At 40.3% G+C, this 72,089-nt stretch overlaps 3 protein-coding genes across 3 annotated transcripts; all 3 read left to right on the top strand.

Moving 5' to 3' along the window:
- The first annotated feature begins 11,756 nt into the window (after positions 1-11,756).
- LOC131236031 (disease resistance protein RPM1-like) lies at positions 11,757-51,321 on the top strand. The gene is made up of 2 exons (XM_058233117.1): positions 11,757-11,816; positions 49,778-51,321. Exon 2 carries the CDS (start codon positions 49,786-49,788, stop codon positions 51,319-51,321), a length of 1,536 nt encoding a protein of 511 aa, XP_058089100.1. The 5' UTR covers positions 11,757-11,816; positions 49,778-49,785.
- A 145-nt stretch (positions 51,322-51,466) lies between these two features.
- On the top strand, positions 51,467-52,543 carry LOC131236039 (disease resistance protein RPM1-like). Its single transcript, XM_058233130.1, has one exon. It carries the CDS (start codon positions 51,467-51,469, stop codon positions 52,541-52,543), a length of 1,077 nt encoding a protein of 358 aa, XP_058089113.1.
- An 11,838-nt stretch (positions 52,544-64,381) lies between these two features.
- On the top strand, positions 64,382-69,073 carry LOC131236034 (disease resistance protein RPM1-like). Its single transcript, XM_058233122.1, has 2 exons — positions 64,382-67,391; positions 68,736-69,073. The coding sequence occupies exon 1, from the start codon at positions 64,600-64,602 to the stop codon at positions 65,797-65,799; it is 1,200 nt and encodes a 399-aa protein (XP_058089105.1). The 5' UTR covers positions 64,382-64,599; the 3' UTR covers positions 65,800-67,391; positions 68,736-69,073.
- The last annotated feature ends 3,016 nt before the right edge of the window (positions 69,074-72,089 follow it).

Here is a 72,089-nt window from a genome sequence, read left to right as displayed (position 1 = left end):
AAATAAAAATTAGAAAATCTTATAATGGGACTTTGAAATTTTTAATGGTGAGGCACTCAACCAACACTTTTTCTTGTTGTGTGGTTCACTTGAGATTTGGATCTGCTTAATTTTTAGTACCATGTCCTAAAATGATCTGGAGAAACCAATGGACAGTGTGGATATATAAAAATCATCAAGGTAGGCCCCATGGTAAGGGTTACACCTAATCTGCACCCATGAGCAGATCTGTCTAATTCTTGGGCCAACCTAATTAATGGCCCAGATTTGAATCTCTCACGTGTGCAATGTTAGCAGCCAGCAAGTGTGATAAGAAACAGTCTTCCATGGAAGTTTCATAAGAGTGCTACACTGCTAATTCATGGTAGTGAATGGATAACCCTGGGTGCGATGCCCAACTCACGGGTACCATGGCCTGACGCTTGGGCTAGCATTCAATCAAGTCTCCATTGGAATGTTTGGGATCAGGGATGCGTGTGCCATTTCTGCACGTGTAAACGCTTGAATTTGGCTAATGGAGATTAGGTGGCTGCAAATATTAAATAACATTTCTCCCATTCAAAACAAGGGAGTCTCTTTATTAAATTTGTTAAATGGTCAGCATCTTCATTACAGCTGTATGCTTTTGTCGGCTTTCTACTAACCAAGGTAGGATTCTTCCAATCCGTGGGTTTTGTTTTGACAGAAATGATTTGTTTTGAGAGAAACGATCCAAGTATCGTAATGCTCCATAAGGTATACAGCTCCTTGTTGCATTGGGACATTTAGACAACCCAAACACTTGATCTAACCTGTAAGTTAAGTCAAACATAGATTTTATGGTCTACCATCCCAACATCGTAATAATCTAACAATTGTACCAATCTGATCTTTAGCCTTTATTTTGGATAGTCCAGATCATTTATACAAAAATAGGTCCAATTGACATTTTGACCAATTCCATTATAGATGAGGGAAGGAAAAAAAAAAAAAAACACTACCTCTTTTTGACCCTACCATGATGCTTATGCAGAATCCATTCCGACTACTATACACATCACCCCATTTTATAATCAGGGCCTTAAAATCAAGCTCATTGGTGATTCAGGTGGTGGTGTTTTAGAGATGGGTGGTGTAGGAATAGGGCCTAAGTAGTGTGTGTAGTGTGTGTTGGAAATAGTGTAGTGTGTGTTGAAAATAGTTCCAAGAGATGAGACTTACCTAGAAATCTGTGCACACCATCCCTAGGTGGGCCACATGATCATGATCAAGGGCTTAGAAAATGAAATGCACCCAACTTACGATCTACACATCGGATGGACGCACAAGACGCGTCGTTGGAACCGCGGCGATGATGCGGTCACAATGACATAGGTCTCAACTCGATCCGAGTCGGGTTTTCATGACTGGGCTCACGGATGACCGCAAACACTATCCAAGGGTCACGGGTCGTCGAGATTCGACCGGTAGGACCGCGGGATTAAGATGGACGGAATGCATACTCACACACACACACATGCACACATGCGAACTCGGGTCGGGTTTCACAGGTGGACAGGTTGGATGACACCTACATGCCACAGCTCCATCACATTATTGTAATAAAGAAAATAGATAAATGAACAATGTGGATAAAACAAATAGGTGGACAACGTGGTCCACTTGAGTTTTGGATATGTCTTATTTTTTAGCTAATGGCTTGAAATGATATGGATAAAAAAAAATACATAAATTTGGGGACCACAAAGCATTGCCCGGTAGCCACCTCACTACTGGCAGGGTCAGTAGGCAATCCTGTACCGATATTGCCTGCCAAAGCCTTCCTAGGAAGTTCCTGCACTAGGATGATATGTGGGGCCCATCATAATGTTGGTGAGGAATCCACCCTATCCATCTGTTCCACGAGCTCATTATAGGACATGCGACCAAAATCGAGAAAGTTTTAAAACTCAATTAGCCATACCAGAGGAAAAAGTCGGGATTCGGTGACCAAATGTTGAAACATTTCTATATCTGCAAAAGTTCCGTATTAGGATAAGGTTTTTGTGTTTTCACTTCACTCCAATGGTGATGACCTTATAAACGGTTTGGATGGCATGCAAACACCAAGTTAGAGGTTTCAACGGTAAGCATTTCTTTTCCCAATTTCCTCCCTCGTGTGGCCCACTTGAGTTTTGGATCTGCTTCATTTTTTGTTTTATTTCCTAAAATGATATCTCCAAACAGATGAACGGGGTGGATTTCTCATCAATATCATGGTGGGCCCCACCAACCACCTAAGCACAAGAAGGAAATTGGCGTCCAGCAATCTGCATAAAGTTGCATGGGCAAAGGCCGGATCTACTTCAAACGTTGTTGGAGCCTACTTTGATGTTTGTGACAAATTTATAGTGTCCATCCATTTTTCCAAATCAGTTTATGACATGGGACAAATAATTAGACAGATTTAAAACTCAAGTGAGCTGCATGACTGGAAGAAGTGGGTACAAAAATGCCTACTGTTGAAAACTCCCTTGGCTCCACCGTAATGTTTATATGAAATCCATACTGTTCACATGCTCATTACTACTGAGATGAGCTGAAAACACAAATATATTTGCCTGATCCAATTTTTTTCTCGCCTACAAATATTTCAATAATGAATGTTAAATCTCACTGTATCTGGTTGTGTGGTCAGTTCCGTTTTGGATATGTCTCAATTTATTTTTTTTTCGTTCCATGTCTTATAGTGATATAGGAAACGAGATGGATTTCAGGCTAACATTAAGGCTGGAAATAAGTTCCCACGAAAAATATTCTGGGCGGAACTACAATGGGCTTGTAGGTGTTGACAAAACTGATTTTCCAGAGTAGCTTGCTTTTTAACAAAACAGCAGAAATGCCCATTCAACTAGGAAAGAAGGACCGGGTGTTGTCACCTGTGGGGTGGGCCAACGGAGAGTTGGATTGGAATGAATTTTGGCTATTGAGGAAAGCGTTGTTAGACGTACCTGATGAATGGATTGGATTATATACACGCACCAATATAAGACTTGTAGATTGCAGTTACCTTAACCTATAAGCACTAGGAGTAGATCCGTCCTCTTTAAAATAAGGAGAATTTGACCGGACGTCCGCCCTTGATTCTTAATAGGCGGCTAGCGACGTGGATATGAAACCTAATCCAATTATTAGACTAGACAGCTGAGAGAGACTTCACGCTTAATTGTTACAGGGCTCATGATGATGCTTATAGAATATCATGTCCAACCATTAGATTTCACACTAAAGATTAGGCTTAAGGCCCAAAAATCTAGCCTATCCGCTTTCCAGGTGGTGCACACAAAGCAAACAATTTGAAGGGTGAGTGTTGCCTGTATGCTGTTTCCAATCATACAAACTACCTGAATCACCAATGAGCTTGATTTTGAGGCCCTGATTCTAAAATGGGGGGATGTGTATAATGGTCGGAGTGGATTTCACATAAGCATCCTGGCAGGGTCCAAAAGAGCCACAACCTGTGCTGAAACTCATTGCTACCATGCCGGCCGTTAAAAAAAATAATAATTCTAACAGGTAGTTTTATTTTATTTTTTTTCTCCCTCCAATCTATAATGGAATTGGTCAAAATGTCAATAGGACCTATTTTTGTATAAATGATCTGGACTATCCAAATTAAAGGCTAAAGATCAGATTCGTACAATTGTTACATTATTACGATGTTTGGGATGGTAGACCATAAAATCTGTGTTCAATCGACTTAATTCACAGGTTAGATCAAGCGTTTGGGCTGTCTAAAAGTCCCAATGCAGAAAGGAGCTGTATACCTTATGGTGCATTATGATACTAGGAATATCATTTTTGTCAAAACAAAACCCACGGATTGACAGAATTCAACCTTGGTTAGTAGAAAGCTGACAAAAGCATATAGCCGTAATGAAAATGCTGACCATTTAACAAATTTAATAAAGAGATTCACTAGTTTTCAATGTGAGAATTGTTATTTAACATTTGCAGCCGCCTAATCTCCATTATCCAAACTCGAGCATTTACACCTGTAGAAATTAATGGCACACATCCGCCTGATCCCAAACATTCCAATGGAGAATTGATTGAATGGTAGCCCAAGCATCAGGCCATGGTACCCGTGAGTTGGGCATCACACCCAGGGCTATCCATTCACTGCCATGAATTAGTAGTGTAGCTCTCTCATGAATGCTCCATGGAACTCTCTATCTCTTGTCACACTTTTTTTTTTTTTTAACACACCACCACACACTTCTGCCATGGTGGGATTTCACCACCTATGGGTACTCAAACCTCAACCAGGTGTTGAAACTCCTAAGTGTCTACCACCGGAGTAAGAGTAAGGACCCTATCTCTTGTCACACTTGCTGACTGCTAATTTTGCGCACATGAGCGATTCAAATCTGGGCCATTAATTAGTTAAGCCCAAGAAGACTGAGATGAATGGAAAATACTAATATCAGCATTTTTATTTCTCATCCAACCTGTTCATAATGTCAAGAAGACCTGGATGAAGGGAAAAATGCTAATATCAGCCGGAACCGAGACTTTCGTGGCCCATAAAAAGTTTTAATGGTCATCCATCACTTTTTCTAGTGGTATGGTCCACCTGAGATTTGGATCTGCTAAAGTTTTGGGATCGCACCATAAGCTGAGATGCAAAAACAGATGGATGGTATCAATAATACAAAATATATATATATATATATATATATATATATATATATATATATATATATATATAAGGTGGCCATAGACGGCTGGGGTAACACCCTTTAATCTGTTTCCAGGGTAACAGCCAATCCGCTCCCCTGCTCATCAGCAAGGACAAAAGTATAAAATACATGGTGAAAATGGTGAAAAAGAGGAGGAAACTTGCACATTTGGTAAGGGTTACATGGGGGCCGTGGTTGTTTTATCAAATTCATTGATCAGATGGCCTCATCATGGACCCCCCCCCCACCCCCCCTCCCGAAAAAAAAAATAAAAATTCTCTTTATTTGATCAACTGTAACATTTCCATTGTTGTAGATGGTTAAGAGAAATTCATCAGCAGTCCAATTTCAATGGATAAAAGGAAAAATATTCAATGGCTGGGATCTTTCAATTTGAGAGAGTTTTTGAGCATGGTTTATCTATGACCGGCCATCAGATGTATGGCTTGGATAAATCGACCATTGGCCCCACATGAACCGATTAAGTACAAAACAAATGAAACCTTGTTTTCCTGCCTAAATTAAAAGCATGCCTATAATGTGTTGACCTCACCGGCCTAAGGAATCATGCCATAGCTGATGAATGGATCTGATCTTGTACACGTTTACCAAAAAGCCACGGTCCATCCAATTTGATCGTGTACACCTGCCATCACTCTTATAAAGTATAGACCATCTGCCTCTATTAAGAAAAGTCTTGTCCATACGCTTGCACTAAATTTCTTCGGCAGCTGCTATTTTGCGGTGTAACATCATCATCTTCTTCTTCTTCCTTATCTTCTTCTTCTTTATCTTATTCTTCTTGGCCATACAGAAATAAAGAAAAATCAAAGGTACACACTCTTCATAATTATCAATTTATTGTATGGTTTTTCATATGTACCGTGCTAGCCTTACTTGCCTAGGCATACTGTAAGTGTTACCTGTGCTAAGATCTATCCCATCAATCAGCTGAAAAATCACATGATCTTCACAGTATATCCTATTAATCAGTCAAATCAAAGACTTGGGTAGGCCCACCAAAGAGAATGGTGTAAAATCATTCCTAAAACCTCTAAATTTACTTGGCTTGGCCCACATAAATCTTGGAAAGCTCTGATTTCTGGGAGGATCCATATATCTTGATATTGTTCATCGCATTATTGAATTGGATGGCACATACACAACACAACTGATTTCCATGGTATAGCCCACCTGAGTGTTGAATTTGTCTAGCTTTTTAGACTGAGTACTAACACATGATAGCAGACCTAATGGACAGGTTTGATCTCGTTGACATGAACTCCTATCCATGTCAGGAGAAGCAACACCTTCCATGTCTGCACAAATTAAAGTCATGCAACCAAAGTTATTTATTTATTTATTTGTTCGATTAGTAGTGTTGTGAGTAGGGACTGTTCATCGTTAGTGATTTGGGGCCGTTCATAGTTTCTTCTTCCTTCCTCTTTAAATGTCTTTGATGATTTCCCTTTCCTCTTCTTCCCTCTTTCATTTGTGAACCATTTAGGTCAGTGTTTTGTTGATTCAGGCGATGGTTTCCCAGCAGTCTTATATGTATTTGCTGATGTAGTCTTGCGTTGCTTAATCACCATGATATCATTCCCTTCATTGAATCATGCCAACTTGAAAGGCCTGGGGTAGCTCCCAAAGGAATGATCCAGTCCACTCGAAGTACCATAAGCTATAATGCTTCTGGTTGCATTTGGATACTTGGATGGGCAAATTTATTAATCCAGGCTGATCATTAGGTCAATCGTACATTTCACGGGCTACCATGCCAACATCACACCAATCTGACAAATGGTAACCATTTGATCAATGCCTTTAATATTGAGGTGAAACTATTTGCCCGAAACAGTTCCGTTCAACAATCTGACCCATTCATTTGTTAGCACCCATCATGGCTTACTTATAATTATAAAGAATTACTGATAATTATAATTGCCATCTTATCTATGGCTTGGAAAAAGGATGGTTAAAGAAAATGAGCCCAAATTAAGGATAGATTGGATTGTCATTGTTTGAACTGGTGTTTAGCACGACTACGTGGATCAATGAGACAGCACCATACGTTGGCATTGTGAACTTAATAATGAGCAAAATCTTACTTACACATCGAGACTAATGTTTTCACTTGGCCCAACGCAACTAGATCAAACTGTTTATATCGTGCCATGTAGCAGCCATTCCATATATGGTGCAATGAACTTCAAAGGAAGAAGTTTTTTTTTCTTTCTTTTTCAAAAGAAGGCCATATGGTGGCCCTGTATCTATTTAAACAAAAGAGAATTTACAATTCGGGGAGGCCCAGAGAAAAATGAGCGGGCCCGCCTATCACGAAGGGCTGAACAGAAAGAAACAAGCGAGCCAACAAATTGAAGAAGAAACAAAAAGCTACGAGAAACGAATCGCCCCCAAGCCAACTCTGTCCAGAACCAACTCCCCACGAGTTATGCGGGGGAGATCCGCGGACGATTGGAACAATCTATGGTGCTGATTTAAGCTACCCCATCGGGCCAGGCTATCCGCTGCTGCATTCGATTGCCTTGGGATATGCTTCATAGAAATTGATAAAGCTCCCCGATAATAATCGAACTAGTTTTTCCAGTAGAATACGGTCCAAGGGACAACCCCTCTATTAGAGAATAGATCCACGACGGCTAAGGAATCGCTCTCCACTTCAATGTTAGAATAGCCATAATCCTTGCAATGCTTCAAACCATCAACTACTGCCTTAACTTCCGCCAAGAAAATAGACCCCACCCCGTAGAAATTTGCCCTTCTCATTTCTACCGACTCCCCCACTTCCCGACAGACCCGGGTTACCTCTGGAAGAGTCATCAACATTCAACTTAACCTACCCCCTAGGAGGGCAAGTCCATTTCACCACTAACCAACCTAGGAATGCCGAGGTCCACTAGCACGTCGCAATCACTCTAGGATTTACACGTCGGGAGGGGAAAAGTATTGTTTAGGCGAGAGAGCCAAGACTGTACTTGGTTGATGGAGTGGTGAATCCTGATCTGACGGTTGTCAAAACGCTGCTTGTTCCTCACTATCCAGATCTCCTAAAGGATGATGGCTGGAGTGATCCCTCTAAGCATACCCAGAGGGGACGATTCCTTCGCTATAGTCCACCACTGCAAGACTCTGCCTCCCACTGTTTGGTTGGGGAGAAAATCAACAGAGAGAGTGGCCGAGAAATAAGACCACAGAGCAGAAGCGATCTCGCTGTCAATAAAGAGATGGTCGAGGGATTCCTCCTTACGGCTATTGTCCGTGTAGCAAACACAGGAGGAAGCCAGATGAATGCCCTTCTTCTTCACACTAATCTCAACTGGGACAGCCTTGTAAAGGATTTTTCAAGAGAAGATAGCAATTTTGGGAGGGAGATGGGGATGCCACGTCCATCTAGCCCACGCTCGCTGCTGACGATGGGATCTGATGACGTCCCAGGTTGATTTGGTAGAAAAACGGCCCGACATTTCCTTAGTCCAGATGAGGTGATCGCCCCCCTGACTAAGCGACAGACCTTCCGAAATGATGTGGATGCAAACTGAATCTGGCAGGGAAGCAGGGAAAGGGACATGATGGAGCAGTCTCGTTGAGCCAATGACCTGATTTATCTTCAGATTCTGGGGATAAGGAGAAAGGTTGTCTTGCAGGAAGCCTTTTAGAGGGCCCAGCCCCATCCAGTCCATTTCCCAGAAATTGCTATTTCCATTACCCAGCAACAGACAACAATTGGCAGTAAAAAGGTTGGTGAGTTCCCGCACCTGAGACCAGGCCGGGGAGCCAGAATGGTGCTGCGTTGCCAGACCCCATGGCAGCATTACCTCATATTTAGTTCTCATGAATTTGGCCCATAAACTGCTCTGGTGGTCAACGAAGATAGTCCAGGCCCTCTTTAACTTCAGGGCTGAAGAGACGTCTCTAACTCCTTTGATGCCCAGCCCTCCTTCTTTAGAGGGCCCACTATAGTCTTCCAACTCACCCAATGTAGGTTCTTCTTCCCTTCGAACCATCCCCAAAAGAAGTCAGCAAACCCTTTCTCGAGGGAAGATAATGTCTGCTTCGGGATGTCGACCGCCGCAAGGGAGTGAATCGGAATGCTCAAGAGGACATGTTTGATTAGCACAATCCTGGCAGCTTGATTGAGGAATCGCGCTTTCCACCCGGCGATACGGGCTAAAATTTTCTCAACTAACGGCTGGAAGGTGGAAGCTTGGATACGTCCTTTGGATAGAGGGACTCCGAGGTAGAGAAACAGCGGGGAAGATCTCAAAAAACTAGACTCCCTTTCAAGACGATGAATCCTGTTAGTAGCCATCTTTGAGGAAACTATGAAGGAACTTTTGGCAGGATTGATTTTGAGCACCGAAGCTTCCATGAAGGAGTGAAGGAATCCCTTGAGAATCCTAACGGAGGAAGTAGACTTGTTAGAGAAAATCATTGTGTCATCAGCATATAGCAGGTGAGAAATCTTCAAACAACAGCGGTTCGTCTTATAGGGCAGCCCAGGGCTGGAAAGGAATAGAAGGAAGAAGTTAATGATGCATGAGAGCATTAAATGCTATAGTTATGTTAAAAATATTTCTTTGCAAAAGTATTATAGGTAAAAACTGGACTAACCTGACAACTGGAATAAGAAGGAAACAACGAGGCGAACAACTCAGATTACACTTCCCTAACCGCACATGAAAACCAAATAGATTTATTTGCTAACACCTGCACATGCGTTCTCATGTTTAATCGAATTGTGCAGACAATCGTATCAGTGTGAACTTTGTATGGTGGTTTAGGACATGTTTTCTGGACTACATGGTTGAGATCAATCGATTGAACTTCTCCAAATTTAACACATGCAACTAGGAGAGCAGTGCAGCATTTCTCACAGAAAACATTGGGTTCAAAGAGTAGCTTGCATGGAATCAAATAGACTTTAAAGCTCATGCATGTGGATATTCTCAACATTAAAGCATCTGTCTTCCCTTGGAAGAAACAAAAAAGAAAGAACCCATGCAGCTGTGCCATGTTACTTTGCACTTGTTTTTTATTTTATTTTTAGTTTTTTATATTTTTTAATGAAATCTTCCTCCCAATAATTGGAATTTCGTTCTCTTCATTCACCCGTGTTAGAATATCAAGATATTCGCATGTTGGCCTATAAAATCTACGTTGGACCTAATTTACAGCCTAGGTCATGCATTTGGGCGTTTCAAGTGTCTGAGCGTCACTGGGGGCCTATAACATACACCTGATCCCTAACTTCGAAGACGGCATTGAATGAACGCCACGACTTGCACAGGACCCCCAACCTCGGTTATCCATTCCCTGCCATGAATCAGTGTAATCTGTCATGAATTGCAATATAGCTGTGTTTTTCCTGTCTACATGTAGTCTGCTAATATTGCATACGTGGGAGATTCAAATCTGGGCCATTAACCACATAAACCCAAGAATCAGACTTGCCTGCACATCAACAGGATAATAGTACGTGAGAAATGCACAGTAGAAAAGAGACAGATTTCAGGGAGCTTCCTGTTTAGTACCTAAGGCGTACATGTGGGGCCGTGGTTGGTTTATCCAATCCATTAATTTATCTAATGGTCCCATCGTGAATGAACCATGTCCAAAAAGTTCTTCATTTGGTCAATTATAAATTTACCGTTGTTGGCATATAAATACATGATTAAGAAGACATGCACCGGCAGTCCAAATTCAATAGAGAAAAGGAAAATGATTCGATGGTTACAATCTTCCAATCTGAGAGAGGTTTTGAGCATGGTTCATCCATGATTGGGCCATCAAATATATGGCTTGGATAAATCAACCAGTGGCCCCACATGAGCTGTTTAGGTACCAAACAAGGAGGGTCCGACTCCATGGCTCAGTGGTAGACGGACCCTGTTTCAACACTGAGAGTGCCCATGTGGTGACGATGTATGTGGTGTGAGATTGTGTAATTTTTTTTTTAATTTTTTCTTTTTAAAGTGCCAACCGAGAAACTTCCATGTTCTGAGTGAACAAGAAGACACAGGCTGTAGTAAATAGTAATAACAAAATATAAAGAAATAATTGTGCCTAATATTTTGATTTCACCGGTTTAAATTTTGTTCTACGACATACAGTCATCATGTCATAGCTAATTAATGGATCTGATCATGTACACGTGTGCCATAAAGTCAGGGTCTACCTCATGGAAGCGGATTGGCTGGTGTACCACACACTACCGATCTGGCTGGTGTGGGTACGTGTCGTGCGAAGACGAGCTGTGCCTTCCTCGAGCTGAGAGCTGTACGAACGGTTCGTAGGAGATCAAAGCTACATGCCCAAAAATGATGTATTTATCATATTTAGACCGTCCATCCGTTTTGCGAGATCATTATATTCACACCGTACATTTATTTTGTATTATCATTTCAGAGCATGACCCCAAAAATGATTTATATCCAAATCTTAAGTGGACCACACCATATGTAGAGTGGGGATAATGATTCTCTGTTAAAACAGTTGTACGGCCGAGCATAATGTTTATTTTCCATCCAAACTGTTTATAAGGTCGGACATATATACCTAGACGAAGATGAGAAACAAATATCAGATCCAAAACTTGTGTGACCCTAGGAGGGGTTCAATAGTAGACGTTCAATCTCCTACTACTTTTTATGTGGTTCATTTGATCTTTTGGATATGTCTTATTTTTTTACCTCGAGCCTTAAGGTAATCTAGCCAAACGGAATGACAGTTGGGATATAAGACATACCTTATAATGGAACCCACATAGCTTGCTGACGTCTGCACACGCTCAATGGGTGATGTGTGGTACACCAGCCAATTCGCTTCCCCATCTCATTCCGTGGAGTGCACCTGCCATTATTCAATGAAAATAGCCAAGATACCTTTTTAGTTAAGAAAGTTTTATTCATATGCTTGTCACTGAATTACCGATTCCATCGATTGCATCTGCTATTATTCTGTGAAAGTAGTACATATGCCTTTTTAGTTAAGAAAGTCTTATTCACATGCTTGTCACTGAAATGCTGCAGCAGCTGCTATTATTTGGTGCATTTTCTTCCCCTTCTTCTGAACTGTGGAGAGAGAGACAAAAACGAGGTAAACACTTCTCATTATCACCTATTTATCATATGGTTTTTATTTATGACCATGCTAGCTTCACTTGAGTAGTAACTACATAGGCCGGAGATACATTAGATCTGCCCCCTCTCCATCGGCTGCAGCATCACATTTTCACCATTAATCCTAAAACTCAATCAAATGGAAAAGAAAGCGTTGAGTAGGCCACACCATAAGGAACGTGTGAAATCATTCCTTGGGCTATATTCATTCACATGGGAAAATGATGCAGGATGAATGTGATTAGGTTGATTAGTGTCTTCATCAAAGATAACTACTAATCCACGGAGCGTCTTTGGACTCCTCACAATCATTCCTTGAATCCTTGAGGAAAGAATAAAAAAGATTATAAATAAATTCTAAAAATTTAAAATTTCATTGATAGATAATAAAAACGGATTTACAACCCTTTAAATGGTGATACCAAACCTTACAAAAAATTTCATAATCAAATTCCATCTCAAACTCCCTAAAAATCATATAGTATCTGATTTGACTTGACCACATTATTCTCCTAACTTTTTTAGGCAATTTTCATGTTGGATATAACTCCTGTAGCTCAAAGGATGATGAGTTATAATCAAACTCGATACTATGGAATCTCGTAAATTTTGGCTAAGGGAGCTTTTCCTACCCCAAAATCACGTGTGGTATGCCAAATAACTCATTTCAATTTGTGAGATACTCCTGTTGTAAGGTTCTAACGGTCTGGATCACCTCTACCTCTAAATCTTCTCTGATCTATCCTGAACATGAAAATGTGTGCTACCCACTCTACATCATAAAAGTTCACCGTAAATGGGGATACCTGACTATGAGTCCCACTGATACCCATATCTATCCCATCAAATCCTCCGTCCAACTGCCAAACTACCGTGGCTTTGGTGGATCCCTAACTGTGGGGCCCAATGTGATTTGCGTGACTTACATCCACACCATCCATCCATTTTGAAGCTCACTTTTAGGGATCAATCCAAATATGAAGCGCATATCCAAATCTTAGGTTGACCACACAGCCGGAAAAAAGTTGTTATTGATTACCCACCATTAAAAAATTTCTTGGGGGCTGCTGGAATTTTTATTTGCCATCCATCCAGTTAATAAGGTTACAAAATTTAGAAGAAGGGACCACACAAATATCAGCTTGATCTCAAACTTTTGTCGCCAACAAGAAGTTTTTTACGGTCAGTCACCACCATTTCCAGTGGTGTGGTCCATCTGAGATTTGGATCTGCTTCATTTTTGGTATCATGCTCTGTCAAAGTGGATGCAGGGCAGATACATCAGAGTGGGTCCCACAGTCACAGATCTACCCACCTCAGTTGATCACCGAAGCTGCCCACCCGTAGGAACATGGACTAAAACATCACTCGGTTTGGAAGATCTTAGCCATTTGATATTTCCCATTGAATTGAGATTTATTTGGTAAATAAATGGCTTAAAAAAAAACAAAGCCCGGGAATCACGGGCCCGCCAATTCATTGAAAAAAGAGAGATACAACCTAGAACGGATTCCGGCGGGTGAAAGACACCAAACCTGCAATTTTGGTGTCTTTCACCCACTGGAATCCGTTCTAGGTTGTATCTCTCTTTTTTCAATGAATTGGTGGGCCTGTGATTCTTGGGCTTTTTTTTAATTTAATTTTTATTTATTTTTTTTTATTTTTTTTAAAGGTTTGAGGGTCATCAAGTCATTAAGATTTTCAGGCTATGCCCTGTCTACAACAGGCCTTTCAAATAGGATGGCCTGGATTAACATGCATGAATGTCATGTGTGGAGTAGATGCATTCGTACCTTTAAATTAAAAATGGCAACAGTGCATGAAACTGAAATGCGCCATCTCAGGTGGCCAAAACACACGAAACACTAGTTATTGAACGCCCACAGTTAAAAATTCCTAGGACCCACTGTAATGTTTAATTTCCACCTAACCTGTTGATTAGGTCACAAAGACTTGGATGAAGGAAAAAAGCAAATATCAGTTGACCCGAAACTTGTGCCTCCCAATAACTTTTCAATGGTCGCGGTTCAATCCCTACTGTTTTATGTCGTGTGGTCCACCTGGGATTTGAATATGTATAATGGATGGGTGAATGTAGTGGGTAAAATACACTTGTCATGATGACCGCCTCAGAGCTTTTTCCAGCACAAACTAGCTAGTACCGAACTTGGGATCATTTCAGAATCTGAGTCCGTTACCATAAGCTCTGTGGAGCCCAATGTAATGTTTGTGTTACTTCCACTCCGTTCAGGTCACTACAGGAGGTAGTCTGGATGGAAAAGACCCACCGAATATAATGTTCATGCCATCGTACCCTTTCATAAGTTGATTACCACTGGGCTGCAGGGAAAACACAAATATCAGCCTGATCAAAAACTTACGTGACTCTTAAGAAATTCTCGACGCTTGCATTTTCATCCCCATAATTTTTATTTTTTTTTGTGGGAAGTCCCCATTAAAATAATAATAATAATAATAATAATAATAAATAATAAATAAAAAAATAATAAGAACCATTGATATTACTCATAGGAAGAACAAGATACATGAATACAGCCCTTTCAGTGGGACCAAGGCCAAAAAAGAGGAGGCCCCACCTATCATATCCTTTACAAAGAACCTATTAACAAATTCTAATCGATCCGAGGCCTGCCTTGTCCAAAACTATTCCTCCCTTTACCTGACAAGGGAGGTTGGAGGAGTCTATGAAGAAACAGGATGCTTGCCTGGCACTGCCTTCCTTAGCAAGCCCGTCAACTGGGCCGTTCGCCTCCCTCGGGATCGGGGAGATCCGAAAACAGCCCTTATCAGCCAGCCTACGAATCCTAAGGAACCAGTATCTCCAGCAACAGGCAGGGGAGGAAAACCCATTCAGGCAGCCCACTAGCCAAGCTGAATTTGGTTCAATCAGAACCCTGTTTAGCCCAAGGGAAACACCAAAGGCCATGCCATCGTGCAGAGCTCGCATTTTAGCCACGTTGTTGGAGACGTTGCTGAAGCTAGAGCAGAAAGCGAAAATCAGGTTCCTGAGATTATCCCTACGGATGCCGCTGCCCCCTACTGGGCCTGGGTTGGACAAAGCGGACCCATTAACATTAAGTTTATACTAGCCAATGCTTGGCTTTTTCCATCTCATCAGAGATCACTGCAGGAGAGCAGAACGGGGCACGATGATGAATAGGATCAGGAACATCAGACCGCAGAGCGCACACATGGTGGCCGTGGAATATATTTCTCAACCACCAATTGGCCTTGCGGATGATCGAGAGGGGGGAAATGTGAATGCCATCAAATCTGGCGCTGTTCCTGGCACGCCAGATCTCCCAGATGAAGAATATCGGGGCCAGGCGCAAGGAGGCTAACTGGCCGGGATGAAGAAGGGGCCTCTGCCACCAGCAATTGAGACGGTCCTGAATCGAAGAATGATGGAATAGTAGAGCATGAAAGGAGACTGCAATATGCTTCCAAACATCAATAGCTAGCTCCCCATCTAAGAAGAGATGCTCCAGCGTTTCAGGGAGAGGGCATGGGTTGCGGGCAAAATCACAACATTCGCATTTCAAAGCCAATTGAATCCCTTTGGCTTGGACACGCACGTCAACAGGGATGGCCCCCCAAAGAAGTCTCCACAAGAATGAAGAGATTTAGGGGGAACCTTAGGATGCCACACCCAACTGTCCCAGGCTTTCTTCTGGCCACTGCTTCTACCAACACTCAAAGCTGATTTTGACAAAACCACAACACACAAAACAGAATACTACAAACATAAGAGGTGAATTTTTCTACTCTCAACTGAGAGCTTTCCTGTCCATAATATAAATATTATACAGCAATCTAGTTCCCCAATTTAAGGGTCAGTTACATCAATCTAGATCCCTAATTTAGGGGTCATTTACATCAATCTAGATCCCCAATTTAGGGGTCAGTTACAGCAATTTACAGCAATTGGTCAGTTACAACAATTTACAGCAACAACAATTTACAGCAATCTAGATCCTTTATGTTAGGGGTCATATCGTTGACACCCCCGCTCAAATTGATGCTAGAGAATCAAGGAGCATTAATTTGTTTATGAAGAACTAATGCCGAGCGCGAGGGAGAGGTTTGGTGAGAATATCCGCAATTTGAAGATTTGTAGAAATGTGAGGAAGGGTAATGATGTTGTTTTCAAAAGCTTCACAGATTGAGTGACAATCAACCTCTATATGCTTGGTACGCTCATGAAAAACTGGATTTGCCACAATCTGAATAGCACTCGTGTTATCAGCATGCAGGGGAGTATGGACAGTTTGTGCAAATCCCAATTCAGAGAGCAAGCCACGCAGCTAAGTAATTTCGGAACAGGCCGAGGACATAGCTCGATATTCAGCCTCAGTGAATGATTTGGAAACTCAATCTTGTTTCTTACACTTCCAGGAAATCAGTGCATTACCCAGATATATACACCATCCAGTGGTAGAGCAACGTGTATCAGGGCAGCTAGCCCAATCAGCATCACTATAAGCGACAAGTTGAAGAGGAGAACCCGAAGGAAAAAATAGCCCATGAGTAGTAGAACCAAGAAGATAGCGGATGATGCGTCAAACTACAACCATATGTAAATAACACGGTGAAGTCATGAATTGACTCACAAGATGAACAACGTATGAGATATCCGGCCAAGTAATCGTTAAGTAGACGAGGCTCCCAACTAGTTGCCGATATATATAATGTAGGATCGGGAAGAAGATCACCATCATCTTGGCGAAATTTCACATTAACTTCCATAAGAGTATCAACCGGAACAGAGTCTTGTAAGCCAGCTAAGATAGTAATATCTCTGATGTACTTCTGCTGATTTAGGAAGAGACCTTTGGCACCTTTATGAACTTCAGGCCCTAAGAAATAGGTGAGGGAGCCAAGATCTTTCATGTGAAAGGAGGAACAAAGGGAAGCTTGAAGTTGTTGAATCAATACACTATCACTGCCGGTGATAATAATATCATCCACGTAGACAAGTAAAAGGATGATATCCAAAGATGTCTTGCATAGGAATAAAGAATGATCATACTGGCTTTGCACAAGGGAGAGTTGAAGAAGTGTTTGCCGAAACTTCTCAAACCAAGCACGAGGGGCTTGTTTCAGCCCATACAATGAACGTTTCAAGCGACACACAGCGTTACCACTAATACCCGAGGGAGGGCGCATATAGATTTCTTCTTTAAGATCCCCATAAAGAAAAGCATTTTTGACATCCATCTGGTGGAGAGTCCAATCCTAAGAAGCGGCAATAGTGAGAATTATATGAACAATAGTCATTTTGGCCACCGGGGCAAAGGTTACCGCGTAGTCAATGCTGTCACGCCCCAAACCCGGAAATCGAATTTACAGGAATCCCGATCGCAGAATTCCGGTGCCGACAGCCTCCATAGTACCCCATTCTCGGCTCTTAACGTCCAAACGCCAGATTCCGATCCTGGTATCATACAAGGAGGATTTTTTTTTTAAACATTTAACTGATAATAAGCAAAACCACAAGATTACCCATTTCACAAAGGCAACATCATCATCACATATCCACTAATATAATCATTTGAGTACAATACTGAAAGAGAAATACATAAATCAAAAATCAAGCTCCAGAAGACCGTTGCACGCTCCAAGCTCAACACTGTTACAACCTAACATCACCTGCACGCATCTATCGTGCATAAGCTTATAGAAAGCTTAGAGGGTGGTGTAAGTGTGTGCACAAGGTACGTGTCAAGTATTCAACGCAATGTCGAAATAGGCGCTAGGTCATGAATCATACGTTATCAGAGTAAGCGAAAATACAAGTCCATGAGTCAAATAATATCAGAATACACAATACAGATCAACTATACAAAGGAGGAACAGTACCAGAATACGCGATACAAATCAACTATACAAATGAGGAACAATATCAGAATACGTGATACAAATCAACTATACAAATGAGGAGTTATAAAGAGTCAAATATCAGAGGCCTTATCTAGACCATATAAATGCAGAAACACAGGTAACCCAAAATGTCATATGCCACGAATGTATTGCAATATACGGTGTGAATGGAATGACCATGCTGGAGTGTGAAACCGGGATAATAGTACGTAGTATCACAGGCTACTATGGGGTCCATCACAAGGGACTTCTATCCAAACCAGTCCCATACCTAAATTTGGATAGTCAGACTCAATGTAGTAGACTCCTGATCTCGGGTTAGTCGCGCGCCCAACCGAAATCCTGACCATACGAAGGTATACAATAATTAGTTGCGCACCACCAGCCCGAGTGGATAGGGAATAAATGAATGAATGAGTATGCAACTCCTGCTCAATAACTCTACATATCAGTACTGTTTATCTCTGGGATCATCACCGGGGTCTATCACACTACGCCAGCTTGCCGCCCTTATCCGATCGCACAACTGGATAAGTGAAAGAGACCTCACTATCCGCCTGCCAATATCGGGCCCGGCTCGTCGATAGCGGACCCATTCCTCAAGCTGGTCAAACTTAACCTAAATATTGCCCCCTCACTCAGGCGGGTAAGGTCACACCCCCTCCCAACCGACCACGACATAGTGGGAGACGCGACCTACTGGTATACAGCCCTCATGCGCTCATATATATCCACTTGGTCTTGACGTTGGGGCGTCTCCTGACCACGGAGGTTTATGAATTTTCACCCAGGGACATCTATGACGCCCGTATGCTATAACCAAATATTTTTGGTCTCCCATCTGGCCATCCACGATATGCCTGTGAAGGCTACGGCCTTGATATCGCTAGGGTATATAGTAATCACAACACACAATGCAGGATGCATGAGTCATACAATCCAGTCATGCATCAATCCTGCACATACCATGTACTCATGTGAAATAATCTCTGCCTATCAGGGAGTCTCATAACAACATGTATAATGTCATATGTAATGGTCAACCACATCTCATAACAAACATGCAGATGATGCATATGGGCATGTATTGTGATACTATGCTTCTACACACTCATAATCGATATCAATAACTGACATCGACAATAGGCATCGACAATCGACCTCGACAATGTAGACATTTAACCAACATTACCCCCAAGGAGTGACCCACATAGAGCCAAACATATAGTAGACCCATGGCCTCACAAAGGGCCTGATATATAACACCATGGGCCTCACTTAAGAGCTTAATACATATCACAGTGGGCTTAACATACATCACAATGGGCTCTATCGCTTGGCCCTCAAATGCATCACAATGGGCCTCAACACATAAGCCTTGACAATCGGCCTCGGCAATCAAATCGACCTCAACAAACGAAATCAGCCTCAACAATTGGAATCGATACTCGTAATCGGCCTCGACACTCGGTCTCGACAATCGGAATCAGCGTATACAATCGGCCTCGACAAATCAGAATCGACCTCGATACTTTAGCCTCGACAAATCGGAATCGGCCTCGACAATCAAAATTGGCCTCGATTATCGGAATCGATCGATAATCAGAATTGACAAATCAGTCACGTCAATCGAATAGACAATCGGTCACGACAATTAGAATCAATCGATAACCAAAATCGGCAAATCGGTCACGTCAATCGAAATCAACAATCGGTCATGATAATTGGATCAATCGATAATCAGAATCGGTAAATCGGTCACGTTGATCGGAATTGGCAATCGATCATGACAATTGGAATCAATCGATAATCAGAATTGGCAAATCGGTCACGACAATCGAAATCGACAATCGGAATCAATCAATAATCAAAATCGGTACATCGATCGAAATCGACAATCGGTCATGACAATTAGAATCAATCGATAATCAGAATTGGCAAATCGGTCACGTCAATCGAAATCGACAATCAGAATCAATCTATAATCAGAATCGGTAAATCGGTCATGTCAATCAGAATCGGCAATCGGTCATGACAATCGGAATCAATCGATAATCAGAATCGATAAATCGGTCACGTCGATCGGAATCGACAATCGAAATCAATCGCTAATCAGAATCGGCAAATCGGTCACGACAATCGGAATCGCCCTAACCAGGACCTAAGGACATGTCGCAATGTGGACATCTAACCATCATTGCCCATCAATATGGACATTTAACCAACATCGCTCCCAAGCCCACATTGAGTCAAACATATAATGGACCCATGGCCTCACACAAAGGCCTAATATACATCGCTATGGCTGCATCACACGGGCCAAAAATACATCTTAAAGGGGCCTCATCATGTGGGCCAGAAATATATCACAATAGGACTCGTATACATCAAGTGGGCCGCACCAACGGGTTGCACTAATGGGCCCTCATATATATTACAATGGACCACAACCCATGGGCCCTGAATATATCATACTGGGTCTTATCAAAAGGGCTGAAAATACATCATAATGGGTCTTACCAAATGGGCTAGAAGTGGGCCACGTCCCACGGCCTAATACCACCATAATGGGCCGCATGACATGATCCTAATACCCATCACTATGGGCCGCATCACATGGGCCCAACACACATCACTATGTGCTGCTTCACATGGCCAAAAATACATCACAATGGACTACATCATATGGGTCGCGAATACATCACTGCGGGCCGTACAAATAGACGGCATAGATATACAATACATACATCATGGCGAGCTGCATATACGGGCTTAATCTACAACACCAAGGGCCACGACCCATGGGCCTCAGCATACATCAAGTGGGCCTCATCGATGGGCCATAAATACGTAACAGGTGGGCCTCATCACATGAGCCGCACCAAAAATCATTTCAATAGTTATAGGTGTAACATGTGTATCACCGTACACTATCATTTTATGGGGCACATGGCCACTAATGATGATCAGCACTATCCAAACATTGTCCAGCACCGTCCAGCATAATCTGGACGGTGTGGATGAAATAAATATATCATAGTGGTCCATGAAAGGCTGGATAAAATACATATATTATGGGGGGTCCCACTGTCCTGATCAAGTAGTCGGTGAGGATATACGATGCATGCATCAAGGTGGATCCTAGACAGATGGACAGGGTGTATAAAACACATACATCGAAGAGGGACCCACAACACTTGCTGACATCAATTAGCTATGTAACTGGAGTTGTACACTTTCCAGTCTTATCCCCGCCGTCCAAGGTCTGGACGGTGTGGTTGTAAGACACATATCACAGTGTTCCCCACCGTCCAGATAGACGGTGGGATGAAACACGTACCATGATGGCCCTCCTCAGGTGGGTCCCACGTGGGGCCCACCACATATGATATATATATATAACATCATCTGACATATGATATATATGATATATTATATAATATATTACATCATCTAGAAGCCAGATGAATATATATTATATAATATTAACAATGTCTACAGCTTGCGCACATCCAGCGACCACCATCCATTGGACTGGACAGTGTGGATGCAAGACACGTGCAACATGGTGGGGTCCACAGAATCTGATGTCGTCAATACAATAGCCATCTGGCTGGGCTGATGGCCCACTGGCAGATGAACGGTCTGGATTTAACTCATACAGCATGATCAGACCCCTTTTTTTAAAAAACTTGCTGACGTCATGTGGGTCCCATATAGCTGGACGGTGGTAGATATACAATGCATACGATGGGTGGGCCCACGTCTAGCTTGTTGGACGGTTGGATGCAACCCATCCTCACGTGGGCCACACTGTCCACGTGTGGACAGCGTGGACAAAACATACATCGGTGGGCTCCACAACTTGCTGGCGTAACAGCGTCAACAGCTGCAGCTGCGTACGGTGCACTAGTCGATTCACTTCTAGGCAGGTGGGTCCCACGTGCTGATGCAGCACGCCAAGATGGTGGGCCCCACGTTGGATCAAGCCGCAATTTGTGTTTTCCCATCGTCCAGGGGTGCTGGATGGTACCAGCAGTGCTGGACCATCCAACTAACCACTGGACACCAGCAACGTGGGATCCATGGTTAGATGGTCTAGATCAAATAGTAGGTGGGCCGTAGGCCATCACAAAAGAGAGAGATAGAGAGAGAGAGAGGTAGAGATCGAAGTAGTGGAGGGACCCCGCCACTATGGGTCCCTCTCGATATAACACATACATCAAGATGGGTCCCACATATGTCGGCCCTTAAATCACATATCAAATAGTAAATCACCCACCGATTCTGCATCTTCTAGGCTCCATGAACTCCTTAGCTCGAGGAAGATGAGGATTGGATGGCTAAGATGGAAGATTAAGTAGTAGGGAGTGGACTACACAAAGCTTCTCTCATGGAGCTCTCTTGCTTGGACGTTGGATGCTCCCTTGGGGCTTGGGATGGAGCGAGAAAATGAGAGAGAGGATGGGTTGTTGTAAGGGAGATGGGATGGAGGGTATGGTTTCTTTTGACTTTTGGTAAGAAGGGAATGGTTAGACATGGGTGTTGTTGACTTGGTGAAGAGAGGGGTATGGGTGAGTGATGGCTTGTGATGGGATGTACTTGATTTGTATATTGATTGATTGATGTGACATGTCATAGAGATTCTCTCGTAATTCGCAACACGCGGTGTTTTTCTCGAACTGAACGCGGGCCCACATCTCCTGGCCTAGGTACTGGCTTGGTGCGTAATACGCGGCATCGGAACCGCAGCGACGGCGCAGTCGCAATGATATAAGCCTCGGGTCGAGCCGACTCAGACCGACAGGATCCGTCTCAGGATTGCGCTCAGACGCCGGTTACAGATCGCAAGTCACCAGAATTCAACTAGGACAGCAAAGGCATACAAAACGATATGGACTAGGATACGGGTCTTACAAATGCCATATTCCTGATGATTGCCAAGAGCCACAAGGCGAGCCTTATATTTGTCCAAGGATCCATCAGATTTGAGCTTGACAGAGTAAACCCATTTACAACCAATGGGCATGATAGAGGGTGGACATGCTAAAATGTCCCAAGTATTATTGCTCTGTAAAGCATCGAGTTCCTACTGCATGGCTTCTTTCCAACACTCATGTTTCATAGCCTGGGAGTACAAATTAGATATAGAAATCGAGGGCAAGGTAGCAACTAAAGATGTATGAGGAAAGATGTACCAATCAAGGGAGTAACCATAGTGATCAGGAGAATGAGAGAGGCGAGTGGACCGTCGAAGAGGAGTAGCCACTATGTCGGATGTAGATGTCAGAGGTGACTCGTGAGGGGTTCCATTAGTAGAATCGTCATGCCTTTCTCACCTTTCATACACAAAACCAAGTCTAAACCGTGTGATAGTGGGGGAAGGAGTAGACACATCCTCAAAGTCAGGTAAAGAGCATATAGGTGTAGAGTTGGAAAACTCCATATGAGAGGCAAAAAAAAATTTTTGTTTAAGAAAAACAACATTCCGAGAAGTCTGAATCCTATGAGTGACAGGATCGTAACATAGACAACCCTTTTGATTTGGAGCATAGCCAAGAAAGAAATAATGTATAGATTGAGCGGAGAGTTTGGTGTGTTCGATGGGAGGGAGATGAACAAAGCAAACACAACCAAAAGGATGGAAATGGTTATACTTAGGTGGCCTTTGATGAAGAAGAAAAAACGGGGAGTGATGATGAAGATTAGAGGAAGGAAGGCGGTTAATCAAGTGCACAGCGGTAGAGAGAGCAGCCTCAACCCAGAATTGAGGTGGAACGGATGACTCAAGAAGCAAGGAACGAACCACATTAAGGAGGTGACGATTTTTCCTCTCAGCAACTCCATTTTGTTAAGGAGTGTATGGACAAGTCTGTTGAGAAATAGTCCCCTTCTGTTGGAGAAAATCCTGGAATTTGTATTCCCCCCCTGAATCAGAACGGAGGATTTTTATGTTGGTAGAAAATTGGTTTTCAATTAAAGCTAAGTATTTTTGAAAGGCATGAAAAACTTTAGATTTCCTCCTTAGAAAATATATATATCCATGTAAAGCGACTGTAGTCGTCAATGAAGGTGACGAAATATTTGAAATTAGCATGAGCGATCATTCGTGTAATCCCCCATACATCACTGTGAATCAAATTAAAGCAATGAGTAGAAGGAGGATCATGAGTTGGAAATGGAAGACTTTTGCTCTTTCCCAATTTGCAACTAGAGCACTCAAAATCAACATATTTAAGAGAAAATAGGATTTTATTATCCATCAAACTAGAATTTAATATAGAGAGAAGGGTCCTAGAATTTGGATGGCCTAACCGATTATGCCACAATTGACATTGACTCTTGACAGAGGTACAAAATAGAGAGAGCACACTTGAATCCCTAGGTTGTGTATGGAAGCGAAGAGGGAAGAGTCATTCACATTTAGGCCCCTTCATGATTGTCTTCCCTAACACCTGATCCTGTACAATGCAACCAGAACGAGAGAAAGAGTCATAACAATCAATATCAACTAATTGCCCAACAGAAATAAGATTTGCAGATAATCCAGGCGAATAAAAAACATTTTGTAAGGATGGAGAAGAAGAGATATCACCGACAACGGTGATGGGAAGACAATCCCCATTGGCGGTATAGACTTGCAAATTTCCATCATACTTTTTTACATTGATAAGATTGTCAAAGGAAAAGGTCATGTGATTCGAAGCACCAGATTCATGAAACTACAAGTCAGAAGAGATTGATGTTTACCTATGAGACCAAGTGAAGAGAATGCAGATAAGATCATCTGTTGGACTATTTCAGGTGTGAGAGAGGTGCTGCTGATTGTGAAGGCATGGAGGCTGAAGCCATGGAGTCAGGGGCTATATTATCCACAGAGATATGAAAAGCTCGTGGATTGCGATTCTAAGGGCGTTTCTGACATTCAGAAATGATGTGGCCCTTTCCTTTACAATAATTGCAGAATTTCTTTTGACACTAATTAGCAATACGGCCAAACTCCTTACAACTGTAACATTAGACATTAATCATATTCTGAACCCGTTGTTTTCCTTGTGCAGCGTATGCAACATTGAGAACATTGAGGGAACTTTCCTGTTGTTCTAAAGTTACTTGAGTCAAGCAACACTGCTCCTCCCTAAGGAGTTCATGCAGACAAATATCCAATGATGGCAAGGGAGTCTTGATCATGATGTTGGAGTGAACATTTTCAAATTCATATCATAGTTTCATCAAAAATTGGTCTTGCTGAGTAGTTTGATGAACTGTTTGAATAGCTTCTAGAGCATTATTGGGGGCTGACGCATACACGATGTCTGTATATACAGTTCATAAATTGATAAAACCTGAATAATACTCCTGAATAGACATATTTCCTTGAGTATAGTTGGCGATTTCATATTCCAATTGAAATCTTCGAGCCAAACTATCTTGATTATACACCTTCTTCAAATAATCCCACATAGCTTTGGCTGTCTTATATGGTCGTAGATTGAGAATAATGGCGGGATCCATGGAGCTTAATATCCAGCTCATAATACGAGCATCCTTTGCCTCCCATTGAACGGCCGTTGTTGGATCAGTGGGCTTGGTGTCGGATCCATCAATATGCCCCCATAATTCCTTCCCCTTAATATAGATCTGGAATTGAAATGCCCAAGCAAAATAATTCTTACCCGAAAATCTGATGCACACGAACTCAGATTTCTCCATAGGCGAGTTGTAAACAATATCAAGAAGAAAGAGAATCAGATCAAGTGAATCTGATGCTGCCCAAGAATGCCACAAAACCAGCAGTGAAGAACCTCCACCCCTTGCCAAGATCCAACTTCAAAAAAGCCAAGAATTGGATACTATGAAAATACCCAAGAAGATGACCTCTTTATGCCCAACGAAATCACAAATCGAATAAAGATTGTTCTAAGACGATGGCAAGAGACCGGACTCTGATACCATGACAAAACCACAACACACAAAACAGAATACTACAAACACAAGAAGAATGTTTGTGGTGAATTTTTCTGCTCTCAACTGAGAGCTTTCCTTTCCATAATATAGATATTCTACAACAATCTAGTTCCCCAATTTAGGGGTCAGTTACATCAATCTAGATCCCCAATTTAGGGGTCAGTTACAACAATTTACAGCAACAATAATTTACAGCAATTGGTCAGTTACAGCAATTTACAGCAACACCAATTTACAACAATCTAAATCCTTTATGTTAGGGGTCATATCGTTGACAGATTTGACTGAGAATTTGCCAACAGGATCGAGGGGCTAGATAGGACGATCAACGCCAGCAGAACAACAGAAGCCACCTTTCTCAATGTGGTCGAGGATCCAGGGAGGGAGGGGAAAAGGGACATTTGGCTTGACCCCATTTTCACCAAGGAAATCAGCCATGCGGAGATCCGAAAGTTTCGGAGGAATGAGAAGAGCACTTGTGTCTGGGCTCATGTACTTAAAATGTGTTGGCCAAACAAATTAACAGAATAGATATAACACAAATATCACTATGGGCCGACAGAGCTTAGGGACTAAGGGATACAATCCCAGGTCAGTCGAGGCCTTTCCTAGGTGTACTCACCTCACACCATGGAACGAGGAAGACGTGCAGGATCAAAGATGCTCATCCTACTTTCCACATAACATGTCTAGAAAATCAGGCTGACCTAATCAATTGTTCATCTTATTTCAGAAGTTTCACTACCAAAAAAATGAGCAAAGGCTATGGATGATTGGAGTCTTTAGCTACGGATATAAACCGTAGCAATATTACTACGGATTAAATCCGTAGCTAATGACTCCAATCATTCATAGCCTTTGCTTGTATTGATGGTCTCTTAGAAGTTCTATGGGGGGCCCACCACAATTTTTGTGTTCAATCTAATCCGTCCATCCATTTTGAAAAATCATTTTAATGCGTTAGCTCAAAAATTAGATAAAGTTAATGCTTAAGTGGATCACACCATAGGAAACAATGGAGATTTAGTGTCTTTTGTTGATTTGTGGTGTGGTCCATGTAAGTCTTCTATTTGCCTCATTTTTTGGGATAAATCCGTAAATAATTCATTGAATTGAATGGAAGGCATAGATAAATGACATACGTCATGGTGGGCCACACGGAACCCCTAACATGACCGTCCATCTAAATTCGGCGACCGCGTGCGCAAAAAAACAAAATAGCCCGCCCGCCCACTGCATTTTCATTCTCGCGCCCACCTCTCTCTCTATCTTCTCTCGCTCCTTTCTCTCTATCTTCTCCCCACTTCTCTCTCTCGCTCCCTGCCCATCCTCGACTGTGTGAGGGACTCGTTTGGACGGCTCCACTTCTCTCTCTCTCTCCCCCTGCCCATCCTCGACTGCGTGAGGGACTCGTTCGGACGACTCCACTTCTCTCTCTCTCTCTCTCTCCCTGCCCATCCTCGACCGCGAGGTATCTCTCTCTCTCTCTCAATCTCTCTCAATCTCAATGTTGATTTATGAATTTGGGGATTTAGTAATTTGTGGATTTCCAATTCGAATATGGACCCTCATTTAGGGATTTGGGGATTTTAGGGCTTATAGATTTGAATGTGGACCTTGAATTTGGGTTTTTCTAATTTTACAAATTGGAGATTTGGGGATTTTAGGATTTTGTTTCATGGGCCGTGGATATTGTGAAGAAAACATTGATGGACCTTTTAGATTATGAAGAAAATGTTGAATCAATGGTTTTATTGAATTCCGAGAACATCGAACGGTTAACAGCAAGTTTTTTTCCAGCATCTGCATACTCACGCATCGAAGCACTCTCTCACTATCCAGTTCTATGCTTGCCTGTTCAGAACTCGCAATGGTTTCCACCAGCTTTTCATCTGATTCCATGGCCTTCTCATTTAGAACAACATCGATCCCAGTAGCTAGATCGATATTTTTGCATTTCGCGTCTCCACCCACATCTGATGTAGAATGAGTGGCCATTTGAATTTGATCAACCTCATCGGTCATCACCTTTTCTATGTTCCCTACAGCTGTTTGAGTCTGATTAACCTCATCCATCGCTTTCTCTTCCATCTCCACCACAGCCAAGTTACCACCGTCTCCTGCAGCAGCTGTCAGGGGATGTCCAACTTGCTTGATGGGAAGAGCATCTCGATTTTGGCCTTCTGAAACAGAGGAATGATCCTCAACCAGTAACTTAGATTCGACATAACTATTACTATTTGCTGCAATATCTTCTTCACCTGCAGCTTCAACATGGTTTCCTAAATCACAAGCTTTATCTACCTCTACAACTTGAACATCATTTCTAGAATCACCTGCTGGATGATCAACTGGCATCTTCTCCTCCCTAGTCATTGAATTCAGAATGGCAGTCCCTTCAAGACCCATGTCAGCTTGAAAAGGAATAGAAGGATTTTTGACCAAAGCGCCTATCAGGTTGTCGCTACTCCCAATAGGGAATTGATCTTCACTAGCATTAATCTCTTTGTGATTCTCACTGTCTAACAGAGTCGTCTTTTCCTCATTCACAGTGGCAGCACCATTATCGGATAGGCTCATATTCATGCTAGTAACAAACACGAAATTAAAATTTAGATCGGGTAACACAGACCTTGTTAATTCCACAAGCGTACACACAGCCCCTCTACAAGCTGCCACATCTCTCAAATTGGCATGTGTGCCAAACAAGAAATCCCCCATCAGGTGGGCTTGCTCGTGTATATGCGCTGTCACCAAAATAGGCATGTACCACCATCGGGTACACTAGTCTATGAAACAAATGGATGACTAGAAAGAAAGATATTCGGCCAACTTTCTTCGGTCATCTATTTGTTAGGTACACTTTGCATAGCCCACATGAAAACTACGGCTTGATCTTTTCGCGAGGGATAATATACACACAGGGCCTGCTTGATGGAATGCTTGGATTCTTGCATGCATATGCCACATTAGTATATGTGATCGCTTGTAGAGAAACTGATAGATGGTTTGGATCTCAAGCATGTACCACAATCCATAATGGTACTATGTGGCTTCTAGAGTTGCTAGGATATACAAGCATCACAAGGATACAAATGAGGATTTTGTGGATTTTCTTGCTTTCTTTTTTATTTGTGATGTATGCATTTCTATTCCCCAACTTCTTAGAGGGCATTATTGCAATCTTCTCTTAGGCACTTCACAAATAACCAAATTGTGGAAATTCATCAACCATGAATTTGTATATTTGCATCCAGACTGTCCACATCTTGTGCTCATAGTTGATAGAAAGTAAGCTGAAAATTACATCCATCAAATGATTCGAACCATCCATTTTGTGGTTGATGTCATACTTGGGCAGAGTGTTGGACCATGTAAACCAACAATATTTTTGCATCAATACCATGGAGTTTAATAAACTAAATGTGTACCAGGCGATGTTGGGTCATTGTTGAATCTTGAGGAGGCTCAGAGACTTGTTCTTGCTCGCCTTCTCTCCCTTTACATCACTTTCAAGATAGGGAAGAAGTGGAAGACATAAGAGATGCTTGGGGACCAACACTTCTATATACAAGGGACTCTTAAGAACATTCAGCCCATCAAGGTTCCTTAGCCCTCAAGTCTCTATTCTTTTAGAATGCCCACACTTGCTAAGACCCCACCACATGAGTGTCTATGATCAGCCCATACTATGTAGGATATGATCAAATCATAAGTGGGGCTCACAAACATGCTCATTAGTTACGATCCAACAACTTGATTCAATCTATTTAATCAAATCATTGATCTATGATGGCCCACTAAACGGACAATAGTCTTACATTCTCCTCTTGAGCCACATAGATCGATGCTTTACTTGTAAAAATGAGTTAAGTGTTAACTGACAATAGTCTTGGTATTGATTCCCTAGTGGGGGTGGCTAACAGTGAAGTGTTAACTGACAGTGGGGTGTACTAACAAGCTATAAAAAAATTGAATTTTTTTTTTTTAAAAGGAGTTTGGAAATATTTTTTTTATTCAATTTTCTCATACCATGGAGGAATCCGGGCTATTTTAGGATGCAGTCCCAAAACTCAATCAGATCCAAATCTCAAGTGAAACACACAAGATCTTGTTTTTAGCACGATATAACTTTGTGTTTAGCATCTCCAAACTTTAGTGTCAGGTTGATTTTGTCTAAGAGGTTTATATGGTACCTAGCTTGTTGTTTGGTTTTTGGTTTAGAAACTTGACACTTACACATGCTTCATATTAGTCGAAGCTCGAATTGTTTTAATTTTTAAATCTTGTTAATTTTGAAAAGCTTCTCCATATTTATCTTTTTCATTTGAATGCATTTCAAATTGTATTGGATGGAATCAAGGTTTTATTGATGTTAAGTTTTACCTACTTGTCTCCTCTTTTATTCAACTATGGAATGTGGGTTTTTTGCATGTGTGTGTGTGGTTTCTTTTGCAAGAATAATACTTGATTTATATTTGATTCCAGGTAGATCTCCTTTTGTCATATGGCTATGAAGATGACTTAAAAGCCCTTATCCCACATGTCCCTCGACACTACCAATGCCTTCTCATGTCTGCTACTTTAAGGTATGGTATCTCAATTCTGTGTACTGGATTTGAAAGCTCATTCCTTTTCATTCATCACTTACTACTACCAGCTTTTAAAGTTCATATCTATGTTCTTGTACTACTTTAAAAAAAGTTCTTGGAATACTTTAATGGCTGTCAATGTCAATAGCCTTAAATGGTCATGTAGAAGAAATCAATTATACCTATTTACAGGTGCGGACATGGTCCGATGATCCAGCTTGTTGATCTGATGGACCACACCTTGGATGGAATGTGCTCCAACCAATTCTGGTTAATTTTTAACCAAGTTACTGATTAAAGTCAGCCAAGTTGGATGGAGTCGATCTGACTGGGCCAGTTTTTTAGTACACGACAGTTTTCAGGATACTGCGTTAGTTGTAGTTTATCAGCTAACTTAGGAAACTGTGCACAGGTTGCAAGCTGGGGTGCTTATCTGTTGAAAAGAAATGTATTGGCAATGTCCTTTGCACTGAGGGACTCACACGAGGCACAAGTGCAATTTGCTTTGGAAAGAGGTGTGCCTACCAAGGTACCCCTATTACTAAACTTATTGCCGCTGCATGCGATTGGAACTTGGAACCGTAGGGAGCAACCTAGATCTAAGTCTCTTCATAACTTTTTATTGATTTTATTCATGTCTTCTATATTCTAGGACTTTTCTGGCAGTTGCTAGTTGACCTTCCAGCACTGATACAACCAGATATGGTTATTCATCTAGGATTTCTTTCTGATGGATCTACTTACATTTGTTTACATCAAGAAAATCTTAGCTCCGGAAAACATCTATTAACATCCTTTTGGAACTCAAGACTGTAAAAGATATTCATAAGATACTGATGTGCGATGCTCTTCACACTGTGATTGATTGACCTCATTGGTGGAGCCTGTACTTCTCTTCTTATAATTCTTCTAAAAATGTCAACAGCGACCAGATTTGGTGTTATCTATTAATACCTTTAAAGTATATGGATCTCTAATAACTTCAACTTCCAAGAAGCATTTAATTTAGCAGGGTGCTATTTGCTTTAAAGTACATGTGGATGTTGTACATTCCTGTATTAATTACTTAAGCATGACGGTTATGCGCATTCTTTCAGGTGGATGTTGCATGTGGGAGGGTTGGAGCTACATATTTCAGATTCAAGCATCTGGTACGTCTCTTGTCAAGAATGCACATGTGTAGTTTATCAAACAATACATTATGTGATATCGTGTGCATGATATCTATGTTGTAATTTCCCTCATGTATTTTGCTTAAAATCCATGTTTATGCATGATTCTCATGCATTAACATGGATTTGGGCTAAAAAAGATCGAAATGAAAAATTTGAGAAAACAGAGGAGATTTTCTTTTATAAAGTAAGTATTTGGGACCAAGTGGTTACGTATTTGCTCCATTAAATTTGCTCAAAATTAATGGAGCAGACCCGGATGTGCGTCGGAGCTATCCGGATGAGCAGGGGTCCTTGGAAGGTGGGAACCGCTGTTATGACCATGATGAAGCTGTCCATTTCCTATGGACAGCATTGGAGGGGCCTGGCCATTTGGACAAGCCGTGTTTATGTATTTGATCGAAATTAATGGAGCAGACCCGGATGTGCGTCGGAGCTATTCGGAAGAGCGGGGTTCCCTTGAAAGAGGGAACCGCTATTATGACCATGATGAAGCTGTCCATTTTTTATGGACAGCATTGGAGGGGCCTGGCATTTATGTCGGATGGCCGTATTTATATCTGTATTTGCTTTGCAGGGACCATACCCTTAACCTAAACCAAAACCTAAACTTGAACCTATACCTAAACTTGAAAACCCAAACATAAACCCGATCCCGAACCTAAACCCGATTTCCTAAACCTAAACCTTAACCTATTCTCAATTCCCTAAACCTATGTCTTATAACATAAACCTAAACCTAAACCTAAACCTAAACCTTAACTTATACCTATAACCTATAACCTAAACCAAAACCCATGACCTAAAACCTTAACCTATAACCTAAACCTCAACCTTAACTTAAACCTATAACCTAAACCTGAACATATAACCTTAACCTAAAACCTAACACCTAAACCTAAACCGATAACCTAAATGTATTCTCAATTCCCTAAACTGAAACCTACACCTAATCCTAATCTTAACTCCCTAACCTAAACCTATACCTAAACTTGAAAACCCTAAACCTTGACCTATAACCTAACCTAAACCTATACTTATAACCTAAAACTATTCCCAAATCCCAAAACCTATTACCTAAACCCATTCTCAAATCCAAAACCTATAACCTAAACCTGAACCCATTATCAAATCCCAAGACCTATAACCTAAACCAAAACCAAAACCTATAACCTAAACCCGAACCCATTCTCAAATCCCCAAAACCCAAACCGACACCTAAACCTAAACCTAAACCTAAACCTATAACCTAACCTCAACCTAGACCTAAACCTAAACCTATAGCCTAAACTCAAATCCCTAAACCTTAACCTAGACCTAGACCTAAACCTAAACCTATAGCCTAAACTCAAATTCCAAAACCTTAACCTATAACCTAACCTAAACCTATACTTATAACCTAAAACTATTCCCAAATCCCAAAACCTATTACCTAAACCTAAACCTAAACCTATAACCTAAACTCAATTCCCTAAACCTCAACCTAAACCTAAACCTAAACCTATAACTTAAACTCAATTCCCTAAACCTCAACCTAGACCTAATCCTAAACCTATAGCCTAAACTCAAATCCCTAAACCTTAACCTATAACCTAACTGAAACCTATACTTATAACCTAAAACTATTCCCAAATCCCAAAACCTATTACCTAAACCCATTCTCAAATCCAAAACCTATAACCTAAACCTGAACCCATTATCAAATCCCAAGACCTATAACCTAAACCAAAACCAAAACCTATAACCTAAACTCGAACCCATTCTTAAATCCCCAAAACCCAAACCGACACCTAAACCTAAACCTAAACCTAAACCTATAACCTAACCTCAACCTAGACCTAAACCTAAACCTATAACCTAAACTCAAATCCCTAAACCTCAACCTAGACCTAGACCTAAACCTAAACCTATAGCCTAAACTCAAATCCCTAAACCTATACTTATAACCTAAAACTATTCCCAAATCCCAAAACCTATTACCTAAACCTAAACCTAAACCTAAACCTATAACCTAAACTCAATTCCCTAAACCTCAACCTAGACCTAAACCTAAACCTATAGCCTAAACTCAAATCCCTAAACCTTAACCTATAACATAACCTAAACTTATACTTAAAACCTAAAATTATCCTCAAATCCCAAAACCTATTACCTAAACCTAAACCTAAACCTAAACCTATAACCTAAACTCAATTCCCTAAACCTCAACCTAGACCTAAACCTAAACCTATAGCCTAAACTCAAATCCCTAAACCTTAACCTATAACCTAACCTAAACTTATACTTAAAACCTAAAACTATTCCCAAATCCCAAAACCTATTCCCTAAACCAAAACCAAAACCTATAACCTAAACCCGAACCCATTCTCAAATCCCAAAACCCAAACCTCAACCTAAACCTAAACCTAAACTCAATTCCCTAAACCTCAACCTAGACCTAATCCTAAACCTATAGCCTAAACTCAAATCCCTAAACCTTGACCTATAACCTAACCTAAACCCATACTTATAACCTAAAACTATTCCCAAATCCCAAAATCTATTACCTAAACCCATTCTCAAATCCATAACCTATAACCCAAACCTGAACCCATTATCAAATCCCAAGACCTATAACCTAAACCAAAACCAAAACCTATAACCTAAACCCGAACCCATTCTCAAATCCCCAAAACCCAAACCGACACCTAAACCTAAACCTAAACCTAAACCTATAACCTAACCTCAACTTAGACCTAAACCTAAACCTATAGCCTAAACTCAAATCCCTAAACCTTAACCTAGACCTAGACCTAAACATAAACCTATAGCCTATACTCAAATCCCAAAACCTTAACCTATAACCGAACCTAAACCTATACTTATAACCTAAAACTATTCCCAAATCCCAAAACCTATTCCCTAAACCAAAACCAAAACCTATAACCTAAACCCGAACCCATTCTCAAATCCCAAAACCCAAACCTCAACCTAAACCTAAACCTAAACCTATAACCTAAACTCAATTCCCTAAATCTCAACCTAGACCTAATCCTAAACCTATAACCTAAACTCAAATCCCAAAACCTTAACCTATAACCTAACCTAAACCTATACTTATAACCTAAAACTATTCCCAAATCCCAAAACCTATTACCTAAACCTAAACCTAAACCTAAACCTATAACCTAAACTCAATTCCCTAAACCTAAACCTAGACCTAAACCTAACTTATAGCCTAAACTCAAATCCCTAAACCTTAACCTAGACCTAGACCTAAACCTAAACCTATAGCCTAAACTCAAATCCCAAAACCTTAACCTATAACCTAACCTAAACCTATACTTATAACTTAAAACTATTCCCAAATCCCAAAACCTATTCCCTAAACCAAAACCAAAACCTATAACCTAAACCCAAACCCATTCTCAAATCCCAAAACCCAAACCTCAACCTAAACCTAAACCTAAACCTATAACCTAAACTCAATTCCCTAAACCTCAACCTAGACCTAATCCTAAACCTATAACCTAAACTCAAATCTCAAAACCTTAACCTATAACCTAACCTAAACCTATACTTATAACCTAAAACTATTCCCAAATCTCAAAACCTATTACCTAAACCTAAACCTAAACCTAAACCTATAACCTAAACTCGATTCCCTAAACCTCAACCTAGACCTAAACCTAAACCTATAGCCTAAACTCAAATCCCTAAACCTTAACCTATAACCTAGCCTAAACTTATACTTAAAACCTAAAACTATTTCCAAATCCCAAAACCTATTCCCTAAACCAAAACCAAAACCTATAACCTAAACCCGAACCCATTCTCAACTCCCAAAACCCAAACCTCAACCTAAACCTAAACCTAAACCTATAACCTAAACTCAATTCCCTAAATCTCAACCTAGACCTAATCCTAAACCTATAACCTAAACTCAAATCCCAAAACCTTAACCTATAACCTAACCTAAACCTATACTTATAACCTAAAACTATTCCCAAATCCCAAAACCTATTACCTAAACCTAAACCTATAACCTAAACTCAATTCCCTAAACCTAAACCTAGACCTAAACCTAAACTTATAGCCTAAACTCAAATCCCTAAACCTTAACCTAGACCTAGACCTAAACCTAAACCTATAGCCTAAACTCAAATCCCAAAACCTTAACCTATAACCTAACCTAAACCTATACTTATAACTTAAAACTATTCCCAAATCCCAAAACCTATTCCCTAAACCAAAACCAAAACCTATAACCTAAACCCAAACCCATTCTCAAATCCCAAAACCCAAACCTCAACCTAAACCTAAACCTAAACCTATAACCTAAACTCAATTCCCTAAACCTCAACCTAGACCTAATCCTAAACCTATAACCTAAACTCAAATCTCAAAACCTTAACCTATAACCTAACCTAAACCTATACTTATAACCTAAAACTATTCCCAAATCCCAAAACCTATTACCTAAACCTAAACCTAAACTCGATTCCCTAAACCTCAACCTAGACCTAAACCTAAACCTATAGCCTAAACTCAAATCCCTAAACCTTAACCTATAACCTAGCCTAAACTTATACTTAAAACCTAAAACTATTCTCAAATCCCAAAACCTATTCCCTAAACCAAAACCAAAACCTATAACCTAAACCCGAACCCATTCTCAACTCCCAAAACCCAAACCTCAACCTAAACCTAAACCTAAACCTATAACCTAAACTCAATTCCCTAAACCTCAACCTAGACCTAATCCTAAACCTATAACCTAAACTCAAATCCCAAAACCTTAACCTATAACCTAACCTAAACCTATACTTATAACCTAAAACTAGTCCCAAATCCCAAAACCGATTACCTAAACCTAAACCTAAACCTAAACCTATAACCTAAACTCAATTCCCTACACCTCAACCTAGACCTAAACCTAAACCTATAGCCTAAACTCAAATCCCTAAACCTTAACCTATAACCTAACCTAAACTTATACTTAAAACCTAAAACTATTCCCAAATCCCAAAACCTATTCCCTAAACCAAAACCAAAACCTATAACCTAAACCCGAACCCATTCTCAAATCCCAAAACCCAAACCTCAACCTAAACCTAAACCTAAACCTATAACCTAAACTCAATTCCCTAAACCTCAACCTAGACCTAATCCTAAACCTATAGCCTAAACTCAACTCCCTAAACCTTGACCTATAACCTAACCTAAACCTATACTTATAACCTAAAACTATTCCCAAATCCCAAAATCTATTACCTAAACCCATTCTCAAATCCATAACCTATAACTTAAACCTGAACCCATTATCAAATCCCAAGACCTATAACCTAAACCAAAACCAAAACCTATAACCTAAACCCAAACCCATTCTCAAATCCCCAAAACCCAAACCGACACCTAAACCTAAACCTAAACCTAAACCTATAACCTAACCTCAACCTAGCCCTAAACCTAAACCTATAGCATAAACTCAAATCCCTAAACCTTAACCTAGACCTAGACCTAAACCTAAACCTATAGCCTAAACTCAAATCACAAAACCTTAACCTATAACCTAACCTAAATCTATACTTATAACCTAAAACTATTCCCAAATCCCAAAACCTATTCCCTAAACCAAAACCAAAACCTATAACCTAAACCCGAACCCATTCTCAAATCCCAAAACCCAAACCTCAACCTAAACCTAAACCTAAACCTATAACCTAAACTCAATTCCCTAAATCTCAACCTAGGCCTAATCCTAAACCTATAACCTAAACTCAAATCCCAAAACCTTAACCTATAACCTAACCTAAACCTATACTTATAACCTAAAACTATTCTCAAATCCCAAAACCTATTACCTAAACCTAAACCTAAACCTAAACCTATAACCTAAACTCAATTCCCTAAACCTAAACCTAGACCTAAACCTAAACCTATAGCCTAAACTCAAATCCCTAAACCTTAACCTAGACCTAGACCTAAACCTAAACCTATAGCCTAAACTCAAATCCCAAAACCTTAACCTATAACCTAACCTAAACATATACTTATAACCTAAAACTATTCCCAAATCCCAAAACCTATTCCCTAAACCAAAACCAAAACCTATAACCTAAACCCGAACCCATTCTCAAATCCCAAAACCCAAACCTCAACCTAAACCTAAACCTAAACCTATAACCTAAACTCAATTCCCTAAACCTCAACCTAGACCTAATCCTAAACCTATAACCTAAACTCAAATCCCAAAACCTTAACCTATAACCTAACCTAAACCTATACTTATAACCTAAAACTATTCCTAAATCCCAAAACCTATTACCTAAACCTAAACCTAAACCTAAACCTATAACCTAAACCCAATTCCCTAAACCTCAACCTAGACCTAAACCTAAACCTATAGCCTAAACTCAAATTCCTAAACCTTAACCTATAACCTAACCTAAACTTATACTTAAAACCTAAAACTATTCCCAAATCCCAAAACCTATTCCCTAAACCAAAACCAAAACCTATAACCTAAACCCGAACCCATTCTCAAATCCCAAAACCCAAACCTCAACCTAAACCTAAACCTAAACCTATAACCTAAACTCAATTCCCTAAACCTCAACCTAGACCTAATCCTAAACCTATAACCTAAACTCAAATCCCAAAACCTTAACCTGTAACCTAACCTAAACCTATACTTATAACCTAAAACTATTCCCAAATCCCAAAACCTATTACCTAAACCTAAACCTAAACTTAAACCTATAACCTAAACTCAATTCCCTAAACCTCAACCTAAACCTAAACCTAAACCTATAACCTAAACTCAATTCCCTAAACCTCAACTTAGACCTAATCCTAAACCTATAGCCTAAACTCAAATCCCTAAACCTTGACCTATAACCTAACCTAAACCTATACTTATAACCTAAAACTATTCCTAAATCCCAAAACCTATTACCTAAACCCATTCTCAAATCCAAAACCTATAACCTAAACCTGAACCCATTATCAAATCCCAAGACCTATAACCAAAACCAAAACCAAAACCTATAACCTAAACCCGAACCCATTCTCAAATCCCCTAAACCCAAACTGACACCTAAACCTAAACCTATAACCTAACCTCAACCTAGACCTAAACCTAAACCTATAGCCTAAACTCAAATCCCTAAACCTTAACCTAGACCTAGACCTAAACCTAAACCTATAGCCTAAACTCAAATCCCAAAACCTTAACCTATAACCTAACCTAAACCTATACTTATAACCTAAAATTATTCCCAAATCCCAAAACCTATTACCTAAACCTAAACCTAAACCTAAACCTATAACCTAAACTCAATTCCCTAAACCTCAACCTAAACCTAAACCTAAACCTATAACCTAAACTCAATTCCCTAAACCTCAACCTAGACCTAATCCTAAACCTATAGCCTAAACTCAAATCCCTAAACCTTGACCTATAACCTAACCTAAACCTATACTTATAACCTAAAACTATTCCCAAATCCCAAAACCTATTACCTAAACCTAAACCTAAACCTAAACCTGTAACCTAAACTCAATTCCCTAAACCTCAACCTAGACCTAAACCTAAACCTATAGCCTAAACTCAAATCCCTAAACCTTAACCTATAACCTAACCTAAACTTATACTTAAAACCTAAAACTATTCCCAAATCCCAAAACGTATTCCCTAAACCAAAACCAAAACCTATAACCTAAACCCGAACCCATTCTCAAATCCCAAAACCCAAACCTCAACCTAAACCTAAACCTAAACCTATAACCTAAACTTAATTCCCTAAACCTCAACCTTGACCTAATCCTAAACCTATAACCTAAACTCAAATTCCAAAACCTTAACCTATAACCTAACCTAAACCTATACTTATAACCTAAAACTATTCCCAAATCCCAAAACCTATTACCTAAACCTAAACCTAAACCTATAACCTAAACTCATTTCCCTAAACCTCAACCTAAACCTAAACCTAAACCTATAACCTAAACTCAATTCCCTAAACCTCAACCTAGACCTAATCCTAAACCTATAACCTAAACTCAAATCCCAAAACCTTAACCTATAACCTAACCTAAACCTATACTTATAACCTAAAACTATTCCCAAATCCCAAAACCTATTACCTAAACCTAAACCTAAACCTAAACCTATAACCTAAACTCAATTCCCTAAACCTCAACCTAAACCTATAACCTAAACTCAATTCCCTAAACCTCAACCTAGACCTAATCCTAAACCTATAGCCTAAACTAAAATCCCTAAACCTTGACCTATAACCTAAACCTATCCCTATAACCTAACCTAAACATATACTTATAACCTATAACCTAACCTAAACCTTGACCTATCTCTATACCCAAACCTACACCTAATCCTAATCTCAACTCCCTAACCTAAACCTAAACTTGAAAGCCCAAACCTAAACCCGATCCCGAACCCGAACCCGATTTCCTAAACCTAAACCTTAACCTGTAATCAAGTTCCCAAAAGCTATAACCTATAACCTAAACCTTAACCTAAACCTAAACCAAAACCTATAACCTAAACCTTAACCTATAACCTAAACTTAATTATAACCTATAGCCTAACCTTAACCTAAACCTATAACCTAAACCTAAATCAAACCTAAACCTATAATCATATGGTGAGACCATTTCTTTTGTGTCAATTTCATTCCTCTTTGAGTTTTTTTTTTTAATTCATTAAGAAAAAAAAAGTGGTTATACGTGATGCACTTCTTTCATTGTCTTTCTTTTCTCTAATGGGCATTCTAATTTATGAATGACATGACTGTTTGTAGGATGATGGAATATACGAAGCTGCTGAAATTCGGTCAAGTCGAGTACATTTCTCTAATGAAGCCAAAGATTTGTATTTTCAGCATTATTGTATTTGTAACTGTAATTGATTGTAATTGTAATTAATTGAACGAAGGATTGTAATTGTAATTGAATGAATGAAGGATTGTAATTGTAATTGAATGCATGAATGATTGTAATTGAATGAATGAATGATTGTACAGGTGGTATTTGAATGAACAGGTGGTAATTGAATGAACAGGTGCTTTAATTTTTCAATGTACAAAATAGCTACGGATACTGACCGTAGCCACTAGTCAGACAGGTGTAGCCTTTTTAATTGGCATATTGCTACGGACTTTCAGCTACAAATAATATCCGTAGTTGTTTGAAGTTTTTGCTACAGATATAATTGCTATGGATTATATCTGTAGCTATTTAACATATAGCTACGGATTAAATCCGTAGCCAATAATCAGATATGTGTAGCCTTTTAAATTTTGGCCTATTGCTACGGACTTTCAGCTACAAATAATATCTATAGCTGTTTATTTTTTTGCTACAGGGGAAAAGGCTACGGATTTAATCCGTAGCCATAGGTCTATGGCTACGGATTTAATCCGTAGCCATAGGTTCCAGACCTATCGTTATGGCACCTACGACGACGGTCATGTTACGGACTAGCTACGGACTTAATCCGTAGCCTTAGGCCTATGGCTACGGATTAAATCCGTAGCCTTTGCCCGTTTTTTTGGTAGTGTTTGGCCCACCTAGTAATCACTTTGGCCTACTTAATAAATGAACACTTTACTCAGTGGGAATAGCCTAATGAGTGGCCCCATCTTTCACATGTCTACCTCTTTAGTGAGTGCACTCAGCACTCTTCTTGCTCGACAAGATAGAAGGAAGCCATATGAAGAAGAAACGTACAGTATTTTTGTCTTTAAAATCATACTTTCTATGGATTATTTTATCACTCGCTGTTCTTTTCAGATTTTGTGCGAATTTCATCAAACTCTCATTTCAATAACTGAAAGCTGAGAGTTCTCCTGCCAAAGAGAAGCATCCTTTAATCTCTAGTTGTATTTGAATGTATGGTTATCTCTCTATTAATTGAGTTTGTTTTCAACATGCAATCAGGCTCACCAATATTTGTCGTCCTATCTTGCCCATATGGTGAGATGATCAATTCGATGTCCATGTCTTCCTGTTGTTTTACTTGGGTCACATTTCAATTTTTCTTTTTTTTCTGAATAAATTTATACGTGCATGCCTTTTAACATCCATTACTTTCTGCTGTTTTACTTGGGTCACATTTCAATTTCTCTTTTTATTTCTAAACAAATTTATACATGCCTTTTAACATCCATCCTTAGATAACGATATGTATCGACAAGTATATGGAAAGCTATACAGATTTCTTAGGATAGTATTCAAATTGTACAAATATAGTGTTGCAAATGAAATATGATATAGAGAATTCTCTGCAATTCCTTCTCACTTTAGTGATTTTTTTTTTATTTTCAATAAATACTGAATATCCATGGAACCCATTTATTTTGTGTGAGTATTACGAGTGCAAGCTCACGTGTTTATATTCTCCTCATTATTTCTAGTAGTACGCTATTTGTGTGAATACTAGTGTGCAAGCTCGCGTGTTTATCAGAAACCCCATCCACACACCACCACATGTGCTGGTGTGGCGTACTAGTGTAACATCTAAAGGATTTGTCTAGTAGGTTTAACCATCTGTCTTTCCCATCAATCATTCTGGTCTATTCATTAGGTAGGGCATAATTTAATATATACTAGATGGTTAAGAAAATTTAGTGTCACCCTCTACAGTTAAGATGTATACTAAGTGTGCACTCTTATGCTTGAGTTACGGTACATAATCTGTAGACTCAATGTACTTAAATCAATGAATCACATTATTTTGATAAAGTTATAATATAATTTGAATTCTATGTTCTCATTAATATCCATCATTACACTCATATAAACTACTAATCCATTCATAAACATTCACCACAACACATTCATAATAATCAAGAATAAAACCTAAAATATTTATATCCACCCATTTGAATCTTTTATTAAGTCATTGTTCAAAATCATCAAGTTATTCAAAAAAAATTTATAAAATCTAAATAAAAACTCATTTCGAAATAGAAATGAGAATAATAATAGGAAACACATATCTCATTTAATCATTCTACTAATCTAGCGAAGTAAGCTTGTCTTCGGTTAAATATGATCACTATTTCTGTGGACCATCCACTGGTTTGGCCTCATGCTCTTGCTCTTGAGTCGTTGTATCTGTTTCAATTTCATTTATGTAGTTTTTTATTATTACAACATCAATTGGCCATGACTAGTGAGTGAACCTATTATATTTCATGCACAATACAATTAAAATAATACACATTGTTGGGGATTTGTGCTGCGGAATCACACAGATCTAGATCTAGGATAGCAAACCAAGACCAAAAAGCAATCACAAGAGAACACAAAGTTTTAACGTGGAAAACCCTTGCGGGAAAAAATCACGGCACAAAGCGATAGAAATCCACTATGAAAAGAAATTATAAGAGAGAGGACTTACTCGATTCAAACAATCTCGAATCTCACCCTTGCTACACCCTTTGATAACCCTAAAACCCTTTAGGAATCATTGAAAAACTTTTAGAAAGCTTTAGAATAGCCCTAGGGACCCCTATTTATAGTTTAGGAAACTCCACTTACGCACCTAGTCCGGAAAAGTCTGGAAACTGCCTCCAATTTACGCAGTCCGCGTAGAATCTACGTAACCTCGACTAGTTGATGGACCCCCTCGACTGGTCGAGCAGCCCGGACACCAAAAATAATAGCACGCTGGACTTTGAGTCGAGCAGTGCTCAACTAGTCAAGTGGCTCACTCGATCGGTCGAGCCAGACGCTCGACCGGTCGAGAGACTCAAAGAAAAAATCAAATTTAAGGCATCTCTGCCAACAATATCCACTATGCCTTCAATCTTCAACCGTGTAGCTTGCTGACCTCTTCTCTTATCTCTTCATCGCATCATAGCTTCAGTCAACGCTTCTCGTGCACACTCCGTCCTTCTTTTACGCCATCGTCAAACCCAGAGAAGTTGCATAAAACTTGAACTTCTCTATAGGAACAACCTTGGTGAGCATGTCTACTGGATTCACGCTGGTATGAATCTTCTTCAGTGTTACGCCTCCTTCCTCAAGCACATGTCAAATAAAGTGGTGACAAACATTAATGTGTTTAGTACGTGAGTGATAAACAAATTTTTAGCCAAATTGATAGCGCTCTCGCTATCACAATTAACCAGCACAGCCTCCTGTTGAAGTCCTAACTGATTTATCATGCCTCTGAGCCAAATACCTTCTTTAAACGCTTCTGTCACTGTCATATATTCTGCTTCGGTCATGGAAAGAGTCACCCAGACTGAAGCTTCGATATCTAACTGATTGCTCTACTCGCTAGTACAAACTAATATCCTGAAGTAGACTTCTTGGAATCTATACTGTTTGCGTAGTCAGAATCCATATACCCTACCAAATTTGTCCCTGTTTTATCAAAAGTTAAGACGTAGTCTTTCGTACCTCAAATGTATCGAAGTAGTCATTTCACCGCTTCCCAATGTTGCTTGCCGGGGTTTGACATGTATCTGCTCACAACACCGATGCCTGTAAAATATCTGGTCTGGTACAGACCATAGCATACATTAAACTGTCAACCGCATTCGAATAAGGCACATGAGATATAACTTGTTTTTCCTCATTTGATTTAGGATATTGTTCTGAGGAAAGCTTGAAGTAAGCCGCGTAGGGAACGCTTACCGACTTTGCTTGATCCATCCCATACTTGATAAGCTCCTTCTCAAGGTAATCTTCCTATGATAACCAAAGCCTGCTCTTCTTCTTGTCTCTATGAATATCTACACCGAGAACCCTCTTTGCAACCCCCAGATCTTTCATCTCGAATGTCCCTGATAACTGAGTCTTCAGTATGTTGATTTTAGACATATCATGATAGGCGATTAACATATCATCAACATATAGTAATAGGATGATGAATTTTCCATCACTTAGTGTCTTGTAATAAACACAGTGATCGTATTCACTCCAAGTAAATTTCTGACTCATCATAAAAGAATCAAAATTTTTTATACCACTGCCTAGATGACTGTTTCAGGCCGTACAACGACCTCATTAACCTGTAGACCTTTTTCTCTTCCCCTTTAACTTCGTAACCCTCTAATTGTTTCATGTAGATCCGCTCTTCCAATTTCCCATGTAGGAATGTAGTCTTCACATCCATCTGTTCCAACACGAGATCATATTGGGCAATCAGCGCCAACATGAATCTGATAGATACCTGCTTAACCACCGGCATGAATATATCTACGAAGTCGATTCCTTTTCTCTGAGGATAACCCTTCACTACCAACCTTGCTTTGTATCTATCTTGTTTCCTTTTACATAACCACTTGGATCCGATAGCTTTTCGGCCCACGGGAAGCTCCACCAGCTCCCATGTGTGATTTTTATGCAACGAGTCCATCTCGTCATCCATAGCCACTTCCACTTTTGTGCATCAGGCTCATCAAGAGCCTCTTGAATAGTAAACGGGTCTCCCTCATCTGTAATGAGGGCATATGCAATATTAGAATCGTCTCTATATCTTGCCGATAAACTGCAATCACGTGGTGGATTCCTTCTCACAGGTGGCTGCTCCACCTGATCTTGTACCTCTGTCTTCGCATCTGTCTCTGCCTGAGTATCATTTGAGTCAATTTGGACGTCTACGATCAAACTTTCTCGTTTCTCTTGATCCTCTTGATCATTCTTGTGAAATAGGGATCTTTCATCGAATCTAACGTCAGGCTAGTGATGACCTTGCTTGTGACCTTGTCGAATAACTTACAACCTTTCACACCAATGTCATAGCTAATAAAGATGTACCTTTTGGCTCTATGGTCTAGCTTATCTCTCTTAACTGATGATACATGAGAGTAAGCTTCACAACCAAATATGCGTAGATCTAAGTAGTCGATTTTCTGACCACTCCATACTTCCTCTGAAATTTTACATTCAATTGCCGTTGAAGGAGATCGGTTCACCAAATAACAAGCCGTGTTAACGGCATCTGTCCATAGGTCCTTACCCAACGCAGCATTACTTATCATGCATCTGGCCCTCTCCAAGAGAGTTCGATTCATTTGCTCAGTCACACCGTTTTGCTCAGGCGTGTGGCGCACTATGTTGAGCCTGATGATCCCTTCATCCTTACAATACTCATTAAACTCAGTCGAAGTAAATTCTCCACCATTATCAGTCCTTAAAACCTCTATTTTCTGCCCTAACTATTTTTCCACCATTGTCTTCCATTGTTTGAATATGGTGAAAACTTCGGATTTACGTTTCATAAAGTAAGCCCAAACTTTCCTAAAGTAGTCGTCAATGAATGAAACAAACCATGACGACCCCCTAATGGAAACTTCTGGCGATGGCCCCCATACGTTAGAGTGCACATAATCAAGCACTCCCTTACAAACATGTTTTCCAGATTTAAAAGACATTTTAGATTGTTTATCATATTTACGATGCTCGCATATATCTAAATCAGAATTTTTAAAAGCTGGAAGAAGCCGCTGAATTTTCTTTCTTCGTTTTAGGATTTCTACAATCTTTCTTCATGTGTCCAGACAACCCACAATTCCAACACTTTAATTTTCTTTTGCCCTTGCCCTTAGATTTGGATCTAAGTTTTGAAGACCCTGTACCTCGCTCAGAATCTCTGCCCCTCATAATCAGTGCATTTGAAGATACCCCCATGTCACCGTTTAGCTTCATTGATATGGCAAAGCAAAACTTTTTACAACTTAGGCTATTAGGGTAGGGCCCAAAGCTACACAACAGCCTTGCCTATCATATCCTATACATTTGGGTGACTCTTTAGTTCTCTAACAGCACCTAAACCGGCTTTATCCAAAAGAAAACGACCCTTGATTAGCCGGGGGAGGGAGGAAACCTCCCGGAAGGTTCTGATAGATTGTAGCCTACTTCCCTCTTTAGCTAGCCTGTCGACAGGCCCATTTATTTCTCTAGGGATGTGGGAGAAACGAAAGGTTCCCCAGGCACCGAGATTTCTGATTCTAGTTAGCTAATATTTTCATTTCCAAGGCACAGGTTGACTTCCCAGATATGCAATCCACCACCCATTTGGAATCAGATTCTATAAGCACTTTATGTAGACCAGTAGACACGCACATCTCCATACCATCAAAAACAGCCTGAATTTCAGCCATGTCGTTGGAGGCAGTCCCATACCCACTGAAGAAAGCAAAAATCATATCGCCTTTACTATTTCTACAAATACCTCCTTCACCTGCTGGCCCTGGATTGGCTAGAGCAGAGCTGTCCACATTTAATTTCAAACAGCCCCCAGATGGCCTGATCCATTGGACGATATCAAAGGCCGGAGACGGGCAGGTCTGGGGGGCCTGACGCATAGCTAAGGGATCGAGAGAGGCTGAGGACGGCTGCCGAGGGGCTCTCTTAAATTGAAGGGAAATGGCCTCCATCCACCATTTGAACTTGATAAACACGCCAAGAACAGAAAACGAGCTTCCCTCAAACCTGGCTGGTTCCTGGCCCTCATCTATATGGTTTCATGCATTTATGGTCCATTTGAGGAGCGAACCAACCTGATTAATGCGGCCCATTTTTAAAATGCGTAACTCATTCAACTATCTTTGAATCTGCACATAGTGAGGGCCTCAATCATGCACACGCAAGTAATCAGCGTGGCATGTACGAGCGTGGATGGCATCAGTGTTTCCATGATCATGGAAATTCAAACGCACAGAATTTGGTGATTTTGTTTCAAGGAAAGCTTCCATAAATTTGAATCCCATTTAAAATTGAATTCTAGATGGAAGTATTTTATTCAGATTCGTTGATTTTGCAAACACATACAGTGAAGTCCGTTTAGACATGCCAAGCTGATTACTCATGGTTAATATCCGAGCCATCCACGCACAGGTCTCATGCTGTAATCCTCCAATATGAGAGGCTTTTCTTTGGGTGTCAGTGTTCCCATCCACGGTAGGCCTCATTAGTTGAGCAGTTTGGATAATTGAAACATGTCACTAGGTCCAATGCCCCTGATCCCAATTTAACTTCGGTGTGTGCCCAGGAAAAGGCTTCAATTGCTACCATCCCCGTCCATAGTTTTCCCTGTAATGTGGACCACCTGAGTCTTAGATGATCTTAAGTTTTTGAATCACACCTAAACTGATCTATCTCAAATGATGTGCGGATTGGATGTCACACAAATATCGCAGTACAACCCACACGGGTTGTCATAAGGAATTTTTTTATAGTAATCTTGTTCGTGTTGCTCACCTGAGTCATGGGTTAGCTCATTTTTTGGAAATATTGCCAAATAAATGGTCAGAGCATCATGTTGGCCCCACTTACCATGATCAGCCATGTGCCCAAAAATGAGGCCAATCTATCACTTAGGTGGGCCACATGAGCAGGAGCAGTTGGGAGGGGGAGGTCGTGCCCTCTCAAGTGTTCCTTATGCTGCGGCCCACCTAAATCATGGATTGACTTATTTTTTAGTTCATTGTCAAACATGATTTTCCAATAGTCATAATGGATGTCCTGAACACATTATTATCTGCCCACGCAACTACTTGTGGTTCAATCTGTTATTTGTTGGCCCCACCGTGATGTGTTGACATGTACCTCATGCATGTCGTCCATTGTTTTTGTTGTACTTAAAAATTAGGCAAATCCATGACTCAAGTGGCCACAGCAATAGGAATAGTCGAGAGTAGACACCTACCCCGGATTCTCGGCTAACCATGCTGCGTATATGCCATCCAATCCATCAATATGAAATACCTTAACCTCCCCCAGGCGCTGGTAGTCTTGAAAAATCAAGCTATGTTGAGACTTGGATGGGCCAGTGATAGGTGTCCACTTCATTTAAAAAAAAAAAAAAAAAAAAAGGTGTCCACTTCATAGCTCTCTCTCAACAAGGCTGGGCGTCCATTTCAACTCTTCCTACACGTTGGCCCACATGAATTGGCCTAATTTTTGGGGCCAAATGAGATAACAAATACATGATAGTTGTAGTAGATGCCATCAACAGATCACATGGGGCTGATGTAGAGCGGGTTGTGGACACTTTCATGGCCAAGATGGACCAGAAACGGCAAAAGTGATCAGGACCGTCAGAACTCTAAAGTAGGTGTATCTCGCAAACTAGAACGAGTTATTCGACATACCGTATATGATTTTGGGATAGGAGAAGCTACTTTAGCCAACCAACCCCTCTAAGCTGGGCTGCCCATGTCCGATTTGGGAGAGTACATCACATCGATGGTCGAAATCCCATTTTATTTCTATTTTTTACTATTTATAGTGAGTACTTTTGATCCGTTGAGTTCTAGGAGTCTTACCAAACATGAAAAGAGCTTAAAAACATTGAGAATAATGTGGCTATGCCAAATTGGATGCTTTCTATTTTTGGCCGAAAACCATGAAGTCTAGTATAAATCATGACCATCTATAAATAATAAGTTTACTATTTATAGTAAGTCACATTTTTAGAGAGTTTGACGATGAAACTTCATCCTAGATTTGATATCACTGTTTAAATGGTTGTAAATTCATTTTTATCATCAATCCAAAAAAAAAATTTCAAATTTATTAGAATTTATTTCTATTTTATATTTTCTATTTTCTCCCTTGGATTCAAGGACTCTCAGTGAGGAATCTAGATAAACTCTGTGGATTCAGAGTAGTTATCCTTGAGAAAGACAGTGATCGACATCATTGCGTCCATCAATCAGGGACCCACAACAACCTTTTGCACACACACGTCCGCGTGTAGAGAGAGCATCCCCGCCAAGTCCGGCTAGGGCAGGCTCCAGAGTCATGTGTATGCGAAATCCATTCGGACTATCTAGTTCATCACTTAGGTTCAGAGCCAAATATTTAGGCAGATCCGTTATTCAGGAGAGCCACACAAGTGCAACATGTTTGCCGGGGGGACACCCACCCTTGATTTTTTTAGGGTCCAATGTGAAATCTAGTCCATCTATTACGTGTATCACCCAATGTTATGCCCAGGGCCCAAATCCCAGTCTATAACGAAATTTAGGTGGGCCCAGGTATTATCATTCGCTCCCAACTGGTTCCCTTGGTGTAGCCCATCTAAATTACAGACTCCCCTTGTTTTTTTGGCCCTGGACTAACATGATCCAATGTATCTAATCGTCCGAGTAAATTTCACGTACATATCACGGTGGGGGAAATCGTGTTTTTCTCGGTTTTCTTCCACGGGAGACCCATCTCTCTACGAATAGAGACATACCCGTATGATGACATATATGCAAGCACACAGTAATATATAGCCCAAAGAATAACGTAATATTGCTTTCTGACATCGATTGTCTTCGTTTTCTGTTTTACAGAAATTGCGATGGCAGAGAGTGTTGTTAAATTCTTGTTAGAAAACTTAAGTGCCCTTCTAAAAGAAGAAGCATCTCTACTAAAAGGAGTACGCAAGGAAGTTAAAGAAATCGAGACGGAACTTAATAGAATGCGAGCATTGTTGAGGGATGCTGATAGAAGAAAGGATAGCAATGAAGAAACGAAAACATGGGTGGGAGAAGTAAGAGACACTGCGCATGATGTGGAGGATATCATCGACGAGTTCTTGCATCGCATGGACAGGCCACGACGAGGTGGATTCCAGGGTTTTCTCGTTGACACTATCTATATCCCTAAGAATATCAGCGACAGGCATCAGTTCGCCAGGCGACTTCAAGAAACCAAGGTTAATGTTCAGAATATTTTTCAGCGAAGACCCAGCCAAATAGAAGAAGTTGCCAGATCCTCTGATGTTAGCGAACTGTGGCGACGTGATGTAGAAACTTCTGTTTTCAAATCGGAAAATGACATTGTGGGGATGACGAAAGAAATAGATTTGATAGACGGATGGTTAGTGGAGGAAGAAAAACGGCGCACGGTGATTTCAGTGACAGGGATGGGTGGGGTGGGCAAAACCACTCTTGTCGCTAAAACCTACAAGAATCAACAAGTAAAGAAGCACTTCGACTGCTACGCATGTGTTTCTGTCTCGCAGTCTCTTAGAATTGATGAGCTACTACGAAGCATCATAAAACAATTACTTGAGGCTAAGAAAGATGTTGTTCCAAATGACTTAGCCACCAAAGACGCTGGCGAGTTGAGGCGGATGGTTAGAGGACTTCTCGACTCAAAAAAGTACCTCATTATCTTGGATGATGTCTGGACTATGAATGATTGGAATAAAGTAAATGTCATATTTTCAGATTGTGGATGTGGAAGTAGGTTAGTAGTTACTACGAGAGACTTTAATGTGGCATCTGCCGCAGGAGAGGGAAGACGTGTCTGCAAGCTTCAGCTTCTAGATCAAGAAGAGGCCTGGGTGCTCTTCTGTAAGAAGGCATTTCCGAATGAACCCTGTCCTTTAGAGCTTGAGCCATTGGCTCGATCTATAGTAGAAAACTGTGAAGGCTTGCCACTTGCTATTATTGCCATGGGCGGCCTCCTGTCATTGAGAGACAAGACTGCATTGGAATGGAATCGAATCTACAAAAACCTGAGCTGGCAGTTGACAAACAATCAAATGCTGGAACCAGTAAAGCGCATCCTGTTGCTTAGCTTCTATGATCTACCATACCGCCTTAAGCACTGTTTCCTCTATTGTTGCATGTTTCCGGAAGATTATTTAATTAAACGCAAGCGGCTGATTAGGTTATGGGTGGCAGAGGGTTTTGTGGAGGAGACGAGTAAAATTACAATGGAGGAGGCGGCAGAAGACTATCTGAAGGAACTCATCCATCGAAACGTAATTCAGGTTGTTGAGACAAACGAGTTTGGAAGGTTGAAAGTTTGTCGAATGCACGATATTGTGCGTGAAGTGGCATTATCAGTTAAGTCACGAAGAAAAGTTCTGCACGACGTACGATGAACTGCAAGCAAGGCAAAATGGCAAAGTCCGCCGCATGTCAATCTACAGTAGTGGCGAAATTAATCATTCGAGTGCAGGTATGACACATCTTCGTTCCCTCATGGTGTTTGATGGAAACATGTCTCTTTCATCTTCTTTAAATACGATGGCATCAAGCTTTAGATTTCTGAGGGTCCTAAATCTAGAAGGAGTTCCTATCGAAAGCATACCAGATGAAGTGACTAACATGTTCAATTTACGGTATCTAAACTTAAGGAAAACTAAAGTTAGGGAGCTTCCCGAATCTTTATGGAAGCTACAGAACCTTCAAACACTGGACGTCAGGAATACGGAGCTAGAGAGGCTACCCAGTGGGATTGTGAAGCTACGTAAACTACGACACCTGTTTATTTATCGACTTACTGACGAGTTTGCATATAATTTTAATTTCTTTACTAGCATCCAAGTTCCTATAAGAATATGTAATTTAACAAGTTTACAAAGTCTAGATGATATTGAAGACAAAGAAGGGGAGATTGTTAGAAAAGTTGGGAACTTAACCCAACTGAGAAGTCTTAGCATTTCTAAGGTCAGAGAAATCGATGGAGCTGAGTTGTGCAATTCAATCGGAAAGATGAAACACCTTCTGAAGTTGACTGTGACTGCAAGTAGAGAGGAAGAAACACTTCAATTGGAAGCACTCTCTCCTAACCCTCCACCGCTTCTTCAGAAGCTTTACCTGTATGGGCATTTGGAGAAGGTGCCTCGATGGCTTAGCTCCCTTGTGAACCTCACCTATTTGGCGTTGATTTGGTCAAAGCTGAGAGAAGAAGATCCGCTTTCGTCACTCCAAGCATTGCCCAATCTGGTGTACCTTCAACTTTACAATGCCTATGAAGGGCAAAAGCTGTGTTTCGGCGATGGACATTTCACTAAGCTCAGGAAACTTTATTTAAGGGATATGAAACAACTAAATCGTATAGTAATAGAGAAGGGATCATTGCCAAGCATCCAAGAGCTAATTCTGGACAGCTGTGGAGAGTTGAAGACTCTTCCAGAAGGGATTGAATACGTCTCCGGACTCCAAGAGCTTATCTTAGAAGACATGCCAATGGAACTGACAAATAAGTTTCAGCTAAAAGATGGAAACGGGGAGGACTGTAGAAAGGTGAGGCACATCCCCATCATCAAGCGTGTACAGTGGACCGAAGCGGAAGGATTCGTCACGGAACGACTCAACTAGTCATCTATCCTTCAATCGTTGATGAGGTAAGTCTAGCTGTACAAAGTATCATTTTTGGATGAATGTGCAAATTTACTCTAAACTATATTGCATCATGAGTAACTTGGTAGGCTACGCGTACTGAGTAAACTGTATGCGATCCATTTCACCTGATAATTTTAGACCAAAAATTAAATATATCCAAAGCTCAAGTGAGCCACACCACAAGAAATAGCATGAATTTAATATTTACTGTTGAGTCACATAAACTGATATTTGTGTTTTCCCTTCATCCGTGTACATGACAAAAAAACATCATTGTGGGCTTTAGGAAGGCTTTAACGGTGAAACTCATTATTTCCACTGTTTCATGTAGTGTGGTCTACTTGAGCTTTGGATATGCTTCAATTTTAGGCTCAATCCTTGTGATGAGCTGAAAAATGGATGGATGGTGTAGATAAATTACATACATTCATGACGTGCCCAACAGAATTTACTCATTACCATAAAAGCATACTGAGTTAGTACGCAATTCGATTTCCAGGTCTAGTGCATGATTCATCCTTAGCATGCGGCGTGTGAATCGAGGCAGCAACCTTTGACAGTGTATCTTATATAAATAAACTGTTCATGTCATTAGCAGGTCTCATTTGAATGGGATGCGGATTAGATACTGACAGGTTGAGTAGCAGGCTTGCTAATGACACAAAGTCACCAAGTTCCGTGGCCCCACCATGATTTATGTGTTGTATCCATACCGTCCATCCATTTGGAGAGATCATTTTATGGCGTGATCCAAAGCTGGAGTGGACCCCACCACAAAAAATAGTGGGGAGAGTGAGGCCCACTGTTGAAACCTTCCTAAGGTCCGCCATGATGTTTATTTGAGATCCAACCTGTTCATGTTTCAGACATGAAAGAAGGAAAACCACAAATATCAGCTTGATAGAAAACTTTTGTGGCCGTTATAAGTTTTTAATGGTGGGTGTCACTCTCCCCACTGTTTTCTATTGTAGGGTCCACTTGAGCATTGGATCTGACTCATTCTTTGGCTCAAGCCCTAATATGATCTCTCCAAATGGATGGACGGTGAGGATACAAAACATACATCATGATGGGGCCCACATAACTTGGTTAATTGCATCACTTAAGTAGAGAGTCTTGCTACTCAACCTGTCAGTAGCTAATTGGCGTCCATTTCAATGAGGCCTAAATCCCTATCCCTTGCCACCACACTGACGGATGGACGGACCTGGTACACATATATTAGATTTGGATCCTTGATTTGTGGTTGGCCGTGGATGGTGCTTTTATCCTAAAAACCACACAGCGGCAGTCATCTTAGGAATTAGTTGGATGGAAGATGTTACCTCAGAGCTGCAGGTAGAACCGTAAGACAACAGAACCATTTCTGTACTGCTACCTTGGATGGGTGATGCATCAATTGGGCCCGTCCATGTCAGGGACCTCATCGTGGATGGACCATGCACGAAAAATCACAAATATGGAGAATTTTAACTTTTCTTTTTGGAAGAATATTTCAAGGACGTGGGCTCTTAGGCACAATATTTCAGCCCAACCGTAGCCAAAATAGGCAAGGACCAAAAGCCTGTTGGCCAGCCTGGCCCATTTGGCCCAATTATCAAGCTCATAAGGTGGGCAGGCTGGGCTTGCACTTGGGTCTTACACTCATGAGCCAAGGCCCAGACATGCTTGGGCCTGAAAGTGCATAGAAGCAATTACATAACATACAGGAAACGTACAAACTGTGCATTATGTGTTCTCACCATCTAGATGGACGGGCCAAAAATCAAAGGTGGATGTGTAGGTTCTCATATAAATCCGCTAGTGCATCTGTCATGTACTAATGATCGATCTATTGTTATATTTGTTATGGATCTATGGTTGTATCTGCTAAAAATCTATTATTTATGTGTTCATGCTAGAGATCTATTGCAGCATCTCTAGTCAGAGTTTTGAGGAGATTAGCAAGGTGTTGAGCATGAAAAGAGTAAAATGCGTGACCAAATGTCATGACTTCATCAAGGATGTAGAGCTGAAGGGCGTGTAGTGACCTCACCAAGGATGCAGAGCTGAGGGGTAGCATTTGTCTTGAGTGAGAGGCTTCAGAGGCTATTGATGTCTATTGGGTATATTTTTAGCATGGAATTTCTTGGACAAGAGTCTGTTTCTATATATAATAAGTGTGTTTGTCTATACATCAACGTAGGTGGAAATGGGTTTAATATATGACCACGGGATTTACTTAATATGGTTGTTAAACATATCGTTTTTATTTTTATCAGCATGGTTGAAAAGTTGGCTTTAGACATGTACAATGTTGCATATGTGTATTTGGACATGGTTGCTTTTACATTATATGTGGTTTTACTTTTCAAACATATTTACTGTATGGATTATATGTGAAAATTGCTTTGGGACGAGACGCAGTGTTTGTGTTTTTGGGTATATCAAATGTGTTTCTTTGGATGTCAATGGTTATGCCATTGGTACGTGAATATAAATTTTCATGGTGGAGATAAAATACTAATGTCATTTTAGGGGCATTGGCTAGGTGATTTACGAGTCCTAAGTAGAGTACAATATAGGTGGACCTTTTTTGTATGCTTGTTTTTATTGAGCTGGAAAAAAAAAAGAAAAAAAAGAAGCGGAGTACAATATATTGTCTGTCAAGGCAATTGATGAAATGTTTGCTTTCAACTCTTTCCCTGTGCAATTTCACCTTCATGGCCAAAGCTAGCCCACATGTTTGAACACAGGACAAGTACTTAACACCTGTTCAGTCCATTGATGAGCAACTACAGCATTGTGTTTTACAGAAAACTAGGGTAACTGGCCCAAATAGCATAGGACTGGTTTTGGGATCAGGGGCGTTTATCTTCCTCATTGAATTTAGCCTTGATTTTCTATCCTGAATATTAATAAGGCTATGTTTGGATCCAAAGCCCAATGCAGTGCCACAGCTAAGATTATACTATATTAAATTATTTATATTATGTTACAATCATTAGTAAGTTATTAATATTATATAGCTGTGTTTGGATCGAATTTGGCGGAGGCCAATGTAGTTCCTCTTTTCTTTCACTTGATCTCATTCTAATGGTTTTCAAAGTGGGTTTGGAAATCCCATTTTTAGGGATGGATGGGATGCACACTTGATTGAAAGTCTCAAAAATTATGCTAATGACGCAATCCTAACCACCCAATTGATGGATATCAAATTAATATTAAAAGTCAAACAATGAGTGGTCAAAACAAGAAGGGAAATATTGACAGTTACCACTATCGTCTTGTACTGCAGTTTTCTGGTTTATACTTCATCCATACGAGGGTAAGTGGTTTGGTCAGTTTAGATTGCCATTATGGAATCCGGATCCTCTGTTTGCCACAAGAAGAAGATTCATGTTTTGCTGCATTCTGATTGGACCACGTCATCCTGCTGTTATCAGCACTGCTGCATTAAATGCAGTGTGTGATGATGTGGCCGATTAGATTGCAGCAAGCAGGATTTTTCTGCTTGTGGCAGGATTTTTTTTTTTTGTTTGTTTGTTGTAAACAGAGGATCTAGATTCACCATTATGATGTCCATATGGCTCAGGAAAAGATGATTCTAAAATGGTGACTACTCAGATAGCAAGTGGAATCCTTAGCCATCCTTATTCAGAGTCATGGATGGGATTATTAGGATTTCCTGCAAAAGTTTGACACATTAGAATCACAAGTAATATGTGACGGGCCCCAATAAATAGATTGATCAAAATATTAATTGGACTCATTTTGTATAAGTGACCTGAACGGTCCAAATTAAAGACTAAAGGTCAGACATGTACAATTCACATATTATTATAATATTTGCATGGTAGTGCATAAAATCCAACCAAATCATTTCTTAAGCCCAGCTAGCCACTCAAGGATTCCCATCTTGATTGATAGAAAGTGGACAAAACCATTTAGATGTAATAAAAAATTGCCCACTTTATAAAGAGACCCAAATGCTTTGCCCTCTGTACATGCTAAACTCAGATGGCGTATCAATGTATATTAAGGGACCTAACACTCTAACACTCCCTCTCACGTGCAGGTTGGAACTTTACCTCGGGATAATGCATTCTGGTGGTATATTTGTTACTTTCAGGATTCAAACACTTGACATCTTGCTCTGATACCATGTCAAACAACTAGTCTTTCTAAAAGGTTGAGTCGTCAGAGGATGGTGTATCAATATATATATAAAAGGACTTAATGTTTATGGTATGAGTTGTGAGTGTCCTTCCACCTAGTTGTGAGTTATGTGTCCCTTCACCCTTGCCTAGTATGTTCGTATGTGGAGTTTCATACCGCAACGTGCAAAGTTTTAGAGTGTTAAGTCCATTGATATACATTGATACACGATCCTCTAACCACTAGCTTTTAGAGAAACGGGTTGTTTGAAAATAGCCTGTCATGGATTAACCATGCCTAAAAGAATCTTTTCGTTTGATATGTTTATACTTGATTTGACCCTCACCGTGGCAGATTTGATGTTGGTAAGCCAACTCATGGCAATACCATTGTACTGAATATCAAGACAATGTTCTCATAGCTGATGTGATCGGTAGGAGGAAATTATGAAGTAGGAGAAATATTGTTGGCATGATCTCATAGCCGATGTGATCGATAGGAGGAAATTATGAAGTACGAGAAATATTGTTGGCATGAGACACACATATCATGCGTGAGCAAAAGTTATGGCATATACATGGCAACACAAAAGAGGTCAGATGCTCTATAATAGCCTAGAAAAGGATTCACTACCATTATTTTAGCTAGAAGTGATGCTTTTCACGGCACGGGGTAGAAGTCAAGTAGCTGCACACATGTGGAGACATAAGTGAAAAGCTTCGATATACATGATTAGCTAAGGCAATGATCAATATAAATACATAGTGCAATGTGATTGGCCACATTTTGGCAGTGGCACCGTCGGTGGTCCGGCGGGGCATCGCTGCTCTGGTGTTGGTGCTGCCGCCACCTGGCAAATTCCGACAGTGTTGCCACCAGAATTTTTTATTTTTTTACAAAAGAAAATTTTTTCACTTCTTTCCTCTACTACATGTATGTGTATATATGTATATATAAGCATATAAATATTTTTTTTCCTCTCTTTCTTTATTCATTCAAGAGGCATATCTCGAAAACTGGAATGAGTTACTTGACGTAGCATATATGATTTCAGGGTAGGAGAAGCTACTTTGGCCTACCAACCTGGCTATTTTGCGAGATTCCATCAGGTCGATGGTTAAAAATCTATTTTATTTCTATTTTTACTATTTATAGTAAGTTTTAGTTTGATTATAATTAACTCTTCATCCTCTAAGCTTTAGGAGTTGTGTCCATCATGAAAAGTGCTTAGAAAAATTAGAAGAATAGAGTGGTTAAACCAGATACGGCACTTACCATAAATATCAAATTTACTATTTATATTAAGTTACGAATTTTTGGGAGTTTGAGTTGAAGTTCAATTCTGAAACTTCTTACAAAGATTTGGTATCACTATTTAAAGGATTGTAAATTCGTTTTTACTATCTACCAATGAAATTTCAAGATTTTCTAGAATTTATTTCTATTTTCTTATTTTCCCTCGTGGATTTGAGGTATCTCTATGAGAAGTCCAGAGAGGCTCCGTGAATTCAGAGTAGTTATCCCCTTGAGGAAAATGGTGATCGATCTCATCATGCCCATCTCTACGTCACAACGTCACCCTCTGTCGGAAATCGATGGTAGCGCCACGGTTTGCACCCTGAAACATTTTCGCCCATCCTTTTCTTTGTTTCTTAGGTCTTCTATCCCATAGTCGGCCTCCCACATCGACCCAACACCCCTTTTTCATCCGTCGTTTTCCTTTGAATATGCTCTGATGAGGGAAATCCCGACATGTCTTACGACACAGCCCCATCACATCCTCTTTGGACATTTACGGTTGATTGCGGCCCACATTCAATAATAGTCGAACTCGTTTCTATGATATAAGTGGTGCTTGTCCTTAGAAAACTTTTACCTTTCGCCTTGTATGCTTTTCCATTATGGCCTTCAATTGTTTGAAATTAGTGAAACCCTTGGATTTATTTTTCATGAAATAAAGCCAAACTTTTCTTGAATGGTCATCAATAAATGTGATGAATCATGAGGACCCTCCACCGGAAACCACAGGTGATGACCCCCATATATCAAAATGCACATAATAAAGAATACTGTTATATACATGTTTTCCAGATTTAAAAGATAACCTTCAATGTTTACCATATATACAATGCTTACATATACTTAAATAAAAAACTTTAAAAGATGGAATTAAACAATGATCAAAAAGTACCTTCATGCCCCGCTCGCTCATGTGGCCCAAACGTGCATGCCACATATGTGCTGACATGGAATCCGTTGTAGCCGCTGCAACTCCACCTATTGATATTCTCACGATCAACCTGTAAAGGTTCCCGCTATGTTGTACCTTCATAACAGTAAGTGCCCCTTTGAAACTTTAAGGACACCATCGAAATTGGTGAATTTACACCACTTCTATCAAGGTACGCTCCATGTCATCAAACATCTTGATGCACACCAATCCAACACCCACCACATCTTGAGCTGAAAGCACATATTTTTTTATGAAACAGATAGACACGACCAACTTTGTGGGTTGATTCACCTCGGATGACCCATCTAAGTAAAGATTGATAGGTAGTGCGCCTCATAACGATACCCGGACCAAAAGTTATGGTCAATTTACGGTTCACCTTATTTTGGTCTAACCATGCTAGGAATGTATCTGTGTCATGTCCTACAACAAATACATGGTTATTCCCAATATGGCCTAACCCAACACAAATTTACTAAAGGCAAAGATTAGTAAGGACAATAAATAATAGATAAGGAAAAAAAAAAAAAAACAGCCTAAGTAATGCCACCAAATCAAAAGGCCTAAATCAAATGCACCCAGTCAAAAGGATCCATATAAAAAATCCCAAACAAATTCACAAATTGAAACCCCCAAATCAAATCTCCAAATTACAACCTATTTCATAAACTCTCAAATCAAATACCCAAATTAGAAACACCAATGAAAATACTCAAATCAAAGCTCAAAATAAAAAAGAAAATCAAGATATCCCAATCCCAAACTTTGAAGCAAAAGCCTCAAATAAAAAATCAAAAATCTAAATGCTTATACATTATAAATGTATCTCAACGTGCAAAGAAACATTACGATGGAGTCATCCATTTGGTTAATACCCACAAAATTTCTCTGTAGGCATCCTCAATGGCCCACCATATCAATGGTTCTCATAACTACTGGAAAATCTAGGAGACACTAAGAATGGTATTGATCGATTGTTTGTGATTGTTTTTCAATTCCATCTTTTAAATGCACCTGGAAGCATTTTGATTATTTACCAACACTTTATTCACTTTTTCGTATACTCACAATTACTGCTTTTTAGACATTAAAATTGAGGATAGAGCAAATTTCATGTGGTGCCCACTGTGATATATGTCTTACTCATTCTGAGGGCTGATCCTAGGGCATAAACCTAAAATTAAGTTAGATCCAAACTCACGTCATTACAAGACAACGGACCTTTATTGGCGGCCAAAACTGCTAGTAAAATTCCCTAAAAACGCTGGCATAATCTTTCACCGGCGCTAAACAAGCGCCGGTAGAAGAACATGTCGGTAAAAGTTTCCCAGCGCTACGCTACTTTTACCGGCGCTTCTTCGAGCGCTAGAGTCTTTCGCACGCTCTCTTTAGTTTCACCGGCGCTGGTATATCTGACATAAGCGCTGCTAAAGTTCCAAAAGCGCTGGTAAAAATTACAAGCGCCGCTAAAATAGCTTCCTAGACACTTTTTTACACAGAATAGCGCCAAAAAGATCTATACAAGCGCCGGTAGAATTCCTTGTACAAATTTGAGTAACCCCAACGCAGGCTAGTAATTTTTTTTTATTATATATAATTCAATTAAAACCTATATTTTTTTTAATATTTGAAACATAAAAAATGTTGCAATACAATTTAAACTAAATATTAAAACAAAATCTATATTACTTCACAATAAAAAATATATATAATATTTTTTACAATAAATTGAAAATGGTCTTAAATAAATTTTTTTTTTTTTTTTAAATCCTCTATATGGTACTCCCGGCACGAGTAGATTCAAAAGGCTGAAATGCTAGTTTGTAGGCCTAAATTTAAGCACAATTGATAAAAATCTTGCACATAAGGAAAAAAAAAAATCAAAATAGGGAGGTATATTTATGGAAAACATTAGAAAAATGATGCATTTTCTCTTTCAAAATCCTAATAGATGTTTATGACATACGGAAGAAAATGAAAAACCATGACCAACAATTAATGCCAACCCGTTAATGTGTGTCACTTACTGACTGCATGCCCATGAAGTTTAAGACAGGCATTGCAGCAAAAATGAGGAGAACAACTTGTAGAATGCCAAGTACTCCACCGATAACCAATGTTGAAGACACCGACAGTATATACCTTCTCCCATACCTACTTTTTGTGGGGGTGGCTAACATGAAGTGTGTACTGACATGGGTGTGTACTAACAAGCTAACCCTAAAATAATTTTTTTTTTTTAAAAAAAATTACCTTCTTTCTACCATATTTTGATTTTCAAAAGCAATGAATGGGTGGTACTCATCCTTGCCAGAATATGATAGAGCAATGATGAAAGAAAGCATGTTGATTTTCCAAGTGGCTGAATTGAACTAAAAAACTCCAAAATGAATGTAAATAGTTTTTATCAGTTTTTATAGTTACCTAGCCTAGTTGTCTTCATCAGCAGATACACACTGCAAGAAAGAAAAAATAAAAACAGGAATTCCAATTTTTCAACTGGAGAAATTTATTAAAGAAACCAAAACCACAAGCTAGCAAGGTCCCAAGGTTTCAAATAAACGATTCCTCCACATCTCTATAATTTGTATTAGCAAATAAGTCTATAAACAAATTAAATTGAACCATGATCCTAGTGGTGGCGGCTAATCTTTGGGTATCCTTGTCACCTTTTCTAAATGAAGTATCCTTGCCACGTTGAATGCCAACGAGAGACCTTCATGCTCTTTTTCTTTTCTAATTGATGTTTTCACTTTCTTAGGTAATTTGATTGGAGAAAGAAAATGCAATCTAATAAAAAAGCACATACTGGATTAGATAACCGAAAATCACAATTATGTGAAGGAGCTTCCCTACAATCAGACCTTTAAATTAAATAAAATGTAGTGCAAACACTCCATTGCGGACCCAAAATGGGTGAAGCAGATTCACTTACAATCTCCGACAAATCAGAAATCAATCACATCACTTCTGCCTATTCCAGCCATCCAGGTAACTTGCTTCCACCAATGGCAACTGCCACACATGGAAGAAACAAATTCCACACTCCCATAAAGTACCAAAACAGATCTCTGTCCACTGTCTAAAATTGGATGATCTCATTCTACTTCTCCCAAAACTAAGATCCAAACATCCCACATAATTTCCAACAATTGGGAAATATTTTTAGAAGGAAAATAAAGATAAAAATCATCGCATGTTACCCTCACGCAAGACATCAATCATATTATATATTCGTTTCTCTGCCTTGGATTGAACCTGCATTGATTTGATATTTCACATCGTCATCGTCATCATAGAGGTGATAATTCATCAAACACATGTTGTGCACACCTTAAACATTCACAACAAATGATGAATGGCAAGACTATTCTATGTCTACATCCATCGTATACATGGCATACATCTATAGAAACCCAGGCCATCGAGATCATTAGTCCCATTACAGAGTTTAGGAAATCCCTAATCACTAATAAACCATAAAATTGATTATTTAGGAAAGCCCTAATCCTTTTCCCATTACAGAGTTTAGGAAATCCCTAATTCCAGTATTGTATCCACTAATAATCTGCGGATTTACAGATCTAAAAATAAAAAACCTAAATATCTATTTAAGAGAAATGAGTACCTTGCCGGGGAAGAGATGAAGGGCAGAAGCTGCTGGCCGCACCAGATCTGGAGATGATGCAAGTGAGGAAGAGAGAGAGAGAGAGAGAGAGAGAGAGAGAGAGAGAGAGAGAGAGAGAGAGATCGGGAAAGGGAGAGAGAAGCGCGGGGTCCAGGAGCGAAATGATTCGAGCTAGTTTTATACACACACACACACACACACACACACACGATAAAACAACCGTGGGCCCTGTTTTACACAGCGCTGGTGCAAGAGGCACGTAAAGTACCGCTATTACTCTTCTTTGTTGTAGTGCGTGGAGCACGCTACGTGAAATATTTAGTTGAACGCCTATAGTTAAAATCCTTTTATGACCACGATTTCCTATTATGTGAGCTCACTTGAGCTACGGATCTTACCTATTTTTGGGCTCATGCCCTAAAATGGTCCAGCAAAATGGATGGACGGCATATATATGGCATAGGCATCACAGTTGAGCCTACGAGATTAAGTCCACCCTTTGCAAATGGCTTTCCAACAGGAAATATCCATTTATTCTTAACAGAGATAAAGCTAATGATTAGCATTTACGTGTATTTACACGGGGTGTCATTGGGCTGGTCGGAAACGGATTGCGTGGTGTGCCACACCTAGACCCTGGTGGTGTGTTGATGTCACCAAGTTCTATGGGCCCCACCATGATGTATGTACTATATCAATACCGTCCATCCATTTTGCAAGAACATTTTATTGTGAGCCCAGAAATGAGGGAGATCTGACTACACCACAAAAAGCAATGGGGACTGATTCCCATCGTTGAAACCTTCATAGGCCCCACCATGATGTTTATTTTCCATGCAACCTATTCATGTAATCACACAAACCTAGATGAAGGGAAAAAAAACAAACATCAAATTGATCTAAAACTTCTATGACCCTCGGGAGGTTTTCAATGGTAATCACTCAATCCCCCTACATTCTATGGTGTGGTGCACTTGAACTTTAGATCTGGTTCATTTTTAGGCTCAAGCTCTAAAATGATCTCTCCAGATGGATGGATGGTTTGGATATAAAACATAAGTCGTGGTGGAACCAGTGAACTTGATGTAAACACATCACCAAGGTCGGTGGTGTGTGGTACACCACGCAATCCCCTTCCCACTGGGCCAGGCCTAAGGGCGTACATCGGGCCAAATCTAGTCGTACTGGGCCAACATGTCCAGCCCGTACCTGGCCCGGTTAGCAATCGGGCGAGTTCAGACCAATTTCGGACCCATGATTTGGACGGCCTTGAGTTTTTGACTCTGCTCCATCTACTCCATGGGAAGAGCTTTGGCAGGTAACTTGAATGGCCTTGATTTTTGGGAAGGGCTTTTGTCATAGATTTTTAGGACTTTGCTCCATTTACAAAGGGACCCATGAAATATATATATATATATATATATATATGTATATATATATATATATATATATATATGTATATATATTTATATATATATATATATATATATATATATATATGTATATATATATATATGTATATATATATGTATATATATGTATATATATGTATATATATGTATAAGCCGAGTCGGGCCGAGTTGGGTTTTGGGCCAAGTCGGGCCGAATTGGAACCTATCCGAACTCAGTTTCGGGTTGGGAAAACTCGAGTGAGTTAATCGGGTTAGCCCGGTTCGTGTACAACCCTAGCCAGGCATATGGTTGCCTTCAGCTCGGGTTTTGAATTACACGCGCATGTAAGAACTTTGCTCGGAAGAAAAAAATTTGGACTAGAATGCTTTTAACTTTTGTAGTGGATACGGGCCATATGGCCCCATCTTTTAAACCTTTTCTGTGTAAGATTAACAAAAAATAAAAATAAAAATAAACAGAAAAAAGTAAAGTAAAGAAAAACCGAAACAATACTGTGAAGTATTTTTATATCTATCATTACCAAAGCATTATTTGGATTGATAACGTCTGTTTTTGTATCTACCGTTTCCAAAGCATTATTTCAATTGATAACGTCTGTTTTTGTCTTGTGTTAAAGAAGCAATGGCGGAGAGTGTTGCTGGATTCTTGTTTGAAAAGCTAAGTGCCCTTCTGACTCAAGAAGTATCCCTACTAAGGGGGGTACGGACTGAAGTAGAAGAAATCAACCTCGAACTTGAAAACATGCGAGCCTTCTTAAGGGATGCTGATAGAAGAAAGGATAGCAATGAAGGATTGAGAACCTGGGCGGGGCAAGTGAGAGATGCTACATATGAAGTGGAGGACATCATCGATGAGTTCGTGTATCGCATGGACAGGCCACAACGAGGTGGATTCAGGGGTTTTCTCCTTAATACCATCACTCTCCTCAAGAATATTCGCTATAGGCACCATTTTGCCACTCAACTGCAAGGTCTAAAGAGAAATATTGCATCCATTTCAATGAGAAAAGATCAATATAATCTTACTAATACAGAAGATGGATCAAGCTCACAGAATGCTAATGAAAGATGGAAACATCATGGAGAAACTGCTCTTTATGAAGACGATGATGAAATTGTAGGGCTCAAAGAAAGAATAGGTCGAATAGTTGTATGGTTGACAGAGGAAGAACCAAGACGTACTGTTATTTCTGTGGTGGGGATGGGTGGTCTGGGCAAGACCAATCTTGTGGCGAAAGCTTACAAGCATCAAATGGTAAAGAAGCATTTTGAATGCTGTGTTTGGGTTTCTGTCTCACAGTCTTACAATGTGGAAGGACTTCTAAAAAGGGTGATAACTGATCTGTTCAAGACAAACGAACTTGAGATTCCGAGCAATATGGGCAGCATGAATCGCAAACAACTAGGGGAGATGGTGCGTGATTATTTGAACAGAAAGAGGTACCTTTTCGTCTTAGACGACGTATGGAATGTAGATGCATGGACAGATCTTAATATTGCCTTTCCACGAAATAGATGTGGAAGTAGGATAATGCTTACTACTCGAAATCAGAATGCAGCCTCTGCATTAGGGGATAGAAACTGTCCATTTCCACTCGAGCATCTTCAAGAGAAAGAGGCTTGGGAACTCTTCAGTAAGAAGGCGTTTTGGAAGGAACCCTGTCCTCCAGAGTCGCAGCATTTGGCACAAAAAAATTGTAGAAAAGTGTGGAGGCTTGCCACTCGCAATTGTTTCTTTGGGCAGCCTCTTGTCATTGAAAGACAAGACAGCGTTGGAGTGGAATCGAGTCTACGGAAACCTGAGCAGGCAGTTGACAAATGATAAAATGCTTGAAAGAGTAAAGCACATCTTGTTGCTTAGCTTCTATGATCTACCTTACCGCCTTAAGCATTGTTTCTTGTATTGTTGCATGTTTCCAGAAGATTATTTAGTTTATCGCAAGCAGCTAATTAGGTTGTGGGTGGCAGAGAGTTTTGTGGAGGAGAAAGGTAAACTTACCATGGAGAGGCGGCGGAAGACCACCTGAAGGAACTCATGTTTCGTAACATGCTTCAGGTTGTTGAGACGAACGAGTTTGGAAGGGTGAAACCTTGTCAAATGCATGATATTGTACGTGAAGTGGCCTAATCCTTATCAGATGAAGAGAAGTTCTGCATGATATATGATGAGAAGCAAGCAAGGCAAGAAAGCAAAGTCCGCCGCATGTCAATCTACAGTAATGGAGAAATTATTCAATCTACTGCAGGTATGGTACATCTTCGTTCTCATATGGTGTTTGGTGGAAGCACGTCTTTTTCATCTTCTTTAAATACGATGGCATCAAGCTTTAGATTGTTGAGGGTCCTAAATCTAGAAGGAGTTCCTATCGAAAGCATACCAGATGAAGTGACTAACATGTTCAATTTACGGTATCTAAACTTAAGGGGAACTGAAGTTAGGGAGCTTCCCGAATCTTTATGGAAGCTACAGAACCTTCAAACACTGGACGTCAGGAATACGAAGCTAGAGAGGCTACCCAGTGGGATTGTGAAGCTACAGAAACTACGACACTGTATATATATCGAATTACTGACGAGTTCTATAAGGATTTTGATTACTTAAGTAGCATCCAAGTTCCTATAAGAATATTTAATTTAACAAGTTTACAGACTCTACGGGATATCGAAGACAAAGAAAGGGAGATTGTTAGAAAAGTTGGGAACTTAACCCAACTGAGAAATCTTAGCATTTCTAAGGTCAGAGAAATCGATGGAGCTGAGTTGTGCAATTCAATCGGAAAGATGAAACACCTTCTGAAGTTGACTGTGAGGGCAACTGGAGAGGAAGAAATACTTCAATTGGAAGCACTCTCCTAACACTCCACCGCTTCTTCAAAAGCTTTACCTGAAGGGCCGTTTGGAGAAGGTGCCTCGATGGCTTAGCTCCGTTGTGAACCTCACCCATTTGTCGTTGAATTGGTCAAAGTTGGGAGAAGAAGATCCCCTTTCATCACTCCAAGCATTGCCTAATCTGATGTACCTTTGACTTCAAAGGGCCTATGAAGGGCAGCAGTTGTATTTCGGCGATGGACGGTTTACTAAGCTCAGGGTACTTTATTTACGGGATATGAAACAACTAAATCGGATAGTAATAGAGAAAGGAGCATTGGCAAGCATCCCAGAGCTAATTCTGATCAACTGTGGAGAGTTGAAGACTCTTCCAGAGGGGATTGAATACCTCACCGGACTCCAACAGCTCCTCTTAGGGGACATGCCGACGGAGTTGACAGATAGGTTGAAACTAAAAGATGGAAGCGAGGAGGACCGTAGAAAGGTGGGGCACATCCCCTTCATCCTGCGTGGACAGCGGACAGAAGCGGATGGATTGGTCACGGAACGACTCAACTAGTCATCTATCCTTCATTCGTTGATGAGGTAAGTCTAGCATCTTGTCTCAATGAATGTGCAAATTTACAAATTTATTTCTAAAATATATTGCGTCGTAAGTAGCTTGGTAGGCTAAGTGTACGGAGCAAACTCTGTGCGGTCCATTGTGATTTATGTATTTTATCCACTCCGTACAACCATTTAAACAGATAATTATAAAGCTTGAGACCAAAAATTAAATATATCCAAAGCTCAAGTGAACCACACCACAGGAAATATTATGAATTGAAAGTCTACCCGTGGGCCACATAAGTTTCAGATGAAACTGATATTTGTATTTTCCCTTCATATATGTCTGTGTGATCTTATGAACAGGTGATGACAAATAAACATCACTATGGGCCTTAGTAAATTTTTAACGGTGTTAATCATTATTACACCTGTTTTCTATGGTGTGGTCCACTTGAGCTTTGGATATGCTTCAATTTTGGATTCAACGTCCTATAATTATCTGAAAAACGATTGGACGGTGTGGATGAAGTACATACATACACGGTGGCCCAGCAGAATTTACTCAGTGGGATAAAAGCGTGCTGAGTTGCTCGGTACGCAATCCATCCTTAGTAGACCCTGTTTGACTGTGTTTCTTGTATAAATAAACAGTCCGGATCATTAGTAGGAATCATTTGAATAATGCCTAAATCCTATCCCTTGCCACCACACCGTCGGACGGACGGACGTGGGACACATATATTGTTGGCAGCGGATGGTGCTTTACCCTAAAAACAACACTGTCGGACGGACGGACGTGGAACTAGTTGGATGGAAGATGTTAACTCAGAGCCGGTAGGACCAGAAGATAGAAGAGCCATTTCTGTACTGCAATTGGGCCCGTCCATGTTGTGGACCTCATCATGGATGGACTATGTACGAAAAATCACAAATGTAGAAAATTTTTAACTCTTATGTTTGGAAGAATATTTCAAGGACGTGGGCTCTTAGGCACAATATTTCAGCCCAACCGTAGCCAAAATAGACAAGGACCAAAAGCCTGTTGGCCAGCTTGGCCTTTTTGGCCCTACTATATCAAGGTCATCAGCTGCGCAGGCTAGGCTTGCACTTGGGTCTTACACTCATGAACCAGGCCCAGACACGCAGTGCACAGAAGCAATTACATACCATACAGGAAACTTACAAATTGTGCATTATGTGCTCTCACCATCTAGATGGATGGGCCACAAATCAAATGTAGATGTGTAGGTTCTCATATAAAAATCCGCTAGTGCATCTGTCATGACTATGTTGTTGTATCAATTATCGATCTATTGTTGTATTTGTCATGGATCTAACGTTGTATCTCCTAAAAATCTATTGTTTGTGTTCATGCTATAGATCTATTGCAGTGTAGCTCTAGTCTGAGTTTTGAGGAGATTAGCAAGGTGTTGAACATGAAAACAATAAAATGTGTGATCGAAATGTCATGACTTCATCAAGGATGCAGGGCGTGTTGTGACCTCACCAAGAATGTGGAGCTAAAGGGTGGAAATGGGTTTTATATATGACTATGAGCTTTGCTTAATATGGCTGTTATTTGGGCATGGCTATGGGTATTGCAAAACATGAGTTTTTTTTATCAGCATGGTTGAAAAGTTGGCTTTAGACATGTACTATGTAGCATGTGTATTTGGACATGGTTACTTTTACATTATATGTGGTTTTCCTTTTCACACGTATTTACTGTATGGATTATACGTGAAAATTGCTTTGGAACGAGAAGCAGAGTTTGTGTTTATGGGTATGTCAAACGTGTTTCTTTCTATGTCAATGGTTATGCTATTGCTATTGGTATGTGAATATAAATTTTCATGGTGGAGAGAAAATGGCATTTTAGGGACATTGGCTAGGTGATATACATGTCCTAAGTGGAGTGCAATATATTGTCTGTCAAGGAAATTGCTGAAATGTTTGGCTTTCAACATCTTTCCCTAGGCAAATTTCACCTTCATGGCCAAAGCTAGCCTACATATTTGAACACACGAGGAGTACTTAATACTCGTTCGGTCCATTGATGAGCAACTACAGCATTGTGCCGAACACTCTTTTTCTCCTGTGCAATCACAATTTGGGTCCCACTCTCCTCAAATAGCAACCTGACTGGACATCTGCCAGCTTATTGCCGGGGTTCAAGACTCTGAGGCCTTTCCACAAACCTAAGTTGCACGCCTGAACGGCAGCCTTCCCACACTGCTATCTTTTTGTTTTCTTGGGCTGTGGCCTGACTCTCTCTGTTGCGTCTATCATCTGCCTGCCACTGGTGTCATAAGTCCCATTACAGCCTCCCCAGAGACGAAATCCTTCCCTGCTGAGCCATGCAATCCTTCCATGCACTGCGCCTGGTGGACAGACTCTTAACTGGCCTTCCCACAAATATATGCTGCACTCGATGTCAGCTGCTCCTCCCTACTCTCATTTAATTTCACGTACACAGTTTTTCGAGGTGGTGTATCTACAAATATTTAATGGATTTATAAAATGGCCCAAAAACATCACCGTTCCAAATTCAATAAACAAATTCCAATTTTCAACAACAAATTCCCATTAGCCAAAGGAACTTAATATTTCGGATGATGATTTCCTATTTACAATCTGAGTGGCTTAATTTGAGCTGATATATGCTACAATTGCAAATTTTGAGTGCCTGGATATCAACCATTACACTCTTCTAGAGTATCAAACAAGTTCCCTTCTTTCATTATAGAATGGTGCATCCCTGCGGTCCATCGGATCAACAATGAACCCATCCATGGCGGGTCCAGCAACTGTAGACACTGGAACTAGGATAACCACCATCCATGGTGAGGTCCATCACGCAATGGTGAGCCTATTCGTACAAAAGCATGCAAACCCTCCAGGGGCATAACATTCTAGGTCATGAGACCAAAAAAAGAGTCAGATTCTAGGGCACAACAGTGGTGATTGAACAACTGCTATTAAAAACTTCCTAGGCCCCGATATAATGTTCATTTACAATCAACCCGTTGGATAGGTCACACACACCCAGTTGAATGAAGAAAAATACAAATATCAGCTTTATCCATGTAAGGAATCTCCATAAATAATAAGGTTCATCAACGGAAATCAATGTCCCACTACTTCCCACCACATCCAAGCTACAACCAAACTACCACAAGAGATGGAGAGAACCTGTTGGCCCACTCGCAGAGATGAATTGTCACCGTCCCTGCTCCAGCTGCTATATTGAATGGCATACGGACACAACGAATGCGAGCCCAGTGGAAGTTTTTCTCCTTCTTTATGGGCCACAGTCAGCAGCCATCCTTCATTAATGGGCTACAGTCAACAAGCATTCTTCTTGCTTTGGTTCGTGTAGGACCGCCTCCGCACATGTACCAGGCCCATACATGAACCAGCCGCCGTACACTTTGTTCGCCCCCCATCTTTCTCGGTTCTCCGCTCGCCTTGTCTTTCTTCTTGCCAGCTCTGCCACCGCCTTCTTTGTCCTTCTTCTCACTATCGTCTGGCTTGTCCTTCTTCTCGCTGCCACCACCTCCCTCTCCCTCTCCCCCACCTCCCTTGTCTTTCTTCTCGCCCCCGCCTTCTTCATCCTTCTTCTCTATCTTCTCACGGACCGGTCCGACGCTATTGAGCTCTGTGAATCCCATCTTCTCTCAAACCAGCCTTGTCAACTCGACCGTGTCAACTCCGTCGCCGATCACAACAAGTAGGTCCTTATCGCTGTCCACCGCAACGGATGTTGCACCTGCAAGCAACACGATCAAAATGACGACTAAAAACCCAAATCAGAAATTACAAAGACTGCTAGTCCATCAGGCTCTCTGGTTGATGGCATATCTTCAGTTCGGTTCAGAACTTCACGATACCAAGAAGACATATAGGTACTCTAGTTCAACATTTAAATGAATATATTGTCTGATTAGATTCCATTTCGGCACCCATTTGGGACGAATCTCAAATCGAATTGCAATTGGAATTCGGGTCAAGCACATCACATCCGTCCCCAAAAGTGGGACTCCTAAACACACTTTGATAACCATTAGGATGAGATGAAGTGCAAGAAAAGAGGCATTTTGTTGCCAAATCTGCCTACAACGACTCAATTGACTCAGTTTGCTCAACTGACGCTTGATTTTGATGACATTTTAATCTCGCAATTACTACACTATCCCTGTCTAGATTCATCCTAGGGGTAGCTAAATAAAGAAAAAATAATTCAGAGAAATCTAGAAAGAAATCTTCATAGCTAGCAATCTAATCTTAGAAGAAGAAAAAATCTAAGCTAACAGCTTGCTGCACACGGTTTTGGATTTGCAAATCTCCCCGTATCTAACACTCCCCTTCAAACCAAAACCGGCTTCATTCCAAGCATTGATCTAAGTCTCCTGAATGTGTCAGTTGGCAATGCTTTGGTGAAGATATCTGCCACTTGCTCAGTGGTGTGACAGTATTCCAGCTTTACCAATTTCTGCTTTACTTGATCTCTAAGAAAGTGATATCTTGTGTCGATGTGCTTGCTTCTTCCATGTTGTACTGGATTTTTTGCAAGCTCGATTACCGACTCGTTGTCCACGTATATAACAGTGGATTCCTCATGTGGATGCTTCAACTCCTTTAGTAAGTTCCTTAGCCAGATCGCCTCACATACAGTGGATGAAGCTGCTACGTACTCAACTTCACATGTGGACAGGGCGACCACACTCTGCTTCT

Source organism: Magnolia sinica, unplaced genomic scaffold, assembly GCF_029962835.1.
Source record: "Magnolia sinica isolate HGM2019 unplaced genomic scaffold, MsV1 ctg129, whole genome shotgun sequence".
NCBI classification, from domain to species: domain Eukaryota; kingdom Viridiplantae; phylum Streptophyta; class Magnoliopsida; order Magnoliales; family Magnoliaceae; genus Magnolia; species Magnolia sinica.
This window is presented reverse-complemented; position numbering and strand designations above follow the sequence as displayed.

Coding starts and splice junctions, on each gene's coding strand:
- LOC131236031 (XM_058233117.1), top strand. CDS start 49,786: ATGGCAGAGAGTGTTGTTAAATTCTTGTTAGAAAACTTAAGTGCCCTT.
- LOC131236039 (XM_058233130.1), top strand. CDS start 51,467: ATGGCATCAAGCTTTAGATTTCTGAGGGTCCTAAATCTAGAAGGAGTT.
- LOC131236034 (XM_058233122.1), top strand. CDS start 64,600: ATGGCGGAGAGTGTTGCTGGATTCTTGTTTGAAAAGCTAAGTGCCCTT.